The following is a 72089-nucleotide window of genomic DNA, read 5'->3' as shown; positions in this document are numbered from 1 at the left end:
CCACATATCCTTGTCAATTGCATTATTTTTATAACAAATTCTCATCAAATTTTTAGCCATTGCCGTTTTAAGTCTTTTTTCATTCACAGGGAGTGATTGTTTTATTCTGATACTTTCCTGAAAGCTCTTACAATCAGCTGTAAGGCAGAATGCATCATCTTCAGAAAAAGGACCATTTCAGAGACCCATAGAAATGACTGGTTATCCAAGGTAAAGGATTCTGATGGCTCTGCATAAATGACTTTGAGATCATACCACTGGAGTGAGTAAGAATTTCCAGAATTCTAGTGGAGAGGCTGATGGGTTCATAAAACTGCTAACCCAAGATTGACCAGAACAAAAATAAATTACCTGGGACTGAATGAACTGATGAAGATTGATTATAATTTTTATGGGGTTTATTTTTGTTTGGAACATTGCTGGTTCTTTAATATTCCATTTTCTGAATATAAGGAATTCCTTTCTCTTTTCTTTTAACCTATTTATAATTGACAATTTAGTAGATTATATCTTACAAACAAGAATGAAACATTTATATTTTTCTCCCTACCTAATCCCTACAGAATTCAGAAACTCATACTGAATATTCTTATTTTTATGGCGATACAGTTTTTTGCATAGATTCCATAAGTATCTACTCTCCTTGTAACCGGACATAATTGAGGAAATTAGTTATATCACCAAGGCTTTAACTAAAATGTCATATTTGAGAATGATGTGCATAGAAACAGACATGACCAGGCAGTTTTAAGCAACTAAGGTTGACTTTGTGGAGCCAGTGTTCACAAAACCCTCTTAGCAAAACTGGCCTTGCACCTGGCTTACAGTGTCCCCAGCCTCACAGATGAGTAATGAAGATCACTTCCTGGCAGGCCCAGGAGGTTTAGAATGCTTTGGATACCTCAACAAGAGAGGATTTCACCCAAATCTATAGGTACTGCAGATAAAGTTCTAATGACAAGTTCTTGGCTTGGCCTCCTAGCCAAGAAAGGCTTTTAAAAGTCCAATCTGAGATTCCTTATAAAACTTCCAGCAAAGCAAACTTTAAAAGGCCTGTGTGGCCAATTATCATTCTTGCTTCATTTATTAAATGATCAGGACATATTTAACGAGGCTAGGCTTATTTTGTAAATATGAGTAATCTTACTTTATCTTTTATAAAAATGGAGGTGATTGTGGAGAGAAATTTCATGTTTCAATGGAAAACTATAACACCCCTGGTGAGTTAGCAGATTCTCGTTCTGTTTGTTGTCTTTGAGCTATTTTTCATCTCTTCTAAACTGGATTCTACCATCTTGCACATTTTGTCAATAATTAACACTTTCATTTTTCCCCCATTCTCCTGACTTGTTATCACTGAGAACTAGCACTGCCCATTTCTTGAAGCTCTGGGTGCTGAAGCTGGACAACTTGATATAGCTTCAAAAGATTGATCACCACCACAACAATGGGGGTACTCAGCAAGTTTACCAGGACATGTGCATCTTCCATGCCCTGTTCCAGCAAATAACCATTATTGTCACATTCCCACTACCATCTTTACTAAAGAGGCTTCAGACTCAACATCTAGAAACCTTCTCGACTGGACTGGCTGCCTTCTATGCTCAGAAATTGGTTCTACTCGGTTCCAACCTTTAATCTTCATTTTCTGTCCCTTTGCAGATCTCTTACCTCACAATTTCTAACATCAATCACTCTCCACAGCAATAAAACTCGCTTTGTTTTTCTTTTTTGGTGAAATGTCCAGAATAGTTTCAGATGAAGGACATGTGGGGACCCACTTGGACCCCTAGACGTGATATAAAGATAATTTTTAAATGAAAATGTTGGAGCTAAAGAAGATTCAGAAAGAAATCTTATCTGAAATTCTCTTATCTGATTAAGTTAGAGCCTCCAGAAAATACAGCTGCCACTAACCCTCCTCCTAGGAAGCATCCTACAAATTCAGCTGACATGGAAATAGACTGCCCATTTCCACTAGCATAAAAAAAAGTCCAATAGAACCTTCCATACTTTCCCTAACCACTCTCCCTCCTTCTTGGTTAAGTTTGGTATATAACCTTTTTTCCTCTGGCTAATGAGTGAGTTACTTATTACTGAGTATTCCTGCCTGTAGGTATAAATAAATCATGTCTTTTCTCCTCTTTGTTTGGGGGGTGGGGGGCGGAGTTTCACTTTTGTCACCCAGGCTGGAGTACAATGGTGCAATCTTGGCTCACTGCAACCTCCGCCTCCCGGGTTCAGGCTATTCTCCTGCCTCAGCATCCCAAGAAGCTGGGATTACAGGCGTGCACCACCACTCCCAGCTAATTTTTTTTTATTTTTTGTAGAGATGGGGTTTCACCATGTTGGCCAGGCTGGTCTCGAACTCCTGACCTCAGGTGATCCACCTGCCTCAGCCTCCCAAAGTGCTGGGATTACAGGTGGGAGCCACTGCTCCCAGCCATCTTTTCTCCTCTTAATCTGTCCATCATCACTTAATTTGTGAACCCCCTACCACTGGATTCAAGTTGCAAGAAGAAAAATTTTCCCCCCAATAGTTTCCTCTCTGCTTACTGTCAGCAGCATTCTCTGTCGTGACTACAAAATTATCTATTCCTGTATGTGTATGTGCACACACACATGTGTGTATTTACAGAGACCTGGCAGCCCAGTGGGTTGTGACCGAATGCCTTTAGGAATTTCCTTGGGGAATCAAAGCTTATTAAAGTAGAAACACTTCCCAGAAGATCAGAAATCTATCTTCAAACCAAGCTTGTTCCCCTGCTTATTGCATCATCAGACCAGGCAGCTTAAAATAAATAATCTATTCAAAGCGAACCAATTACAAAACTCACCTTTCAACTCTTAGTTTTGGGAAATGGACTGGAAGGACTCCTTCAATGGTAACTTGACCATGCTGTCTCTCTGATGACATCGTCTTGGAATGCTGGTAAACTTAACTTTGAGTATACACTTTAGGGAGAAGACAGTTGTCTAAATTAATGACAATCCTTGACAGTTGTAAGCTTTTGTGTCTGGTGGACTGGAATCCTTTCCTAACTCAATCACTTTTTAGTTTTGTAATCTTGAGCAATCCTTTAGCCTTTTTGAGGCTGCCTCAGTTGGCAAGGTGGGAGAAATAACACTTAACTTGAAAGATTTGGGGGGAGCATAAGATGAGATCAATGTATGCACTGGTTCTTTTCTTTCTGTCTTCTCTTTAAAGTTCTTTTGAAATTATTTGGGCCACAAAATTATTAATAATACTTTATAGGCATCAAATGACACAGCTGTTCCCGCATTATAACACACACCATCCTCCAGTTACTTGATATTCTTCACCTATTTTCCTGCTTCCCTTATCCTGGAAAAAAAGATCATACACACTTTATGTGGACAGAAAACAGTTTCTCCTATGAAAACCAAATAAAAAAGAAAAGCAGGATATAATGTTTATTTTTGGCCAATTTCTAAATTTTAAAAATCTTCCCTCTTTGATTTCTTGAAGGTTTTCTAGCATTCCCTTTAGCTTGTGTCTGATATGGAGTCTGGATCCCTTTCTCTGTCTTTTTCTTGCATGTCTAAATCTCATTATAGCTGGCTCTACCACCATGACCTGAGCCACCCTGAGTCTGAACTGACTGCATCAGGCAGTAAACAGGCCAAGATCTTTCTGGTCAGAGCTTGGCAGCGCGAATTGAGGAAGATGCCAACATTGTTGCCAAATGGACGGCTCATATTTTCCATCTTTGTCTTTGTGGATGCCAGTCATGTGTTCCCTGTGGTGCCTAAATTGTGCAACAGACTCTGGCGGCTCTGCGCCAGCACAAGGGCCTAGGATGGAGTTAGGCCTTCCTGATGGGCATAGGCCTGGATTGAGCCAGTGGATGTATGTTCAGTCTGAATAATCAGCTATGGTGGGCTAGAAAAAGGCTTGGTTGGGTATATGAAATCAGAAGTGAAGGCTGAGAGTGGTCCTAGGAAAGGAAAGATGGGATGGGTCAGAAGAGGGAACTTGGGTTGGCACTGATTGTTGAGGTGGGTATGGCCACCAGGCTGGGCTCAGAAGGATAGAAGTTGAGGAGTCAGGTAAGGCCACAGCTTGGATATAGCTAAAGACAATAACTAAGATCATTCCAGATGCTTCTCAAGGGAGATGTGGTGCTGATGGAGGCTTCCATTCACTGAAGCATGGCTTAGAGTGTCTCTCAGCAGCTCCACTATGGGGAAATCAATCTACCTGTTTTCTCTAAGACCTGGTGTGCAGTGGGCCAGGGCAAGGAAAGGGGGATACTGGTTCCACTGGAACAAAAGCTGAGTATTCTTTGGATCAGGGCCACTGAGTCTGGGTAAGCAGTGCTGTCTCCTGAGCTGGACTCTGAGGGAATCTAGATTTCTGTTCATTCATAGGGCTTGGAGAAAGGTCCCTGCCATGCGATATCTAATCAGAATGTGGATATGAGAAAATTAGTGATTTAGGAAAAGTGTGCTTCAATTTACATCTGTATCCATGTGAGAAGGAAAGAGGAAGAGGAAGAGGAAGAAGAAGGAGGAAGAAGAGGAGGAAGAATCACTGTCCTAGAGTATATCGACAATTGTAAAACCCCTAAATCAATTTATTAGCCCCAGATCTGGAGCTTCTCTTGACCTGTAGTTGGCCCTTCAACTTGCTTTGTGGCTTACAGAACCCTAGGGATGGCATATAGTGGGCTAGGGGGAGGAGAGCAGGTGAATGATGGGGAGGCACTACCATGAGAACTTCAGCCCCCTGTTGAAGGGGTACATGTCTCTCAGGACCCCCCACATCTTCCAGAACTCTTTCCAGAACTTATTCTGAAACTCTTCTGAGTCCTCTAAGCATCCCTAGGAAGGATGTTTCTGGTCTAGGTGGCAGGTGAGATCCTTTCTTTGCTTTAGAGAAATGAGGTCAGGAAGCTTCTGTGACCTCTTTGGTAGTAATGTCCACACAGAGAGTAAAATGAGGTTGTTGGATTGCAGGAGTCAGGGCTTGGATGTCCTGGAAGACTGCCACATCTTTCCTTAGAGCTGCTTTTTGTTCTGATACTGAGGTGGCCATCACTGGCCCCAGACTCTGTGGCTCTGCCACGTCCCAACAAAGTGTCATGCTAGAGGGAGAGACAGCCTTCCTGAATGACTACATTCTAGTTCCTGAAGCCTGCGAAGCCCCTTTGACTTTTTCTTGATTAACTTTCCTAAGACTTTGGGACACATTATGTATACTAAGTACATAAATTAAAAGTCTGCATGTAATAGTCTCTTAATGGGCAAATAAGTCTTAGTCCCAATATGGAAAAATATTGCCCTACAGTACATCTGAAAAAAACACACAAGCAGACCTGAGACTAAAACAAACAAACAAACAAACAAACACCCTTGGTTTCTTCAAACTTTGCCTATAAACAAGAGACCTTGCAATTCTCAGCAGAAATGTCTTGTGCACATCAAAGCAAGATATAGGTGCTTAAAGCTTGTCATGGGTACTGGAATACTTTCTGAATGTGAGGTTACGTGCAATGTAGGGTGAGGGGAAATGTGTAATATCTCTGGCCCAGGTGAAAATGACCTCATCTCTCTGTATCATCTCCACCCACAAAGCGCTTCTTAGATTGAATTATCCAGGTGATTGCTTTATCTCTCCACCATGCATTCCACATATAAAATTATCTTAACATTAAAATTGTGCCGTTCTTAAAAATGGAACCCAAGCTCTTATAGCATTTTACAAATCTATAGTTTGATTTGTACTTGCTAGAATTATTTTTTTATGACATCGCTTTTAAAAAAATTCTCAGAGTGTTGATTTGCGAGGCTGAGCTCCCTCAGGAATAGACTGACCTCCATCAACTGCTCATTCCACCCCTAGTAGGAGCTTGAATAATGACTGAGTGACAAAGTGTCCCATTCAGTTATTATTCAACTATATTAAATTGCTAAAGTTGGTAATTGGAGCATATCTTATTACAAAGGCAAAAGTTCAACATTTTTCCCCAGGCACAATAGGCTTGCACATTTGAAAACTTCTGGTCTGGTAAGGAATAAGATGTCAGGACATGGAGCATGCAACAAATTAAACAGGGGAAAATATATTAACCAAACCCAGGCACAATTACCAAGCATTACTTTGAAGATATTTACCAATCTCAAGCTCTTATAATAGGGATGGGAGAGATAAAGTAGAAGGGGATCTTGAAAATAAACCACTATTCTCAAACTCTAGGAGGCTGAAACAATTGAAAAACTGTCATTTAAAATATACTAGGGGCTAATAATAGAAGGTAAGCACAGGTATTTACAACATACTGTTTATCCACATTGGTTGGTGCTCATGCTGTATCAATTATTGAATATTTTGAAATCTGATTTTATTAAAACTCATTTGGATCTACAGTTGCAGGCTATGTATTGGAAGTATCATTTGGGGTCTGACTGAGATGTCCAATTTTTTTCTAAAATGCTACTGCACAGAAGGAGCAATTTTACTGAGACAATAGGAGTTTTGGGTACTTGGTGAATGTGGTCACACCAAGTTACTGCTTCAAAGAACATGAAATGAATACTGTGAGAACTGCAGAGACCACAGCCTATAGTGGTATTCCCCAAGTGAGCCTGATCAGAAGACTCACTTGGGGGCAGTTGTTTAATAATTTAGATTCCCAGGTACCTTCTCTGGAGATTATGATTACTAGGTCTGTCTAGGGTAGGCCTAGGAATCAGTATTTTTGACAGTAGTCCCAGTGATTCTTTTGTTAAGACAAATTTGGGAAACAACTATTGACATTCACAATACTACCATTCATTCGTTATTTTAATTATTTCACAATTACTATGGTACTTTTCAAAGTATGAGCCTAGATTCCCCACATAAAATCACCTGGGCTGTTTGATTAAAATCCTGGGCTGCAGCCCCATTCCAAACCTACCAGATAGATCTCCAGGGATAAGATCCAGAAATCTGCATTTTAAATGAGCCTCTCAAGTGATTCTTAGGTAATAAAGTTTGGGAACACTTGCAGTGTGTGTCAAGCACATCGTATGTTTCTTCAAGCTGTCCATTCTCAGTCAATAGGCAACAACCACTTCACTTAAACACCTACTAAGGCAGGAATCAGTGAATGACTTGCGTAGAGGTGATGTAAAGTGTGAAGGGAGAGTGGCAGCTCTTCCTGCTTTAAACCAGCCACCACAGGCTTGTGAAAGCAAGAAGGGAGGCTACCCTGCAGACAGAGTGGCCAGGTTTTGGGGCACACGGGAGAGGCAAGTGAGGCCCAGGCCCTTTGAGCCTCTGGAGTCTGTGGATGTGGCCAACCAATGCCTGGCTGGACCCAAAAGCCCCATGACCTCAGGGTCAAGGGCTAGGGCACTGGTGAGAGCTCTCACTCGGAATTTCCTGCTGGAGTGCTAGACCTGCAGCACATAAATACACTTTACTTTTCTTTCTTCTCCCATTTCCTCAGTTTTGTTTGTGGAACAGTAATGGAGCCTTCCCGGGCATTGTTTCATTCTGACACCATAACAAGGTCTGTTCCCTATTCACTTTCTCAGTCAGAAGCCTGTGGAGTGTTCATTGTTCCTGTGGATTTTTACTGATGCACAATTGTGTTTAAAATAACTTGTCCAAAGTATGTCTGGAAAATAATAAGTACATTTATTTTACGTAGATGTTGGCAGGTGATTCCAATTCTGATTTTCTTTGATTGCTCATGCAAATGAAAATTTAGGTGAATGCCCCTCTGGTTTCAAATGGTAAGAGTAACAATAACAGTAATAAATAAGGTACTCAAGAATTTTGAGGGGTTGTTAACTCTAGCATAGGATTTTGAGTAAAAAATCGGAATGGGCCTCACTTTCCTCATCTGTAAAATGGGAATAATAAGACCTGCCATAGCTACCTTACTGGGTTGCTGAAAGTCCGGTAACTCTATAGTATTGATGCTTGGTAAACTATATATAAACTTTTTACTTTACACACACATTGGTTGTTGGGTTTAATAATTTTTTTCTTGATACTTTTTTGCCCTCTGGCTTTAGATGTCATTGAAACATTTTTACACAGCATGGGTCAACCTAAAATAAAGCATTGAAAACTCACAGGAATTTGGGGAAAAGGTGCTTATCATTGCAATTCCCTCCATTAGAGATAATTGCTTGCACCAAGATATTTTATTTGTTAAGGTCTGAGAAGGCGGAAGTATGATCCAAATAGCAAAGGTCCCAGTGGCACATGAAAGGCACTTGGAAACTATGGTGCATTGTTCTGTTCTTCTGGAAGGCAAAACACTGCCGGGACGAGGACGGAGCCATTCCAAGTGGGTGATGAAATTTAGTTTATTGCCATTATCAATAAGGATGTATTTATGGGAAACAAACACGAAGTATAGCTCACGCTTACAGGATTTGGCAGGTAAGCAAAGCGAAGTGGGGTGGCTAATCATGAGGCCCAAACCTTTGAGCTTGCTTGGCATTGGTTTGAGCTCTGGATAGCTGTGTGGGCTTCAGGTCATTATCTTCCTCCAGGAAGCCTCAGCTTTCTCTTGCATAAAATGGACATAAGCCTCTCCACTACACTGTAAGATCATAGAAGATAATATTTTGTACTTGAAGTTAAATATCACACATAGTTTATCCAGTTACTAGGTAATAATTATTGCTTCTTTCATGTGGGTGGAAATTCAGAAAGATACAGAATAGAGTTAGAAAGTGCCAAGTAGAACACAGGTCTCTTGAATATTTTGGCTGTGTAATACAAATATCTTACTTTTGGTTTTCTTTTTCAAGGATACCCTATTGCAAGATCATCAGAAGGAAAATAAAAGCACCCCTCTTTAGGTATGTAGATGAAAAGGAGCTTTATCATTCCAAATCACCCTCTCTTTCCACTTCCCAGAATCTTATGAGAACAGTGAAGACTTTGGTACATTAAATGCAAGTTCATAAAATAATTATGACCATGTCTTAAATTCATGCATGTTATTACAAGTTGATGAATCATTGCTGGTTCCTGCAGAATTTTTGTAACTGGAAAAAAAATGTTAATATATTGATGGTTAGAGTTGCCAGATTGACAAATCCAGAGAACAAAGAACTTTTCTTTTAGGATTAGGTAGGAGTCATAGCCTGTTTAAAGCCGAAGGAAACTTTAAAACAATCAGTTTATAGATGAGAAAGCTGGTGCAAAGACGCAGGTAGTAACAGTAATAATAATAAATGTTTATTGTGTTTTACATACTAGATTTGTACTCAGTGATTTGCATGCATTATTTCATTTAATTCTCAAAACAACCTTGGAAATAGGTGCCATTACTAATGCTGTGTTAGAGATAGGGAAACTGAAGTTTAGAGAGATTAAGCCACTTCCTCAAGGCTAAACAGCTTGTTGATTCTTCTGAGCTGCCTTGATGAGAAGTACCATTCATTCGTTCAAATAATTAATTCACATTTATTGAGCACATATTACATGTCACACATTGTGCTTCACACTGGGAACACAAAGGTAAACCAACAAGATATGATCCCATCTTTGCAGTGTGTGCAGAGCAGTGGGGGAGACAGACATATATCAACTGTCATATCGACACATAATTACAAAGCAGAACGAGTAGGTTTTGTTTGTTTGTTTGTTTGTTTTGAGACAGAGTCTCACTCTGTTGCGCAGGCTGGAGTGCAGTGGTGTGATCTCAGCTCACTTCAACCTCCGCCTGCCGGATTCAAGCGAGTCTCCTGCCTCAGCCTCACCAGTAGCTGGGACTACAGGCGCCCGCCACCACACCTGGCTAATTTTTTGTATTTTTAGTAGGGACGGGGTTTCACCATGTTAGTCAGGGTGGTCTCGATCTCCTGACCGCGTGATCCGCCCTCCTCGGCCTCCCAAATAAACCAGTAGTTTTTAAGGCAAAGTACAGGATCTGTGAGAACAACGAAGTCTTTTTTGTGCAAGGAGACAGAGTGGCTTCTCCGAGGATGTAACTGTCATGCTGAAACCTGAAGGACTAGCAGGAGTTAACTAGAGAAGGTTAGGGGAATGTAAGACTGTCTCAAATTGGGTGATTCAAGTACAAAGGCCTTTGGCTGGAGCGCGAAGTGCTAGTGTGGGGATGGGAGGTGGTGGAGAGAGATGAGAGGAAGGCAGGGGCTGATCCTTCAGAGCCTTGAGATATTTGGTCTCTAACATGAGAACAATAGCTTTTGGAATTATCTTCACAAAAGGTCACCATGTCCTGCCAGTTCCCTAATATTACAGCCTTTCTCCAGGCTTCTTCCTCCCCAGATGTCTGGAGCACCCCAGCGCAGTGGCCTCGGGTCTGATAGTCCTACAGTTCCCAGGTCCTTCAAGGTCCTCCAAGAACCTCAGATGCTTTCTCTGCCCCATTCCTCTCCTACCCACTTACTGTAAGACTATAGTACACTCTTTTAAAGTGTTCATGTGTGTATGTATCTCCTCAATGTTCATTCTTGCTCGTTTTCCCAAATGCCCAAACCTTACATGTTGGACTGACTCCATTTGGTGAAGCCACTGAAATTCCTAGAACACAACATTTTTTAAAAACAAATATATCTGTCAAACCATGTGGTTTTATCTCATGTTTATTGATATATTTCATTAATAGCTTCAAAACTTCTATTACAATCTCACTTAGGTTTGGAAGACAATGCCCCAGTACCACCATCCTTACTGACAAAAACTATCCCTTACCCATCGTCTGGCTGCTAAGACATCTGTTAGAGCTTCTTTCTTTAGTCAAAAGCATTCCCCAGTCTGTTAAAATAAATGAATAATCTGAAAACATGGAACATGTAAGTTGTCAATCATTTATGTCATAATGGAAAGAGTTTTGGATCTTTCCCATGGGCAACTTTCGATAGAAACAGAGGGGAAGTGCAGAAGGTCACTGAGCTCCTGGCTGAGGTGGGAAGGAGGGACGAGGAGGGTGGAGGAAGAGAGTGGGGAGAAGAGGTTCACCTCTGTGAAGCTGACAACTTTTAACAAGGTCACTCTTCTTTCTTTCCTATTCCTAAATATGATTTATTTATTCTTTGGTAATTATCCGTTACATTGAGTAAATTTCTGGTTAATATTTTTACTGTGGTTTCCTTTAGGCTATAATTATCGGGAAACTTTTGATTAAAAATAGTAACTTAAAATATAAACACTTAACCCTGGCTATATAACCACCCACCCAAATAGACTTACATTTTTTTTCATATTTCAGTTATTTTCTATTCAAATACAGTAAAACATTTTAAAGGAAAAATGTGCCCAAAGGCATCATTTGGCTTAATGAGAGATGCTACTCTGGAAAAAAAAAAATTAGCTAAATTCAACAGCAGCGTGATTCAAGATGATTGACACTTGAGAGTGGGCATCCAAGTTCCTTTCACGAATAGTAGGGGGAGCTTGGCTTCAGCTGAACATTTACTTATCAGTGTTTGTGCTACTGGTTTCCAGGCAGTGTATAAATTACTGCTTGCTTCTGTGTGGTGCAGAAAATGAAGGCAAATTCTTTCTTTTGGGAGGCAACCAGTCTTTACCTGATTTATTAGATATGGTAACACTGGGCTGACTAATGAGAGGGATCAAAACGAGCCATGACAAAATAGCAGTGTGCTAAATCAGGAAGACTCTGGAATTCTGCTGTTACACTGGGGCTTACTGCTTGGCTGGAAGGAAATATACTGTAGTGGTTAGAGGGAAATGGTCTTTCTGTTCCAAACCTGTATCTCCAGCAACTTTGAAGTGGTTTATAAAGTTATATTTCAAGCTAGGCTGCCTCACACCAGGTGTTAACCGAGGGGTAACTGTTTGTTAAGTTTCCTTCAAAGGCTGTTCAGGGACTTTGAACAAGTGGAAAGTGTCTGCTGTTTGGGGATTGCCAGCATTGTTATGGGTACAAAGTGATTCATCCCCACTGAGGAACAGCCACTTCTGGCCAGAAAGAGGTAAAATGGGTCACTATGTCAAAGATACCCAAGGAACAGGAAGAAACTCAAGACAGAACTATCCAGATGGGGGGCAGCTGCAACACGATGGTGGTCCAAAAGTGTTGCTTGAGTTCTGGTTAGCAGGTGCATGGGGCGCCTAATAGAAAGTGGATAGAAGCCATGGGAACATGGGACCCCAATTGTTTTTTTCTTTCTGTTCCTTAAAGGGAAATGTCAGCTAAATGCAAAAAATTGTCTTTCCTTTATATGGAAAGTTGACCAGTTGTCCTGTGTCATGCCAAATGGAGAAACACAACAGCTAGCACGTGTGGTGGTGGAGTGAAGTGGAGGTCAAACACAGAAGAGTTTGACTAATTACTCTTGGAAGGGAAGGTTACTTGGTATATTTGATCAAGATTGTAACAATGCCATTATAAAAAAATTTTGCCCTTTTCCCACATACCAACCTCCTTTTTTTTCAATCAAAGCCGTATGATTCAACCAGAAATTTTGCTTGACAAGCATTTGAAGAAGCCAGAAGTGAATGGCAAGGGAGTGGTCTGAGGGCCCCAGCCTCTCCACTGTCCCATTCCCTCTGCATTTTACAAAGCAGATCATCCCTGGAGGGGATGTCTCTTGACCACCAAACTATCCTCGAAAATCCGTAACCTCTGAGCCTTTGGGGAGACTGATTTGAATGGTAACTCCAGTCTCCCATGTGACAACCTCACATCAATTAAACACTTTCTCTACTGCAATACTGCAGTCTCAGTGAATTGATTTTGCCTGTGCAGTGGGCAGGAAGAAACCACTGGGCAATTACATTGGGAGGGTCTCCACATCCCCACTCCCCACCATGACTCTTAATGCTCTTGCTCAATGTGCTCCAGGCTCACAAGCTCCTTCTTCCTTCCCCCTCAGTTCCCCCCAGATAGCTCCCATTGGCTGTAGCAAAGGTAGAATTTACCCTGTCTTCATAATTTTAAGAACCTCACGTTACTGCTTAGAATAGTACAACTGAAGTCCAACCTACCATTCCTACTATTAGGGAATTCAAAGTCTAGCCAAAAAACAGAAACCTCTCTACATCACTGTGGAAAAAAAACAACAGCAACACTGATTTATGAATTCACACAACACAGCACACACATATGGTAGCTGGCAAAAGGCTACAAGGTCAGGATGAAATTTTACACAATGTATGCAGCAAAACAGAAGAAATAACAATAATACATCTCCCACAACCTTAAGAAACAAACGATTACATCTTGAGACAGGCTCTCAGGTTAGCTCCAGAGGCACATGTTTGCATTTGAGTTATGGGACCCATGACCTGAAGACAGCTCTGGAAAACTGGAGACTGGGCTTATCTCACCCCTGGAAAGAGCCATTTACATTCTGAAAGGTTAGAACAAGGACTTAAGCCTACTGGTTTTCAAGAAGAGTCTTACTACTACTAATAGTAATAACAGAAAGGTTCGTAAGCATAGAATCAACTTCTAATATACCCCTCTCCCATAGTTAGAAAACATACTGTCCCTTTTCATACCTCCAGCCCGGAGGCTCTCTGTGGCTTTCTGTGGCTTTCTCTTTCAATGCCACCCATTATCTGAATACTTCTTTGGAGAAGCATCTGTGGTTGAGTCAGGTCACACAGTGTGGTTTTCCCAAGTGACACCCTCCTTTGGCAGAAACAGCTCCTCTAGAGATCAAGATGCTCATTCCCTGAGGCCTAGGTTCTCAGCAAGCTAGAAAGAGGAAAGCAATCTGATTAAAGGAAGCTACATTAAATTCTGCTGTTGGCAGCCCTCCAACCTGCCTGTTAGTGCTGTTCATGTGAAGAAGCAGGGAAAGAATCCTTGTAGTCCATTGAATCACATGTTAAATTCGTTCTAGAAACTTGGAGATTGAGAGGGAGAAGTATGTGAGGTCTTCTTCCTACCACTTGCTTGAATTTAACTCCAAGCACCTACCCAGTGCATCTTAAAATTTGGTTTGATGCTTGTAATGCCTATTTAAAATGCACACTTCTGACCTTCTGGTCCAATTCAGCAGCTTTGAGGTGGAGCCAAAAAATCTACACTTTTGTAAAGCTCCCCAGGTGATTGTGATACCAGTGAAACCCAGAAATACTGACCTGCTTCATGCAGATACCCAACTGCCACGCTTGAGCCCATCTGCCTAGCCAGGGGTTTCTGGAAGCTAGAGTAACCTGTGCCCCCAGTGACCTAAGTCACTTGGAAACACTTCCCAAAGTGTATTTTGGACTCTAGGGACCTGATCCTAGGGATCTTAATAAGTGTTAGAGGGCTGAGATAAACCAAGTTAATCAAGTATTTTTGCTGTGGGACTTCTCAGACTCTTTGGCATGTTAATATATCATGAGTCTTGAGGAGAAGTAGATAACAGGTAAAATGTTTCAAATTTATATGGCCACAGAATCATCTGCGAAATCTGGAGCACATCTTGGGAAAGTGTGATCTGTAGATCATCAGAGAAGTTTTCTGTGGTGCATAAATGACTACTGAAGTGTTTGATTTAGCTGTATAAAATAGTGTTAGATATGTAAATGTATGTGGGCTGAATCATGTGTAATAAATGTCATATGCTGAGTGATACACTGTCCCAGGCACCGTAATCAGTGTCACATACATGATCTCATTTAACCTTCACAATAATCCTGCGAGATGGGCATTATTCTTCCTATTTGATGATAAACTGGGCTTGGAAGAGCTTAAGTAACTTATCCAAGATCACACAATTAATACAGAACAAAGCCGAGATTCAAATCCAGGACTCAAATCCAGCTCAATCTGTCTCCTAAACCCACATCTTTCTCCTTATACTCCACTGCCTCCTTAGCAACACAGTAATAATTACAGTGGAATCTCACCTTCTGTGGGGTCAGGTTCTAAAGTTAAGTGCAATCAAAGGTAAAACCTAAGAAAAAACCTAAGTCACTGATAAATTATAGTTAGTTATACAAGGTTTTGGGCATATAACCCTGCCCCGTATTATGTTTATATAAATATATAACGTTGTGTATGTGTACATAAAATATAATTTTACAGCATTTTTAAGTATGCAAAAGACACAGAACTTGGATAGTTGAATTCATGTAAGTTAAACACCTATATAATGTCTCTCTACACATGCATATCTCTAAATGTGTGCCACTAACATGCTGTAACATCTTACAGATTTTACAGCTTTAGAACCAGAGGGAACTTCTATGGTCAAGTGTCTGTGTTACATTTGACAGAACTGAGGCACAAAGAGGCTGTCCTTTGCCCAACTTCACTGTTTACCTTCATTTCCAACAAGCTTTGGGAGACTCTGTGTCTGCTCACAGCTAGGAGGAAAGCAGAGGAAGGCCATTTCTCCTTACTTTTTGCCCTTTGTGGCCCAGCTAACCCAATAAATGAAATTCAGGTTGCTGTGAGATGGTCAAGGTCTGGGCTTTACATCTGGCAGGGAGACAGCTCCTTTCTGAGGACGACAGCTGCAGCTTCAGCTCTACCTGGGAGCTGTCTCCCCATGGGGAGGACGTTCATTGCCAGCTGTCTCTTCTGTGTGCAGTTCCTGGGATTGTTCAAACTGGTAGAAGCTGAGCGAGCCCAAGGGAAGGAAATCTGCAGCTATAGAGCCCAACATGCCTTCTACGCGCACACACACGCACACACACACGCCCTCATTCCTTTAAAGCAGAAAGAAGCCAGAACATGTGATGTAGTCAGCTGTTTGGATTCTTAGAGAGTGTTGAGTCTAAGTAATGGGGCAAGTTGTGGGGAAGGCACTCATGGTTTTGGTGGGGAGGGCAGGGACCATTCCAGCTCTAATCAGAAGGATAAAGGGAGTAAGCAGACCGGCAGACCTGGCCTCTGGCATGTGAAACAGCATCCACATCCCCCCCTCCCAGTGTCTTATCAGATCTCATTAACCCTCTCCCATTCCATTATCTAGGAACCGCCTCCTTACCTGCCTTGATTATCTCAGCTAGCTGCCAGGGTTGATAAGAAATCCCTCCCAAAATGGGAGAGGGCTAACAGATTAAGAGGTTCCCTCTCAGGGACTTAGCCCTTCGGGTGGGCTGTCTCACAGTTCCCAATTCTTCCAGAGCCAAAGGAAAGCCACAGAAGCATGAAGTGTCAGGAAGATTAGACAGACATTTCCGAGCCACAAGCCTGTGTGATGCTTTTCAGATCAAAACCCAGGTCGTGCCTGCTACGTTTGTAGGAAGGAGGGAGTCTGGGTGGGAAATTAGAGAAAGTACAGCACCCTCTGGCCTGAAGAACCTTTCATCCCTGAACTTGGAGGTGTAAGCTGTCCTTCTGGAACACAAATCCTTATCTACTCTCATTTTCCAAATGTTTGTGTTTCTATATGAAAATCTTTAGATTTGCAGAACCATTGGGCCCCAAAAATATGGCCCAGTTCACTCAAACCTATATATTTTCTTCCTATGATTTTCCTCAGGGCAATTCATGTCGTCACAGGTGGCCCCACCCTCCAGAGCCTTCACCTAAGGGTATTGCAAGCCAACTTTCCAGTTATTTCTTAAAAATAAAATGATCCTTAAATGATGTGATGGTCAGCCAAGATACTAGAGTTGTTAGCTTTCATCGGACAAAAGGACTTTCAGTGTCAGCTCTGCTTATTTCATTTAGCTGGGATGGCGACCTACATCTCACAGCATGAAAGGCCCAAGGTGATGTTTCAGGAAGAATAATCCAAAGAACTACGGGCATCAAACTCCCTGGGAACTTGTTAGCATGCCAATCCTGGGCTGAGAATATGATTTTAAGGGGATCGATGCTTTAGAATTTCTGGACTAAATGTTGCTGTTTCTCTTGAAGTGGTAACTCCATTTGAGTGGCAGATTATCCTGTCTGTCATTACCTGGAGAATTATACAGAAATCTTCTGCATAGCAAGAAGTCCCACCACACTCAGGGCACTGGGGAAATAGGGTGGTGGCAAGCCTATGTTCATTTAGGGGAATCCCTGCCCTGTGCTGCCGGAGGAAGTGCCGTGTGCTGCAATGAGGAAGTTCACTGCTGTCTTTCTCAGGAACTCAGACCAACATGAAAATAGGACTCCTGAACTTAGAGCCTATGTTTTGTCCACAAGATTATCCAATCTGCAACAAGCACCAGAACTTGCCTGAGATCCTGAAATCCAGAGACCCTAGCCAGCTGGGCATACACCAAGCTCTAGCATAGAAGAGAGGCCAGCTACTCAGCCAGGGCACATGGCCCTGGGGCAGCCTGGCCCTGGACAGGTGGAGCCAACCTCTCCAAGCACTTTCCAACACTCCACCATTCTCTGTTTACCCTAGAGGCATATTAGGCTGACTGAGACATCCCTGAGAATACAGGGAAGCTTCAACTACCTAAGGCTGGAATAATCATGATCATCATCATTATCTAGTTCTAAACAAAATCATCCTAGGAGGCAGCATGCCCTTGTACAAATTTCAAATCTGATACAGATAGCTGTGTGGCGTTAGGCAGATTCCCTCTCTGTGCTTACAGTTCCTCATCTATAACACAGAGGTAATAAAAGAACCTTAATCCCAGCACTTTGGGAGGCTGAGGTGGGCAAATCACGAGGTCAAGAGATTGAGACCATCTTGGCCAACGTGGTGAAACTCCGTCTCTACTAAAAATACAAAAATTAGCTGGGCATGCTGGTGTGCACCTGAAGTTCCCAGCTACTCGGGTGGCTGAGGCAGGAGAATTGCTCGAACCCAGGAGGCGGCGGTTGCAGTGAGCCGAGATCGCACCACTGCACTCCAGCCTGGTGACAGAGTGAGACTCTGTCTCAAACAAACACACAAAACGAATCCGTCTCTTAGTTGCGTTGTAAGAATTAAATGAGACAATGTGTACCAAATTCTTAACGGAGTCTGGACTATGATAAGTGCTCCGTAGACAGGGCCACAGCTAGCATGCAGGGTGTCTTTGTGGTAATTGGAAAAAGGTGTGCTCATTTGGGTAGACACATTGGAAAAAGATGTCCCTTCCTCTGGGCTGGCTCAGGCTGGTGCCTGGGCTCCTGTCTTGGGAAGCAGAGTTTCTCCCTCAGCTGGCCACCCTTTGGCTGGTCACAACGCACAAAACTGAAGGTGGAGGCCCTGTCCGTACATGTTTGCTATGGTAAGTACCAACAGTTCCTGCAGACGGACAACTGTGTGTGCCCTGACTGTGGAGGCCCCGTTGGAGGAGGGAGCTGACTCTCACTTCTCAGAACCACAGTGCTAGGCTCAGCAGACTCTCATCTTGATAAACTTCTGTGAGAACAAAGGCATGGGGACACACTGAATTTTCCTTTTCTGAGCTTGAAACCAGCTGATCATGCTTCCTGTTTCTCTAAGGGCTTCCCTGACATAGACGACTTGCTTCTTTCAAATTTGGTCATCGCCCTCTTGCCTTCCTGTGTGAGTCAGCGTGGCTGCCCTTGTGCACGCCAGGCTCCTGTCTGCGCTCCGGGGCCTGTTTCCTGGCCTCCCCAGGTAATTCCCCTCGGCCAAGGGTGAGCGTCCCCGCCCACGTCCCCTCTGCCTGGAGACGTGCGTGCGCTGGGGACATGAGTCACAGCAGCCCGCCCGTCCTCTGCATCTGAAACTATTATTGGAATGCCTCTGCGCGCAGCACACGCCTGCTTCCCAGATTTCACAGGCCCCTGCTCAGGGATCTGCAAACCGCATTGCTCAGCCCGAGATTCCACGCGGGTGATCACGAGGTGGTTTGCTCTAAGCTGGAACTTTTCTAAGAAAGTAGGTTTCTTTAAGCCAGGCATTCTGCGTTCTTCAAAAAGCATCAATCACATGTCTCCAGCGAGTGCCTAGCAATGTGCCTGCCTTAATGGGTAATGCAAAATAAATCGTTCTGGAGCTCTGAGAAGGACACAGTAAAAAGAAGAGTAAAAATGAGTGTCTTAAATAAGAGATGTGGCAGGACAGATCCTTATGGGCCTGGAGAGTTAAACCCACAAACAGAAAGGGAAGAAAGAGGAAGACTGGGAGCAGGACCATGAGAGAGAACCAGCAGAGGCAAGCAACTTGAACAAAGACGCAGAGGGAGAATGTGTTGGACTTGTTTACAGGAACCTAAATACGGAACCAAATTTGAATTTTGAAGATCCTTCTCTTTTTTTCATGCTAGGATGTTTAATATCCTCTAGTGTGAGAGAATTTACTGTTGTGAGGTGATAAAACTGCTTTGAATGCTATAAGGTATCCAATTCTTGTCTCCCTTTTACAGATGAGGAAACTGAGGCACAAAGAGGTGAAGTCCTGAGCTCGCAGTCATGCAACCAGCAGGTGGTAAAACACACCTCCAAGCTGCCTGCCTCCTAAGCATCAAGCTTTGGGGCCTAGGGTGAGAACAGACTTTGGTTTTTCCGGGTGGATATTTGAAAGGGAGGAGCTAAGGTTAGTTCATTGATCCTTCTTCTCTGAAATCCTGATGCAGATTTCACTTCTTCCATGCTAGATCTTGGTGTATGTCCAGGTGACTAGGATCTCAGGATCTCAGGCAAGTTCTGGTGCTTGTTGCAGGTTGGATAATCTTGCGGACAAAACAGGCTCTAAGTTCAGGAGTCTTATTTTTATGTTGGTCTGAGTTCCTGAGAGAGACAGCAATCAACTTCCTCATTTTCCCTATTTGACATGGACACGAGAACATGAGACTAACAAAGAAACAACCTTTTGCTAGACCATTTTCAGATCCTATGAAAGAAAATGATAAAGGGAAAAGTAGCTCCTGGGGCAAAGTGGAAGCAGATCCTGGAAGAAGTTGCAGGTCGGCTTATGTCAGAGGCGCCCTAGCAGTAGGTATGCAAAAAGAGAGCAAGGAAAAGATGGGAAGTCCCTCCTCAAGCAGCAAACGCATGTGGCATCCCAGCATGGCTGGAAGCCACCTCTATCACTTCCTTCCCCCAGTGACAATGAAACGGAAAGGGAGCTTGTGACTCACTTCACCTGGCAAGGTGGTGCTGGAACAGGACACTTCCGTGAATCAAGGCTGATTGATCTTATTCTATTTCTAGACACATATCTTACCCAGAGTTCCTCTCCTTCCGAAAGAGTGGCCACCTCATAAAAGTGAAGAGAACACTGTCAGAGGGAATGTAAAACGGTGCAGCCACTGTGGAAAAACTTATGGCATTTCTCAAAAAATTGAAAGGAGAATTACCATACGACCCAGCATTTTCACTTATAGGTATAATATATACCCCAAAGAGTAGAAAGCAGGGACTCCAACTGATATTTGTACACCATGTTGATAGAGCATTATTCACAGTAGCCAAAAAAATGGAAGCAACTCCAGTGTCCATTGACAGACGAGTAGATAAACAAAATGTGAAATACACATGCAATGGAATATTATCCAGCCTTAAAAAGGAAGGACATTCTGACATATGCTTCGACATAGATGAACCTTGAGGACATCATACTAAGTGAAATAGGCCGGTCACAAAAAGACAAACACTGCATGATTCCACTTATGTGAGATATCAAGAACAGTCAGACTTTTATAAGGGAGGGGGAAATGAGGAATCATTTGGTGGGTACAGAGTTTCAGTTCTGTAAGATGAAAGAGTTTTGGAGATTACATTGGTTGTACAATAATGTGAGTATACTTAACACATTGTTAATGGTACACTTCATAGTTAAGATGGTAACGTTTATGTTGTATTTTATCACAATGAAGCAATTTTAAAAATTTAACAAATGAAGAGAAAGCTTGCTTTTGTCTACTGCTTGAATGTAACTATTTGAATTGACTTGAAGGAGGAAGCTCTGGGCCAGTGTGGAGCTTGAGCATAGGCACAAGAGAAAGGGAGACTGAAGACATTGTTCCTTGATCTGAAAGGGAAAACATGGTTCTGCAGTTGTGACAAGCTGAAGGAGACTGGAAGCTTCCCTGAGAGTGAGCTACTGAGCTCTTGCCCCACTCCTTCTCAGAGTTCTCCGAGGACACATATCTCAGGGTCCCCGCCTACCCCTACCGCCCCAGCAAAGCCCTGGTCTAAACAATGCAATATGCCTGTTTGAACTTAGGACAGTCCCATGGTTTGCTTATTGGACACTTACTAAGGGTTTCACTGGCATCTTCTGGTTGTAATTCTCTTAGCCTCCTTTAAGGAAGGTCTTGTTACTATGCCCATCTTTTAGATGAGGAAACTGAAGCACAGAGAGCCTTTGGAATCCATCTGATTTAAAAGCTGCTACTTTAATAGACCTCTAATAAATAGACATCTTCTGTGATTGCATTAAATAATTTTTAACAAAAATGAAGCAATTCAGTTAAAGATAATATCCAAATGACCAGCTTTACTGGGGTGAAGGCTAAAAGGAAGGAGAAGGTTGCCGTTAGGGAATGAGCATGTGTGTGTGATGAAGAAAGGTAAAGAGGTATTCATAGTCTAAAGCATTTAGTTGAATTCTTGCGGTTTAGAAACATTAGGTTAGAAGTAGTTAACCAAGTGGAAAAAAAAAGACACTGAAAACCACCACACTGTTTTTGGCACAGTAATATAACCTGGTAAGTGTACTAAAAATTACCCATTTGGTGAAGGGTAGGGATGCCCCTAAAATAGAATTTCCATTGGCACCTCTTCTTTATGTTCTGCCTTTCAGCTTTATATACCTCCAAGTTACAGGAAAAGCTCTGCTGAGCACTCTTGGATATTTCAGACTTTTCAATGTGACCTCTCTAAAAACCTCCCCCACCAATCAAAAATGCACAGCCAGAAACTGTTTCTGTCACAATAGTTCCAAGTTCACATCAGTTACATTTTGTTTTGTTTTGTTTTTTTGAGAAGGGGTTTCACTCTTGTTGCCCGGGCTGGAGTGAAGTGGTGTGATCTTGGCTCACTACAACCTCCACCTCCTGGGTTCAAGCAATTCTCCTGCCTCAGCCTCCTGAGTAGCTAGGGTTACAGGCGCCTACTACCACACCTGGTTAATTTTGTATTTTTGGTAGAGACGGGGTTTCTCCATGTTGGTCAGGCTGGTCTTGAACTCCCAACCTCAGGTGTCAGTTACGTTTTTAGAAGATGAAATGGTACGCTTTGGCTTTAAAAATCCATTGTAAAGGAGATGCTTTTTCAAACTTTAAAAAAGAAGAACCTGGCATTTTTTGATCCAAAATGGACTGACAAACATTCTTTCAGTTCATCTTGTTTAAATAATGAACATCAGAGGCCTATTGTTTAGTATTTTTCAAAAAATAGTAGCATTCTTGAGGTTTGTTTTTGTTTTCAACAGATCTACTTCATGCTCCAAATATTCATGGACCTTCCCAGGACCTCAACAAAACAAAACCGTGAAGAAAAACCTTGACATGAACCCCAAATAAAACCAGTCAGCAATATTTCAAGTTAAATTTTGAAACAAATCCAAACGGGTTCCTCCCCATAAATCCACCAGTAAATTGTGCAGAATCAGAACTGAAGCCATGCCCTTTCTGAAAGTATTGAGTTAGAATAAATGAGAACATCTAAATATTTTCCAAACTCATATTCCAGTTATAATATTCAAGTTTCTTAGTTTCTCTCTGTTCACATTCAACATGAAATAGTCCCATTAGTCAGTAGCAAGAGCTGCAACATTTCCACAGGTACTAAAGGATGTGATCAGAGCAGGGAAGACGGCCAACAAGAGGATGCCACTCTAGCGGGTGCCCATCCAAATCATAACCCATGAATGCTGCAGCTTTATTATCTTGGACAACAGAAAGCTGATCCTGTAATTGGATGATCAGCCCTGCTTTCATGCTTTCGAGTAGTTACGTATGACAAAAGGAGCTACCGGTTTTGTGATGATGGGTTTCTGGGTAAACCCTGGATGCAGAAGCAGCTTTTAAGCATAGCAGGAGCAAGAGTCAAATGGTTCTGAAAAAAGTTTTAACTCTGAGATGACTTCTCCCCGCTTCTTTCACTCCTCCATCCTCTCAATCCAAGAACAAGTGAGCAGAGAAGGTAAAGCTGTTTCCTCCAGAAAGATGATCCATATTTTAAACAGCTCTGTGAATGGGGCACTAAGACTCAGAAGATCTGATTTTCAGTTCACATTCTGCCTTTAACTGGTCTTGAAAGTTTGGGCAACTCAATTATCTTACGGAGTCAGTATTTGCATCTGTACAGTGGGGATATGAATACCTATCTTACGTACACAGAGCTGTAAGAGCAACAAAATGCGAGCTGGCATGATGTTATTATATGTATCACCTTGGTTATTTTAAAACCTGGTTGATGTATCAGCCTCTCTGTTTCCCCTTGAGCTTTCCTGCAGAGATGTCTTTTAAACCGAGCATCACTCTCCCAATCAGAGACACGGCTAGCTAGATAGACAAATGAGAAAGAGAAGTCGGGGGTGGGATGGGAGCACAGCCAATGCAGAAAGAGTCATGTGTATTCTTCTAGAAAGGTGAGCAGAGACATTTTCAGGATTTCAGGGGGGCAGGATGGAGACACGGGGGAAGCTTCTGGGTCAGTGCTTTGATGGTGTGGCTTCAGTATTTAGATGCACACATTCTCCTCTAAGTTGAAAAGAATATACTGGGGGTTTCCATTCTTTTGGATTTTCCAGGCTTCTCCTGACCTCCACCATTCCCAGTCCAGAGGAGGTCATGTGATGATAGAAAGTGGGAACAACCAGGGCATGTGCCTTTTCATTTCGCAGTGGAGGGGCTGAGGCTTGGAAGGAGGGCCTGGCTTAGGGAATACAGACTTTAGCTCAGGAAATCTAACAGGAATTCTCTTCTGTGACTGCTAGACAGGCTTGAAACTACTTAGCAATATTCGGATTTTTTTTCTCTCCAATATCAATAAGGGTAAGCACCCAGAAGCTGCCACCTACAGGCCCCCCTTCCCTGCCGGCCGGCCCATGGGCACCCCGTGAGGTGAGCCAGGGCTGCTTCCCAGCAGAGGAAGGCCGAGCCACCATGCAGCCCTGATTTGTCTGTATGAAGGGGCAGAAATTGATGGCCCACACAGCTCGAGCTTTTGCATTTGCGAGAGAAAAATGTCTTCATAAAAACAACAAGAACAGCAGCCTGAAATAAAAGAAACAAATGGCATCCAGTCAGAGCCCAGGTTCCCTTCCAAGCCCACACCCACACACACCCCTGCGCCTGTTTCATGCTTCTCAGCATGAGGCGCTGCCTCCAGTGCTTCTTTCAAAATACTGCTGAGAAAGTGCCACAGGACTGTCACGTCGGCAAACTGTTCAGTCCCCCATTTGAAGCTGAGAGGCGCCAGGCAGAAACTGCGTTCAATTAGACATGATGGAAAAAGGGAGAGGCCCTCCCTGGCCCTCGCTCAGGCCCCTGAGGTGTGCATCACATCTGGCACAAGAATTGCCCAGAAGGGAGGCCCTAGGCTGCCTAGCGGTTCCCAGGGCTTCTGCCCCACTATCAGCTTCTCCCTTGCTTCTGCCTAAGCTATCAGGAGCCTGCAGGCAGCATGGACCTTGGGGCTTGCACACAGGAGCTTCAGGTCTGATTAGAAAGGAAGCTGGGCTCCTTCTTCTTTTCTACTGAGGCCTGTTTGGAGAGCATCCTGGCCAACACATGCATAGGGGATCACAATGGGTTACTTAAAATCCCTCCATCCTGGCTTGTGCCTCAAGTCCTTCCCTTCTGTTTCCACATGCCCACGCACAATTTTTTAGACTTGAAGAAAATTAATTTGTATTCATAACTAAAAGGATGCAGCACTTACAAGTGCAATGGTCAGTATATTTTTTCTGCCTCATTTTCTATCCAATATTTTCTGTGATGATTTGAGTTTTATTTGTATATTATAAAAAGCATCTACTGGGCCAGACATGGTGGCTCACACCTGTAATCCCAGCGCTTTGGGAGGCTGAGGTGGGCAGATCACTTGAGGTCAGGAGTTCGAGACCAGCCTGGCCAATATGGCAAACCTTGTCTCTAGTAAAAATACAAAAATCAGCCGGGTGTGGTGGCAGGTGCTTGTAATCGCAGCTGCTCAGGAGGCTGAGGCAGGAGAATCGCTTGAACCTGGGAGGTGGAGGTTGCAGTGAGCCGAGATGGCACCACTGTACTCCAGCCTGGGCATCACTGTAAGACTTTGTCTCAGAAAAACAAACAAACAAACAAACATCTACTGTGTATCTCTGAATTTCTTAATAAGTATTTGCAAAACAAATTATACATTTCAGTTTGCAAACAAACAAACAAAAAAAGGCAATATGTGCTGGATTAGTTGGATGGAAATGGCCAGCCCTCAGTAAAACAAATGCTTATTAAGCACCTATTTGCCAGTCCCTGTGGTAGAACACAAAGATGTGGAGACACAAAGATGAAAAGGCACATACCTGCCTCCTAAAACTTTAAGTTATCCTCAAACTTCCACTCGAGGTGAGAACACAAATGATTCTTAACAGTGTTTAATTCCCAAATGATTTTTTTAGAGCAATGAGGATGTGTGAGTATCTGTATACATCTATACAAGTGTCAGGGATCTAAACGTGTGACTGGCAGCATCTAGAAAAGAACAGGCTAGGTGCAGTGGCTCTTGCCTGTACTCTCAGCACTTTGGGAGGCCAAGGTGGGCAGACTGCTTGAGCCCAGGAGTTTGAGACCAGTCTGGGCAACATAGCAAGACCCTCTCTAGACAAAAAATTAAAAAGTTTGCTGGGCATGGTGGTGCACACCTGTGATCCCAGCTACTTAGGAGGCTGAGGCAGTAGGAGGACCTGGGATGTTGAGTATAACAAGGCTACAGTGAGCCTCGATTGTGCCCCTGTACTCCAGCCTGGGTGACAGAGTGAGACCCTGTCTCAAAACAAACAAACAAGAACAAAATAAAAGAAGAACAAATCCACTTTACTCAACTACAAGCTGTAAGCTCTCACAATGCTCAGGTCTTAGTACATGATGTATGTATTTCCTAGATACCTACTGTGAAGGGTGGAACAAAGCCAAGTTCTATTATATATTTGAAACATCCAGGCAACAGGAAGAGGATACAAAGATGGAGTAAGATCCCCGTGTCACCCTGTGGGAGGTAGAAGGGATCAGGGTAGGGAGTTAACAAGAAAACTAAGAAAGGGATGATGAGACTGAAATGGAAAAGTAGATCAGTGATTGCCACAGTAGAGTATAATAAAAGCAATGTAAGATCTTCTCTATTTATGCTCCTTAAAAAATAAAAGAATAGGCTTGACTACCATTTAACAGATTGTCAGTAGTACATGTGTATGATGTGTGTGTGTGTGTGTGTGGCAGTGTAAGGAGCCTGACTGTCTGAGATTGTATTGTGCCAAGCCTAAGTTAGCCACATGGATGGACAGAAGCCACATGGAGGAGCACCAAGGCGCCACACAGGTGTGGGAATCCTCCTTAGATCTTGTAGCCCAGCTAGCCACCACCTGAATATAGCTGAGCGAGTGACCCAGCCATCATCACTGGAACAGAAGAGCCAGCTGAACCCTGCCTCAATTCCTATGCCCCTGATTATGAGAAAGAGTAAATTATTGTTTTAAGCCACTAAGTTTTAGAGTGTGGTTTGTTTCACAACAATAGATAACAAAACGGTCATATTCTTACAGTTTGGTAATTAGCCCTGGAGACAAACACATTTATCAAGATTTCTGTCTTTACATGATGGCACCTTAAATGTGAAAAACAAAATTCTGATGGTCAAGAGTATATAGTCAATGAAATCTTATGGCTAGGCTAAACCCAGAAAACAACGAGGCAGCCACAACAAATTAACAAAGTATTATTTTTAAAAATTTATTTTTGAGACAGGATCTCAACTCTGTCACCCAGGCTGGAGTACAGTGGTGGAATCTCAGTTCGCTGCAGCCTCAACCTCCTGGGCTCAAGCGATCCTCCTGCCTCAGCCTCCCAAAGTGCTGGGAATTCAGGCTTAATAAGCCACTATGCCAAGCCCGAAGTATCGCCTTAAGAGAAGTTGCATTCAGTACAGAAGACTTAGAGTGGGAGGTATTTTACAATAATCGGGAATCTATGCACAGGTAATGTTTTTTACCTCTTCCTTTGGCAAAAGTTTTATCCCTTCCAGCCTTTGGAGTTCTTCCTTTAGCTCTGCCAGCTTCTCTGTTACCCTCTTCCCTTTTATCATTGGGGGCTGGATGCCTGGAAACCACATTTTCCAGCATCCTTGCCAACAGAGTTTCAGGTCATATACTGACATGAGATTAAGAAGGTACAAGAGAGGTAGAAGCCACATAATGCTACTCTGCAGAAGAGAGCAAATGTGTGGGTTTCAGCAAATACCAGATTTTGTATTGGCTCCCCGACATCTCCCTGTGAATCATCAACATCAGTGTTAGAAGCAGATGATACCATCACCAGCAGTTTCCTGTAGTCCCTGAAACCTTCTGTCTCTGAAAGCTAGCAGCGAATTTGAAAGTTTGTGGCTTTCCCTGAACTTCCTTCCTTGAACTTTCACCCTTGACCTTTCACAGCCCTTACAGGAGTTTTGTATGCATCCATTCCTTGTATTAAATTCTTTTCCTGCCTGAAATTCCTAGAGTGGTTTCTGATTTCCCTTCCTAATTCTGATTATATAAGTCCAAATCTCATTTAGACTTAATGAAAGTCAAGATACGGAATTTCTCTTTACACACACATATGCATTTTACAAACAGCTACAGACCTCCATAAAATGTGCAACGTTAGGCCAGGTGTGGTGACTCATGCTTGTAATCCCAGTGCTTTGGGAGATTAAGGTGGGAGGATTGCTTGCGGCCAGGAATTTGAGACCAGCCTGGGCAACATAGCTAAACCCTGTCTCTACAAAAAATAGAAAAAATTAATGAGGCACAATAGTGCATGCCTGTAGTGCCAGCTGCTTGAGAGGCCAAGGTGGGGGGATCATATGAGCCTGGGTGTTCAAGGCTCAAATTTTATTTAAAAAAAATAAAATTTGAAACACAAATACACATAATACAGCATAAAGGGAGATGCATATGGAGGAATCATAGAATGGAAATAAGAATGAATAAAAGATATAGTTGAGACTCTATGGAAAGGGAAAATTAGTATTTTTCCTTCCAGTTAATCAATGTTTTATAGGTAAGGTTACCAGATTTAGCAAAGAGACAACAGGTTACCTAGCTAAATTTGAATTTTAGATAAACGTTATTGTAGGCAGAATAATATTCCACAAAAGATGTTTATGTGCTAATCCTTGGAACCTGTGACTATATTATGTTACTTGGCAAAAGGGACTTTCAGATGTGATTAGAGATATGAACCTTGAAATGAGGAGAATAGCCTGGATTATCCAGGTGGGCCCAATCTAATCAAATAAGGTCTTAAAAGTGGACAACTTTTGCCAACTGCAATCAGAGAGAGATCTGACTAAAGAAGAAGGATCAGAGAGATGTAACATTGCTGGCTTTGTTGAGGAGGAACAGGCCATGAACCAAAAAGTGTGGGTGGCCCCAGAAGTGGGAAAAGGCAAGAATACACATTGTCTGCTAGCACCTCCAGAAAGGAATGGGGGCCTGCCCTGTTGACGCCTTGATTTTCGCACAGTGAGATGCATGTTAGACTTCTGAACTACAGAACTGTAGTTTAGTTCTGTAGTTTAAAACAACTTTGTGTTGTTTTAAAGCCACTAAGTTTGTGATAATTTGCTACAGCAGCAATAGAAAATGAATACAAGCAACAGAGAATTTTTTAGTACGTTTGGTCCATGCAATATTTGGAACACACTTATCCTAAAAATTATTTCTATTTTGAAGTTAAAATTTGACTGAATACGGTTTTTTACCTGGCAACCCATTTTATAGGAAACTGGGATTCCAGAGCTCTTGTACATCTCTGCCTCTATCTATTCACTCCTATATCAGTTTGGGGAACTTACTATGTGCCAGGCAGTAAAAATAGGCAATTTACCGATTGTATTTCATCTCTCATAATTAAGATTGGCATTAATTATTGTGCCTATCTTATAAACAAGGTAACTATGTCTATGCAAGGTTAGAGAGTTTGTTCAAGGTACTACAGTGGAGGAGCTGGGGGTGGCTCGGGTCTGTCTGACTGCAAAGCCCATGCCGCGAAGCTCTGTGTCTAGTTGGCTAGGGTGTCACTTCATTCCTCGGTTTGCTTTCATTCCGGGGGCCCCAAAAGGTAGCCTCTACTGTTGTTTCCACATTCTCCCCACCCACTCTCTCCCATAGACCAGTCATCTGATATCTGTCCCCACCTCTTTACAACAGGGAAACTGCTTTCTCAAAGGTTACCGATGGCCTCTAATCTGCCATCATTTCTTAGTCATCCTTCTCTTGACCTTCTCTGTAGCATGTGGCTTTGTCATCTCCCTCCCCACACATGCACCGAGCTTTTCTCTTGTACTTCTCTGCCTCTCTGATTATTGCTTCTGTCTGCTTACTCATCTCATTCTTTACAATGGTATGGGAAGCCTGGTTCTGTTCTTCCTCACTCTCATTTTCTCATTTTAAAACTCCCTTGGAAATCTCACTCATGGTCAAGCTTCAACTTCCATCTCTGCTGATGATGCCCCAACGTTACCTTCAGGCCTGCTTTTTCTCTCTCCAGCTCTCATCTCATATTTCTACAACTGCCTGCTGGACAACCCCAGACAGACAACTAAAAGCAGGCCCGCCTCCACCCCAGCTTACCTGCCCTTCCTCCCCGGTGTGAAGGGTCTGGTGCTCTCCAGATACGGGGTCTGAGTCCATTTCATTTTTGACTCTTGCTTTTTTTCCCCTAAATGAAGTAACTGAGTAGTTCCTGGTCCCGATGTGTTGTTCGTCATACCTTTTGCATTCCTTTCTTCCTCTCTCTGGCTGCTCCCACTGGTCAAGCTCCTGTGGCCTCACACTCGGACTGCAGCCTCTTAAGGTCCTTGACCTTGCCACACACCTGGGAGACATTACGGCCTGGGCTTCACTCTCAGAACAGATTCAGCCCCTCCAAGATGGTGTGGAGACCACAGATGTTTGTAAGTCTCCCCAGGTGTGTTAGCTTTCTATGGCTGTTGTAGCAGATTACTGCCAACTCACTGGCTTAAAAGAACACAAATTTATTTTCCTATGGTTGTAGTTCTGTAGGCCAGAAGTCCAAAATGGGTTTCACTGGGCTGAAATTAAGGTGTTGTCCTTCAGATGCTCTAGTGGAGAATGCATTTCCATTCTTTCCCCATCCTTGTTCATAGCCCCATCTCATAGCCTTTTCTCCCCCTACTTCCCTTGTCACTCAGCCTTCTTCCTCTGGTGTAAAGTCACATCTCCTTCTGCCTCCCTCTAGAGGGACACTTGTGATTACATTCAGGGCCCACCTGGATAACCTGGGGTACTCTCCTCCTCTCAAGATCCTAAACAACATCAGCAAAGTCTCTGGCCACAGAAATAAACATTCACAGGTTCCCAGGATTAAGTCCTGATAACCCTGGGGGCTGGTGTCAGCCTGTCACCTCAGGTGACTCTAGTTGGCAACCAAGATTGAGAACTACTTTTGTGACTGAGCATCCTTTCTCCACGCTGGTCTCTCAATCCTCTTGCTCACCATCGTCTTCACACACCCTGTATGTTATGGCATGCTTCTGAGTGCCACCACAGTTCCCCTCTGCCCTTAGAACACATCGCAAACCCCCCAGCATAGAACACAGCCCAGCTCGCACAGACCTGAGGACTCCTTACAGATACGTTGTGCTCTGCCGCTCTCCCACATAAACGCTTGGCTTCAGGTAAACTGGTTTTCTTAGAATATACTTGGCATTTGGATGGGCTTATTTTGTTTGTCCTGTTTCTCCAACGTCAAGCCTTTACCCATCCTCCTCTGCTTACTCAGAGCTAACCCTGGGTCCAGCCATGTTAGCTTCCTCAGGCTGCTGTGATATATCAAACTGGTTGACTTGAATGACAGAAAGTATCATCTCACAGATCTGGAAGCTAGAAGTCTGAAATGAAGGTGTCAGCAAGTTTGGTTTCTATGGAGGGCTGTGAGGGAAGGATCCATCCAAGGCCTTTCTCCTTAGCTCGTAGAAGGCCATCTTCTTTCTATATGTGTCTCTTTCCAAATTTCCCCTTTTTATAACTAACCAGTCATATTGGATTAGGCCCATCCTAATGAACTCGGTTTTTAACTTGATTATCTCTGTAAAGACCTTATCTCCCAATAAGGTCACATTCTGAGATACAGGTGGTTGGGCTGTCAACATGAATTTGGGGGGATACAATTTGACCCGTAACACTAGCCTATCATAGTCCTCTTTGTTTACTGCTGTCTTTCCTCCTCTACACCACAGGCTGAAGTTCTCTCCCTCGTTTAAACAATACAGCCATCCCTGTCCATTCATTTGGAAAAAGGACACACGAAGCCTTGATTGTGTCTCTTTGGTTGTTGTCTTTGAACAATTGCTTTGTGCATGTGTGGACGTGCATGTATGTGTGTTCTCTCCAAACAGAATATGAGCTCCTTGAAGATAGCCATTGCATCTTCTTAATCTCATTGCACTCATGATACCTATGATGCATGTGTTTGGTAAATGTATTTTTTTTAATTTCAGAAAACTCAAGAGAGTTTAGTTTGGGGTGAGGAGTGGACAGATAAATGATCTGATATTGTATAGCATTGGATGAGCGATCTCTTCAATATCTTTGTTGGAGAGAATCTAAAAGAATGTGGTCAGGTGGCCTAGTGCCTCAAAGCTACAAGCTGACCAAAGAGAGGAAGAGAGAGGAGAGAGAGAAAAGACAATCAAGTCTCTAGATACTCAGACGAATTCATGTAAAAACTGGCTGAGTCCGGTTAACAGTATTTTCATCAGCATCATCCCTGACCTCAATAACCCCAGCCCTACCCTCCAGTGACAGCGTGGTGCTTTGAAGGGCTTATCAGGCTGATGCAGGCACCCCGAGTCAGGCACTCTGCCAACATCTTGCTGGGTGGCCTTGCATCGCCCTCTGTTTTTTGAGTACTCCACTGCCTACCAGGCAGAAACGCCCTGGTCACTTCCACAGAAGCAGTGTACAAATTAGTGAGTAGGGGACTATCAGGTGGAGAAATGTAAAGAGTTGTCAGGATTTATGTCCTTAGCGTGAGAGTCTAGAGAACCAAAACTTGAGGAGTCTCCCATATTAAAAAGACGTGCTGGAACACACACATGTGTCACTCCTGCAGAGAGGAATATATCCAAGCCCCATTAAGAAAAGCATGAGGCAGAGACTTGAATCAACTTCTATAAACTTCTTTTAGCTTGAAATGGCTCAGAATTGTAAACACCTGTATTTCGTCTGGATTATCTGGACAAATCCCTTAGCCCTTCCTGCATTCCACCCCAGTCTCCAGTGGGACCCTGTGGCTTCTCTACACTTATTTGACATTTCTAGGCTCCAGTTCCTGCTTCTTTAGTTTCAGCTTTGTTTCTTCTTATCATGCCCAGGTCACACCAGCTGTCCCTTCCTGGTGTTGACTCTGGGAGAGATAGAAGCCTGCTCCAGCTTCATCCCAACCTCCCCATAGGTGGGGGCTTTCCAGGGACTTTTTTAGCTCGATGCCCATATCAATTTCACACCCTCCCGAGGGGAGCCTGGGCCCCCAGGAATGGCTACCTCCTCTGCTCCCATTCCTATGTGTTTACCAAGTCTCATGTTGGTCTCCTCCTTTCTTGCTGCAGCTGCCACACTCAGAGAAGGAAGAGGAATCTTCAGGCATCAGATGCTTGCTTGAGTGGGCTGCCTTTCCCTCTAAGGGCTCTGAGAGTGGGGTCGGGTTCTTCCCCACGGCCTCTAGCACTACTGGAGCAGCTGGAGGTTATTTTTGCAGTAGGGGCATTAAAAGAACAAGAAGTACAGTTGCCCAGGGCTTTCCTCTATGTGTGACTGCACAGGAGGTCAGAGGTTAGGGTGGAGCAGGGCAGGCTGAGTCAGCTCCGTGGAAAGTGAGCTGGGCTGCTGTCAGCCTGATCCACATACTTTCTCAAAGCTCCCTCCGTCTGCTCTTTCCTTTCAACCTCTAAGCTTATTCCCAAGAGACTATGGGTCTGGATTATCTCATTTTAGTCCACCAAGCTGTTCAAACAGCTCTTAACATTTGACCTTCCCTCACCCTATCTTATGCAGATTTGGAACATAGTTTCTTTCTCTGTTCTCTATCTAAATGATCTACCTAGCTTTAATATGCATGTGCTATAAATTCTTTATTGTTCATGCATAGATGTAATCTCTCTTTTTATACGTTAGTATATCTTTGTGTAATCATCCATATCAGTGCTATGGCAACATAGTGAGATCCTGTCTCTATAAAAAATTTTTTAAAAAATAGTCAGATGTGGTGGTACGTGCCTGTACTTAGGAGGCTGAGGTGGGAGGATCACTTGAGCCCAAGAGAACGAGGCTGCAGTGAGCTGTGATTGTGCCGCTGCACTCCAGCCTGGGTGACAGATTGAGGGCGGTGGGTGGGGGAAGAGGGGAGTTAAGCAATTTGCTTCATACCAAATTGCATTCTGTAATTTTAGGTTTGTATGCAAGGAACAGAAAAATCCAAAATTAACAATCTTAAACAAAATAGCTCAAGAAAAATGAGTGGGTTTCTCTCATGTAAAAGAGTGGAAAAAAGCAGCACTGGGTGGGTAAGGGGGATCTGCTCCTGGAAACCCTCAGAAAATAGTTCACCATGCTGTTACCTGTATAGTGTGGCCTCATTATCATAGTCCAAGGTGGCATCTGTTTCCAGGCAGCAGGAAGGGTGAAATGTTGAAAAGGCAAAGAGCGTATGTCAGCCAGCTCTCATATGAGGGTCCCAGAAGTTGCTGTAACATTTTTGCTTACTTCTCATTGACCAGGACTTAGTCACATGACTATACTTAGCTGCAAGGGAGGCAGGGTAACATGGCAACATGGTCTTTATTTGGGACAATCTTGTGTCTGCTGAAAATTGTATTACCAGAAAAGGTGAAAATTAATAGTAGAGGACAACTAGCAGGCTTTGCCAAAATTTAAAAAAATATAAATTTTGGGGGGCTTTTGGTGGAATGAAGAGTATGTATTTCTAAGAAGCAAACCAAAGATTTGTCCCTAAAGTGCAAATCGTTACCTATCCAGATATAAACACACAAATTTATATATATGTAAATACTTGAGCAATAGAATTATATTTTAAGTCAAGTAGACAGAGTAAAGAGTTTATTGGGAACATTTTTAACCTATTTCTATAAATAGGAATGACTTGTCCTGGAATGTTTCCTTCAGGATTGCAATAATCTTCTGAGCCATTAAGTTAGTCAATAACCTTGAGCAGCTCAGCCAGGCACCAGATGATGAAATCTCTGATATCTCTGGGGTCCTGGTTGGCAGAATCATTTCAACTTAGTGCTAGGGAACAATGGCCCATGGACTAGCAAGTCTGCATATTCCCTTACAGAAGAGTAATCTATTGGGGGAGACTTTGACACCTAAGTTTCAGTAAGCTGTGGGGAAAGTATGAATACATGTGTGTTGGTACTTGTACAGACTGGAAATCTGCCTTCAGGAATTAAATGAAGCACTGCATGAAATAAGGCACTTAATAGAAATTTCTGGTGCCCTTGTTGGCAAACCTATCCCTTGGGTGATGGTCTCTATCCAACAGAAATCAAAATAAACTTTTGGGTTTTTGGGTTAACTTTTTTAAAGGGGCATAAAACATTTTTATTTAATTTCTTTCTTTTCTCTTTTCTGTATCAAACAAGAAATGATTTATTTATTTTTTCCACCAGAGGTATTAAAATGCTGCAAGGGGGCAGCTTCTGGCTTGACCAGAAACACATAAACTTGAAACTGTGAATGTTGGTTTGCACATATGTTAAGTTAAAGTAGTGATATATTTTTAAAAGTCATTACATTTTTAAAAAAAACTTTGTTAGCTAAAGCAGAAAAGTAAAATTCAATTAGGAGCACACTTTAGCAAAAAAAAAAAAAAATCTTTTTACCTGTGATGACCACATGCTTTTATAAGGCTCATCTCTCCACAGTCCCATAGTCCCATTATAAGAGCCCTCTACAGTACATTTCTGAATGGCAAAAAGTTATTTTATTAACTGTGCTTAGACGAATCTATTAACAAGGTCAAATAGTCCCAGGCAAAACAATAAACTAGGAAGATGTTGTGCAAACATGAATATGTTCTCTGACATGTAGAATTTCTTTGATGGTTTTGGCTTTGTAATTTTGTGCATTACTACAAGCAATTCTGGACATGAAACAATTACCTTGTAATTGAGCTCCGCTACTCAGTTTCTATGTCTGAATTTGTGTTCGTGTTTCTATCCCTTTAGCACTACTGAAGACCAAAAGGCATCATAGCATGATGAGTAGAAGCAGCATTCACAATTTAAATGAGGAAACTGAATGGCACAGAAATTGAATACCCTCAGCAATTGGCAGCCCAGTCATGCCTTGTTCAAAGACTCAGTCATAGTGGTCAGCATCAAGACCCTGTGGCTAGCAAACATGTTAGTGGGCACCCATCTTTGTACTCAAGCACATGGAGCAGTTCATAAGGGAGCAGTACAGGTAGTTATAAAAAGACAGTGGAAAACTTCTTATTCAATGGAATTCAGTGGGTCTTTTCCTGCTAATATTGCATTTTGAAACACAGTTTTAAATGGCCCATGAACCTAATTGGTTTAAAATGAGTTACTTTTTTAAAGAAAAATAACAATAATGTTTTAAACGATACCTTATCAAAAGCAAAAGAATCAAGTCCAAAAAATGAGACATAAAGCATGCAAATGCATTTGTCTTATTAAATCAATCTAGATGACTCTGTTTCAGTAAAACAAAACCATCCTTATTAAATTACTTTTGCTAATTTGAATTTATAGTTTTTATAGCTTATTTCTTTGGGATTTAGAGTTGTACTACAGGTGTGTACATGTGTTCAGTACCTATAAGCATTTTTGTACTTAAGTAAAATGATAAAACACTGAAAATCCTGAAATGAGATTTTTCCTTTAAAAAGAGAACATACAAATAGTTTGCAAAACACAGACCAAAAGGGTAATTCTCAGTGTCTCCTTTGTCTACATTTCAGTATCATTTCCCACCAGGACTTTCAGACCCACCTGCTTCCCTTCCACAATTCCTCCCACAATTGTTAAGGAGCCCCACAGCTGAACCCAACCAGCCTGAGCCTCATCTAACTCAAAGTCACCCTTTCTGAGTAGGAGACAGACTTTTACCCTAATGAGCACTGGTGAAATGTCAGAAGGTTAGTTTAATAAACATGGTACAATAAATGAAGAACATTAATTCATATTCAGCACCAGAAAGCAGAGATGAAGCAGGTGTCAGTTGGCTGAGGGCCAATCCTATAGAGTGATCATTTAATAAACTGAATTGGAACTGTCATTGTAGGAACTGGGGCATATAAGAAGGGTTCTTTTGAAAGTTTCCAATAATCAAATTTAATGTGGCCTATTATAATTTTGAGTCTTTCTTAAGGCTCACAAATTAAATTTGTTATCCATTTGTGTATATATTTTGCTATCAAACAGCTTTTCATTTTCCTTGACTTTAATGGGCCCATTCTCCTCTCATTCTTTGGCTATACCCATTCCTGCCTTTATTGTCTGCAAAGCCCATTACCTCTATATGTGTACACTTAAACTCATACACACACACAGGCACACACAGCCCTTGGGGAAAGAAAGTGTTGATAAAGTGTATAAAATACTTGGGAGCAACAAGAAGCAGAAAAAAAACTGAAGTCAAGGTGAGAGAAAAATTAAATGCATCTTATTTTCTTTGAATATCAAGCAGAAATTTTTAAATTACATATTTTAATTCATGACTTTGCATTTCTCCTTCTGGAACACAGATGTGTTTGTTGAGCAGCTTTCTCTTCTGTCTCACCTTATTAGCATCCTGAAATAATACAACCTTCAGCCAACCGCTTGACTGCCTGAACTGTCTTTTTTGCTGGAGATCTTGAGTCTTACAGGTTATGAATTGCAGAGCCAACATGAGAGGACACTTCCTTTTTCCCGCCCTCGCAGGAAGTTGTTACACACTGACACTGGGAAGGCTGATTTATATCAGTTCCCTGGGGAAGGATGCTTAGTTGACAAAGACAAGTAGAACAAACAGAATTTGGCCCGTGACTTTGTACTGTCTGAGTTTTGTAGTGAGGAAAACAGAGCATTCATTTGCGTACCTTCAAAGACATTCTCAAGACACATTATCCCTTAAATTTGCAAGCAAGTAATTTGTATTATCAAAGGCTCTCTGAGGAGTGATCTACAGAGTAACCTTTGGGGATGTTAAGGCAACCAGGGCCAGGCTGGATTTTTCAGAGGGCACATGATTTCCTCAGCCCTTTATCAAAGTCTGTCAGGATATGGGCAAACCTCCCCTGAGAAGTTGGCTCTTCTGTGTAACTTGAGCTTGTTTCTTCCTTTCAATGTTCTAAGGTTGCCTTTTAAGCAAAAAACTATGAAGAAGAATTTGTAAAAACGGTTTTCAAGCTTTACATTTTTTAGTCTGCTTAGTTGGAGGCCAAATAGGAAGGGGTTTATATGTAAGTATAACAATAAAAATATAAAGTTCACAGCTAAGGAGCTCTAGCTAACATTTCCTATAGTGACAGTACAATAGATAGGTTTACTTTATGTAGGAGAAGAGAAAAGGTAAGTCAATAAACCTCTGTAAGGGTCAGGTGTAAAATGAAGATAGTATTAAACTTGAAGGCTGAGATTATGAGATTATGTAAGTAAGTCACTTATTACAATATTGCATATATGAATAGCTTTCGTGAGTATAGTTGTACCAGGGAGCTCTTGCTTGCTTAGTTATTTGAGAAAACAGCCATTTATTCAGCTTATCTGGGCTGCAATCAGCATAGTGGTTCTTCTTGTTTTAGCTGGGCTCCCTCAGGAATCATGAGTCACTGACAGATCAACTAGGTATCTTGGCTTCTGGGATATGGCTGGCTGTTTCCTGGGTCAGTGGGACCAATGGCCCACATGTCTCTCAACCTCCAAGCCAATCTGGGCTTGTTCACATGGGGATTTCAAGGGTCCAAAAGAAAGAAAGACATGCAAGACCTTGAGCCTAGACTCAGAACTGGCACATTATCATTTCTGCTAGATTTCATTGGCCAAAGTGAGTCATAAAGTTAGCCTAGATTCAAAAGGTGATCTAGAAATTCACCTCTTACTGGAAGGAGCTGAGAAGTCACATGGCAAAGGACATGGATAGATGGAGGCATGAAAATTGGTGGCCATTTTTGTCATGTGCCACAATAAGCATATATTGTGTCATGTAATCATATTTCTTTATACTTTATTTCACAATGACTTTGTTAGCTTATAGCAAACACAAATACAATGATATGGTAACAGGTACCTAATTTTGAAATTAAACTAGGAGTAATATAAATTAGAGCAGGGGGCCAAAACCACAGTTCTTATAATGAAGAACATGCTACTGTGAACAGTGAAGTCTTCATTGAAACTTTCAAACCTTGAGATGCCAGGCTTAGCCCAAAAGCCTATCAAATAAGATGATGACATGAAGTGAGAGAAATGGAGTCTTTGAAACATGACCTGCATAGAGCATATGTTGGGAGTGGGTCAAGAGTTAAGGGATCAGTGGTGTAATTGTCCAGGTCCCTCTCTTGAACCCTTTATCGCTGCTATTCAAGCAACTCATGTGAGGCTTTTGTGATGCAGAAGAAAGGCCTCTGGAGCCAGAGAGTCTTGAAGAACATCTCAGTTTGAGAAACTGGGATTTGAAGCTTGTTCTGTGTGGCTTTTCTTCTCAATATTCTCAAGTTGAGGCTAATGATGCTTATTAGGCAGAATGTAAGTCATGTGAAAAAAGCATTTTAGATGTCAGTAATGACACTTTCCTCCTTCTGATTGTTTACCTCAATTTATCTTGTTTCCCAAGAAATGTGAGTAACTCCCTTTTAGAGAAGGATTGCATCTCAGTTCTATTTCTTGGTCTCATCCACAGGTACAGCCCAAAGCACTGCCTATTCATGAAATTGGTGAACATTCTGAATCTTGACCACAAACGAGATTCCCAAGAATAGTTTCCAAACCTGAAACAGTGACGCTATCCAGACATGGAAGGAAGGTTTTCACACCTTTGTGCCTTTTATCATCTCAGGTCTTCACGTGTTTCTGGGACTGTGGGGCATTAGGAGCATTTTGTAACACAGTGGTTCCCTTGGAAGTGTATGGGTGGGGTTGCTGTTTACTAAGGCAAGTCTGTGGCTTGGTGAAGCTGCATCATTTGCATCTGTCTCTGTGAAAAGATAGTGGACGATGATGCAGGAAGGACTTTGGGCCTCAACTGAGTCAACCATTCATTTGTATTTCCCATGTGCCTACTATGTATGTTCTAGGCTCTGGGAATGTGAACAAGAGAGACAAAGTTCCTGCTCTTATGAAAACCATACATGATTTCTGTCTTCTGGATTGTAGTGTCTATCCATGGAAACCAAGGGGAAAGTAGATAAAAAATAAATTCATAAGATGCATTCAGATAGTGATAAATGGGATTTTTCTTAAAGCAGCGTGTTGTGATAGAGAGCAAGTGGTGCTGGGAGGAGAGGTGGGCACTCTTTCAATTGGGTACCATGGAAGACCTCACTGGTAAAGAGGAGATTGGAACTGAGATATAAACATACAGAAGGATCTAACTATGTGGCTCTTTCCAAGCACAGGGTTAGCAAGGATAAGCTTGATGTATTTAAGAAACTGCAAAGATGGCATTATAGAAGATGCAGAGGGCAGGGCTGAAAGGGAGGAAGGAAGCCAGAGCTGGGCAGGAGTCAGATCATGTGGGTCCATGTATCCCTTACAGACTTAGTAAGAATCTGGGGTTTTCTTCTTGGTAATTTTTTTTTAATTGGAGGGTTTTAAGCAGGGGAATTAAATAATTTGATTTACACTGATAAGCATCATTTTTGAAAAAGATACTTGCTTAAATCATATATAATAATTTTCTACTTAATTCAGAGAACTATATGTTTTTCTATGTTCTGGTAAGAAATGGATAATGAAGATGAACATGTCTCAATTCCAGTAAAAAATGTGATGACAGGCCGGGTGCGGTGGCTCACGCCTCTAATCCCAGCACTTTGGGAGGCCAAGGCGGGCAGATCGCGAGGTCAGGAGATCAAGACCATTCTGGCTAACACGATGAAACCCTGTCTCTGTTAAAAATACAAAAAAATTAGTCGGGTGTGGTGGTGGGCGCCTGTAGTCCCAGCTACTGGGGAGGCTGAGGCAGGAGAATGGCGTGAACCCAGGAGGCGGAGCTTGCAGTGAGCCGAGATCATGCCACTGCACTCCAGCCTGGGCAACAGAGCAAGACTTTGTCTCAAAAAAAAAAAAAAATGTGATGACTAGATCCTGAGGGTATAACGTGATTTTTAAAATGACATCAAGCACCAGTGCTGCTTTGTTTTAGAGAAGATTCTAGGGAGGGAGGTTATTTTGAGACAAGATGTTATTGAGGAAACCCTCTAAAATAAAAGCCCAATGAGGAAGAGAAAATATTAGTGCAAATATATACATTTAGCTCTGTGTTTCAAACCTTTAGGTTTGATGATAGCTCTTCGAGTATAACTGCCATTAGTGACTGACTCCTTGGTTCAAAGCCAGAGTATATGAAACTTTGTCTACTTGAATTAAATTTCCAATATGCACAGCTAACTCATATCTGATAAAAACATAAAATGTTCCTTGAAATATTCTGGAATAGAGGAGCACATGGCCTAAGTGACAATAATGGCCACTCTGCCAGGGAGTGAGTTTAGTATCACGGTGCTGTCTGAGGACCCGTCTATATATATATGTGTTCAGAGACTTCAGAAATGGGCCCTTTGCTCCCAGCCTGCCCTATTCCCCATTATTTTCTAGGAAATGAATACTCTAGCTTAAGAATACTGAGTGGGTGATTAATGTTAATGACAGTATATGCACCTATCTGTGTCATTCATTAGACCTCATCTTGCAGATTCCTGAACTATTCATGATACATTTGTGAATTTTCTACTTGCACTAGTATGCTGTTCTGTAGCAAAATAGGCCTTCTGTGAAAATACATATATTTAAAATATAAATATTAGAAATTATGGGGAATAAAAATAATTTTTTCTCTATACACCTATTAGAATGGCCAAAACTCAAAACATTAACAATATCAAATGTTGGTGAGGATGTGAAGGAAGCAGCAGGCACTCTTATTCATTGCTGGTGGGGATGCAAAATGGCACAGCCACTTTGGAAGGCAGTTTGGCAGTTTCTTACAAAACTAAACATACTCTTACCATATGGTCCAGCATCATGCTCCTTGGTAACTTATGTCTACACAAAAACCTGCACAGGAATATTTATAGCAGCTTTATTCATAATTGCCAAAACTTGGAAGCAACTAAGACGTCCTTCAGTAGGTGAATGGATAAAAAAAAACAAACTGTGGTGCATCCAGACGCTGGAATATTATTCAGCGCTAAAAAGTAATGAGCTATCAAGCCACGAAAAGACATGGAGGAACCTTAAATGCATATTACTGAGTGAAAGAAGCCAATCTGAAAATCCTGCATACTATATAATTCCAGCACCATGACATTCTGGAAAAGGCAAAATTATGGAGACTTTATAAAGATCAGTGGTTGCCAGGGGTTGGGGGAAGGATGAATAGGCAGATCACAGAGAATTTTATGGCAACGAAGCTATTCTGTATCTACTTTGATACTATAATGGTGGATACATATCATTATATGTTTGTCTAAACCCATAGAATATACAATACCAAGAGTGAATCTTGATGTAAACTATGAACTTTGGGGGATAATGACATGCCAATGTGGGTTCATCAGTTTTAACAAATGTACTGCCCTGGCACAGATGTTGGTAGTGGGAGAAGCCATATATGTGTGGAGATATGGAGTATATGGTAAATATCTGTTCCTTTCACTCAATTTTCAGTGAACCAAAACCGCTCTAAAAATCTATTTTTAAAAAATAAATAAAGCTATAACTTAGCAGTTTTTATTGAACACCTACTGTGGGCCAAGAACTAAAAATTATGTTGAGATTCAGTGATCAACAAAAAATACAGTGAGGTGGCTTTTCTGATAGAGAAGTAAGAAATATGTTGGTTACAATGGGAATATGTGCAAGGGGACTGCCTGCTGATTCTGGAGATTAGGAGAGTTCCCAAGTGATATATAAACAGAGATCTGTGAAATAAAAAGGAGTTTGGCAATGTGTAGGGCTAGGGAGAAAGGAAGCAAGTATATTAGAGGAAAGAGTGCTCAAGGTAGAAGAGACATGAGCAGATTGCAAAAGGGGGTTAGAATGAGGATGGAGAACAAGGAGCTGAATGTGGCTCAGGTAGGCAGGAAGTAGATGAAATAAATATTAACGACTTAGTGCTAGAATTTCCAACCACTTGGGAATTCAACATCTTGTCATTGTTTAATTTTAATTACCTTTTCATCTTCTCTGTCACGTCTCTCAGAATTATATACTTAATTCTCAAAAGTGAGAGTAAATACATGAGAATGCTTAGACAAGCCTGTGACACAAATCGAAGAAGGTATAATGTATTTATGTGAGGTGATTGAAATGGAGAAAAGGAGACTGAGTGACGGACTCCATGTCACACAGGGGCTGAATGGAGGAGCTGGGATTCAAACTCAGGGAATCTGGCTTGAGTCTTTGCTTTCAGTCAGTTTTTGTGCTGCTTCTGAAGCGTTCATGTCAGAAATACCACTGTAGCATGTTAATATCTCAGCCCACATTCCCTAAAAAGCCAAGCCTGAGCCAAAAGCATGTATTAGTGGAACAGAAGTTCTATTAATATAATTTTTAATATCAATAGAATATTTTGATGGCTTACAAGATGTTTTTGGCTCACTTTCTTGCAAATGTATTAAGTCATCAATTTTATTCATTTCATTTACAAGGAAAACCCCTACTGAGCTGCCCATAGCGCCCAGAAAACTGCTTGGTCTCAGAACGTCTTCAGAAAAACTATACAAAGATACTTCATCTCTGAATACCTCATTCCACAGAAGGTAGGGAGAATTTCTCTGTTAATTCCTGGCCCCACTGGTAAACGTTGTTCCAAAGGATATTTAACTTGCCTGTACTTTTTAGGTTGTGGGTACCTGGATGCCAAGTGGGTCCAAGGCATCTCATGTCTCAGAAGCAACAGAAAATTCCTAGAACTTGAGGCAAGAGGCTTGAGGTGTGGACTGAAGTACGGTGCTGTTGGGGTGTGTCCTTGAGTCATTTGCAGGCCTGGGGGAGCAGTCAATGAAGCAGCCTGCAGTCAAGGCTGAGGCAGAAATGACTGGGCTCCATGAGCACAAGCTGTTGCTCCAGACGCAAGGCCAAAATCAAGGAAAGTGAATAGACCTAGGGTGATACATGAACTGGACTCAGGACACTTCCAAACTTCTGATGACATTAAGTGGAAGGGTATCAAATAGTATATCATACACTTATTATAGAAGCATAGAATAGGCCAGATCTGAACTTATTCTACAATTTGTCTTCATTCTTCTGGTAGTGGAGAAGGGCTCAATGAGGGCATGGTCCTTTCTGACACAACCAACCATACAATTGCAAATTGACTGGGAATGCAGGTGAATGGAAACTGGGACCCAGGCCTAAAACTCCTGATGAAGTCAGAATTTAGATGATAAATATTTGAGTTATCCCATAAAGGTACTTAATAATCCTAGGAGGTCATAAATAAAATAATTAATTTAAGCTATCTAAACACTCTCATAACCTTCATTTCTTATATGATCCTTACATCCTGCCACATATTAAAATTACTTAGAATCCTAGAACATGAGGCCCTTGAAAGTTGTTTATCCTATCTTTTCTTCTTGATCAATTCGCATATTTCTGGGTAAAATTAGCAACTCAGTATAATTTGTTGACTGAAATGCAATTTTGTATTCTGGGCCAGCTATACAATTTGCAGGGCTTAATGCAAAATGCAAATGTAGGACTCATATTCAAAAAACAGGAAGTGTCATTATAGCCGAGCCCAGTGGCTCATGACTATAATCCCAGCTACTCAGGAGGCTGCAGCCAGAGAATCACTTCAGCCCAGGAGTTCCAGGCTGCAGGGAGCCATTATTGCACCACTGCACTCCGGCCTGGGTGACAGAGTAAAACCCCATCTCAAAAAAAAAAAAAAAAAAAAAAAAGACCAGCTTATTGAAGGGGATGGGGAGGAGAATCCTACCAAAGTTCTAAAGTATAAAGCTTTTTCCTATAGAAGATTTTACTTGCAAAACATAGGAGTAATAGTGATACATGAGTAACAACACAAACTTACAAGTAGAAAAAAATATTTTTGGTGCCTTAATTTTATATAATCAATAAATACAACAAATTAATCAGAATTAGAAGGTAATTTAATAAATTAATATTTTGACTGCTTACAAGATACTTTTGGCTCACTGTCTTGCAAATTTATTATGTCATCTAATATGGTCTGGCTCTGTGTCCCCACCCAAATCTCATCTTGAATTTTGATCTAAATTGTAAGCCCCACGTGTTGTGGGAGGGGCCTTGTGGGAGATAATTAGATCATGGGGGTGGTCCCCCAGTGCTGTTCTTGTGATAGTGAGTGAGTTCTCATGAGATCTGTTGGTTTTATAAGGGGCTTTTCCCCACTTTACTCGGCACTTCACTTTCCTGCCGTCATGTGAAGAAGGATCTATTTGCTTCCCCTTCCACCATTATTGTAAGTTTCCCGAGGCCTCCCCAGCCCTTCAGAACTGTGAGTCAATTAACCTCTTTCCTTTATAAATTATCCAGTCTTGGGAAGTTCTTTATATCCGTGTGAAAATGGACTAATACATCATCAAATTTATACTTTCAGTAACTTCATTTTAAAGCATATTGAAAATGATGTCATCTTGACAAATTCAAGATTAAAAAGAATTTTTGACAATTTTTAATTTTAAGAAGAATCTAGATACAACTAACTAGAGTTAGGAGTTCTTTATAGGCTATGATAACATAAGCATCACTTTCTGATAATTTCAAAATATAAACTGTTTAACACATCTAGAACTGATTTTCTGGAATAGTTTTTCTAAAATGATTTAACTCTTCATATATATTAGTTCTGTGTAAGTTTAAATTTAATTACGTATGTAAATTTATACAATGGCCTTTAAACGTTTCCTCTGACATTTCCTGTAAACTTGTGGAGGTCGTATAAGAAACCACAAGTTACTTCATGATTTGTATATGAACCAAAACACATACTTATGCATTCTGTTGTCATATCTTCAATTACAAGGAAATTTTTAGATTAAAATTGCTTTCCTCATTAATAATTGGTTCATCTAAAGTGTCATGTGAAAATAGTGGCTGGTTGGTTTGTTTGCTTGTTTGTTTTTCTCATTTAACACTATAATATTTCTATTCTATTTCTTTGCTAAATCTCTATAGAGATTTGCTTGGCAATGTTGTAGCAATTTTTAAAACCAAAGATTCTAAATGCTTTGAAGAATTCCTGTAACTCCCTGATGTGCTTTATGTTCCTGTGTTCACTTTTGTTTTGTAAAAACTTACTCTCAAAGTTTACTGCTTTCACACTGGCAGTTCCTATTTCAGCATTAAGAAGTGGAAGAGTTAATATTTGTGTAGGCAAGGTATAGTCAGATGGGCAAGCTAGCCTCCCATCACAGGTCTCCATCCTGTCCCTGGGTGAAGCTTCTCCTTTCTCCTGGGGCTGTGACCAGTTGTGCAGATACTTTTGCTGCTGCTGTTGATGACATGAATCTGGGCCTAGGTTGAGCCCCAGCCAACCCCTTTGACCCCTCAGTGCCCCGGACTGCCTGGAGGCTACTCATGTGCTGGACAAACAGGCCAATTGCTGGAGCATGCAGCGTGCTGTGCTCGGCACAGCTGCTGCTGGATCGCAATTGTGAGTGCTCGCTGCTGTCTGGTAGATCTTCTCTGCTCACATAAATACTCAGATAGAATTATTAAGATTTCTACAGTGGTGACAGAAGAGCATTAAACCAAGTGTGGGCCCTTGCAAGTGCAGAGCCTTGTACAGCTGCACTGATCAATGGAACAGGTATCACACCCATGAAGCTGGCCCTGGCTTTATCTTAATTTTAGAAAGACATCCGTCTGCTGTGAAAAATATGGGCTAGATCAATGGCATTCAAACGTTTTAGATTCCAAACACAGTAAAAAGTGTATGAGTACATTTTACATTATGACTCAGAATACACACACACACACACACACACACACACACACACACCTGTATACCTCTGCAATGAAAGTTTCCTGAAACAATACTTGTAATTAACACACGAGCAGCCCTTTTATATTTTCTGTACATTTTTTAAGGCTACTAACAACCCACTCAACTGATTTCACAACCTATTAATCAGTTGCAACCCTGCAGTTTGGAAAACACTGGGCTAGATAGTGGTGCCAGTTGATAGCTTGATGATTATAATAGTCTGCATTTTGCATTTTAAAACTTTGAAATATTGTCCATTATCTGACTGAAAAATCTTGCTCAAAGGCAGTTGATTGTAAGAATAGTTGTAAAATAGGAGAGAAGTGTTTTGTGATGCAAGACAGGGCTCAATACTCAGAGCTGCCTGCTTGAATAGTTTCATCAATTATTTGGATAAAAACGTTTTATTCCCATTCGACATGTTAATTGAGCACAGCTTCTGTGCCGAGTCCCATTCTCTGGCTGGCGTTGTTCACAATCAGGTGAGCCCAAACATGTGAATCAGTATGATGAGGTTAAATGCTGTGACAGAGGTCAGCACCAGGGCCACGGGAGTACACAAGAAGAAGGCGTGCACTCTTCACAATGCAGACCAGTCAGGCACTGTTCTGGGAACTTTCAGGGAAAGCTCCCAAAATACAAATTATGAATACAATCAAAATGAGGGGGACGGAAACAATGTACGTATTCTTTTGCTCATCCGCAGTATATACAGACCATATCGCATATACAATAAAATGATGTTCTAAAACAAAAATGAAAATAGCTTGACTTAACAAGTGATGTTAGAGGTTCAAAAAAGATTTGGTCCAAAAAGAATCTCTTTTTTTTTCTCTTGATTTCTCTTGATTTTTTCAATGGGGTTTACACAGCTTTTTGTTTTCTTGTTTGTGATGGCTAATTTTGTGTGTCAACTTAACTGGGCCACAGAGTGCCCAGATATTTGATCAAACATTTTTCTGGGTATTTCAGGATGGGTGTTTTTGAATGAGGTTAACATTTAAGTCCGTAGACTAACTAAAGCAGATTGCCTTCCTTAATATGGGTAGGCTATGTCCAATCAGTTGAGGGTCTAAATAGAACAAAAAGGCTGACCCTCCCCTGAGTAAGAGAGAATTCTTCTTCCTGACTGCCTTCAAATTGGGACATGACCTTTTTCCTGCCTTCAGTCTTGAACTGAAGCATCAGCTCTTCCTGGGTCATAAGCCTTCTGGCCTTTGGACTGGAATGATATCACTGGCTCTCCTGAGCCTTCAACTTGCTGACTCACCCTGCAGATCTTGACACTTGTCAGCTTCTATACCCACACAAGCCAATTCATTATACTCTCCCTCTTTTTCTCTAAGAATATATAAATACATATCATTTGGTTCTATTTTTTCTGGAAAGCCTTGACTAACACATTGCTATAAAAATGTTTTAAAGTTATTTTAATGTTCTTTTAATTATAAAAAGCAAAGTAACTTTATTAAAAATGAAGCCAGGTGCAGTGGCTCACACCTGTAATCCCAGCACTTTGGGAGGCCAGGGCAGGGAGATCACTTTAGCCCAGGAGTTTAAGACCAGCCCGGGCAACATAGTAAGATCATGCCTCCACAAAAAAGTAAAATAAAAAATAAATTAGCTGGGTGTGGTGGCACCTGCCTGTGGTCCTAGCTACTCAGGAAGCTGAGGTGGGAGGATCACTTGAGCCTGGTGGTCAAAACTGCAGTGAGCTGTGATTGTATCACTGCATTCCAGCCTGAGCGTCTAAAAAAAAAAAAAAAAAAAAAAAATTGAGTGGAAAGTAGTGAAAAGCCAGAAATAAAAAAATGAAGGTGGGGAGGTGGGGATAAAGAAGGAAGAAAATAACAAGCTCCATAATCCTCCCAACTTTAACCTCTTTTAAGAACTTTAACGTATATCCTTCTAGATCTTTGTGTATATTAATATGTTTATACATACTTAGTATTGTCAATATGGAATTATAATTTGTATTTTTCTATAAGCAGTTTTAGTTTTCTCACTTAATAATACACAGTCAGCTTTTTGTGCACATGGGTACCACATCCACAGATTTAAGCAACAAAAGGATTGAAAATGTAGCTAGGCCTACAATTGTTGTGTCTATATTGAACATGTATAGACTTTTTTTCTTGTCATTCCCTAAACAATACTGGGTAACAACTATTTACATAGAGTTTACATTGTATTAGGTATTATAAGCAATCTACAGATGGTTGAAAGAATAGGAGCGGATGTGTACAAATTATATGCAAATACTGCACTATTTTATATTAGAGACTTGAACATGCAAGGATTTTGGTATTCCTGGTGGGTCCTGGAACTAATCCTCTGTGGATATGGAGGGACAACTCTATTTTCACCCTGTTTCCACGTTAGTAAATCTTCATCTTCTACGTCTTTTGTGGCTAAATAATATTCCATAATTTGTTGTCTAATTCTATGTCGATATTTAGATTATTTCCAATATTTAAAAAAAATCCAAATATCCTTAGAGCTATTCTTTTCACGTATCCATTGCATTTTCTCAAGATAAATTCCTGAAGCAGAATTTATTGGACATAAGACATATACATTTCTAATGTTTTTTGCCACTTTTTGGGGAGAGCATGAATTGCCTTCCAGAAAGAGTGCCCCAATTTAGGCTTCTGCCCACATAGTACGAATGCCTAACATGCTTTCTAAATATGTAACATCTACAAAAAATACAAACTAGAGAAGTAATAGATGACCATAAAAATGTCCCATAATCTCAACAGTTTTCATCCTAAAACTACTAAGATGAACATTATCAGAAATAAGTAAAAGTTTTTTCATTTATGTCTGTAAAAATAACTTTTGCATATGCAAGTTGCAAAAAACCTGCGGTGTCTGGTTATCTATGGCTGCATGACAAATCACCTCAAAATTTAGAGGCTTAAAACAACATTTATTTTGCTCACGAATATGCAATTTGAGAAGGGCTTGGTGGGGACAGCTCATTTCTGCTCCACTCAGTATCAACTGGGCGGCTTAAAAACTGGGGGCTGGAATCATCTGCAGGCTCATACATCACATGTCTGGAGGTTGACGCTCGTTGTTGGAGGGACTTTAGTGGGGCTTGTCAATCAGAACACCTACGTGTGGACTCTCCGTGTGGTTGCCTGGTATGCTCACGACATGATGGCTGGGTTCCAAGGGCTAGTGTCCCAGGCAGTAACTCACCTTTATAACTTAGCCTTAAAAATTATACAGTGCCATTTTCTTCAGAGTCACAGGCCTGCTTAGATTCAAAGGAAGGGAATATAAGTCCCCCACTTCTCAATGGGGGAGTGTCAACATCACATCCTAAGAAGAGCAGGTGGAATGTAATATATTGGTGCAGTCATCTTTGGAAAATACAATCTGCCACATGTCCTGTGAAGAACGTGTTTTAGCTTCAAGAACAATGTGAATGTACATTTCCTGTGTGCCAGCTAGAATCTTAAGTTGCTCTGGAATGTATGTTCCTAAATATAAGCAGCACATATTTCCCCCCAAAGTTAGGCCTCAAAAAAGAGAGTGGCCTTATATTTGAGTCTGCTTATGATAGATGACTTTATTATTGTTTGTGTAAGACATAAACCTGGAACAAATTCAGTATTTGCTTGTTTGGGAATGCTTAGAGAGGTCATCTGTTACGATCAGTGAAAAAGAAGTAAAGAAAGTTTAAGAAGTTATTTATTTATTTATTTATTGAGATGGAGTCTCACTCGGTCACCCAGGCTGGGGTGCAGTGGCACAATCTCGGCTCACTGCAACCTCCGCCTCCTGGGTTCAAGTGATTCTCCTGCCTCAGCCTCCTGAGTAGCTGGGATTACAGATGTCTGCCACCACGCCCGGCTAATTTGTTTGTATTTTTAGTACAGACGGGATTTCACCGTGTTCATCAGGCTGGTCTCAAACTCCTGACCTCCTGATCCACCTGCCTCAGCCTCCCAAAGGGCTGGGATTACAGGTGTGAGCCACTGCGCCCAGCCAAGTTTAAGAAGTTTTGGTTGTTATTCTTGGAATATGACTTCGTGGCAATAACTGTTCTAGGCCACTGAAAATATTTTAAAGATCACTTTGAAAAGTCCAATAGTAAGTAGTAGATCTACCCACAGAATAAATGTGTGAAGATACTCCCCTAATGGTAACAGAAACAGGTCTCTATGGCTTGCAATAACATTTGTAGTTTCAGCGTCATATGTTTATCTCAAACAATTTGGACAGAATTGAACATGATACCCTCCAGAAATAGTATGAGATGATTCAAATTGGTTTACATAATGACAGAGTCAGGGATACCAAAAGTGGATTTAAAAGGTTTCAATAAAATTACTTTATAAGATGTAAAGAAAAACGCAAGTTTTCTAAATTGATTATTTTGTGAAACATAATTAAGGTAGAAATGTCTTATGAATAAATTAATACTAGTAATCAGCTGACGATCACCTATGTATCTGATATGGTTTGTGACGTGGTTTGGCGTTCTGTCCCCACCCAAATCTCATCTCGAATTGTAACCAGCATGTGGGTAGAATTACACAAAGGAACCTCAGGGAGGCTCTTGGGTATACCCCGTGCTGTTATTAAACTGGAGATGATCTCTTAGTGAAGGAGGTGCTGTGTCTGGGAGTATTTCAGCAGGATTCTATTCAGGCTTATAAGGGGACCCAAGGTCACTCTCTGACCAGGAAATAGGGTAGATCCCTGGTTGGCTCTTTGCCATCATTCTTAAACACTGCAGGGGTCATGAGCTTGCCTAACCAGTGAGGTAATGTTTACAGACTGCTTGGGGATCCTTAGTGTGCAGATAGCCAGGTACGCCCACGTCCAGGAGTGGCCTCTTCTCTCTGGGAAGAACAGAGGGCCTGGAACCTGATTACTTTTTAACCGGGTGCTTGCAAGTATGACAAATGCCCTGCCCAAACACCACAGAATCTGTATGTGTGTGCAGGACACTGCCTCATGAAGGCAGCTTTTGATGAAATCTCCCTCTGTGTATGATTTCAGTGCTACATTTTATGCCCATTTCTTTATTCTTTGCAAGTTTTACAAATGAGAGTTTAATATGCAAGTGAGTTGTTTGGTTCATTTACCTACTTCCCTTCCCCCTCATTGCACATGTGCACACTCACCTTTAAAAGAAATCACACCAGGTCAACTTGGGCTATTGTGTTTCTTAGGTAAGGCTTTTTAGATAAAAACCTGAGGTGAGACACAGCCTGCTTACAGTGGCTTCTGGCCCAGAAGCAGTTTGCACAGATTATATTACACAAAGGCATAATTCAGACAGGGCTCCCAAACAAGGGCATATTGTATCATTGTCACCTGGCTGGGAGTCCTGTTAATGGTTTACATGCCCAAGTCCTCCCATTTAAACCTACACATTCCATGAGGTGGGAACAACCTGAGGGCTGCTTCTGGCCATCTGTGCAGATGGTCTGAATTCAAAGAGACCTTAAAACTTGGATGCAGAGGACCTCCTTTCCCCTCCCCCTTCCTCATTCTTCCACTGTCTGTCTCCTCCCCCTGGAGCTGGGCTGGCTTCTCCTGTGACTTTGAGCCTTCAGGGCCCTTCTCAGGGTTCAGGTCTAGCCAAGCATCACGAGGTTTGGAGGGTGGAGGGTAGGTGGTGAGTAAACAGCCCAGAGCAGCACCTCTCCCACCCCCAAGGAAGTAGCTGCTTCAGTGGCTGCTAGGGGTGACTTTCTAGCTCTTTGCGAGCTAGAACTGATTGTTGTATATTCTCTACAGATTACCCAAGAAGACAATCAGATAACAAAATAACACATTGTCTGATTCTTCATGTATCCTTCAGGAGAATGCAAGCAAGCTGCCTTCCTTGACACCGATGGGGGAAATCCCCTCACCTCTTTGTCACATGATGAAACCCTAGTGGGATAATATGAGGATCATGCAAGCTGACATTCAATTGTGCTCTCAGAGTTGTCCAGCCCAGGGCCAAGGCCAGGGCTGGGCTCTTCATGGGAATAATCTCAATCAATCCTCGCAAGAACCCTATGAAGTAGTGCTAAAAGAAAAACTTCAGCTGAATTTAAAGGAGTATAATTGAGCAATGAACGTTTTGAGAATCAGGCAGCACCCAGAATCACAGCAGGTTCAGAGAGACTCCATCGCAGCCACGTGGTGGAAGAAGATTTATAGGTTAAAAAAAAATGGGAAATGACATACAGAAATTGAAGTGAAGTACAGGAACCACTGGATTGGCTACAGCTTCGTGTCTGCCTCATTTGAACATGCTTTGAACAGTTGGCTACATTTGATTGGCCCAAATTCAGTGAATGGCATAGGTGTGGGCTATGGTCAGTTTACACCTCCACTTGTTATATATAGTTCATGATGTATGGAAAAACCTTTAGGCCTATCTTAAATATGTAAGGCGGCAGCTTTAGGCTAAACTTGATTAATAGTAGGTACTATGATTGACAGCATTTATGCAGAGGAAGAATCTTACAGCATGGAGAGATCAAGAAACATGGTCTAAGTCACATCCTAATAAGGCATAGCTTCAGGACTAGCGCTCATGAAAGGACATAGAGATAGGAGAGGGGACTGGCCTCACTGCAAGTGTCCCCGGTGTCACTGCTACCCCCACCTTCTCACTGGCCTAGCCTTACCCTATTTGGGACACACTGACAAGTGCCTGGAAAGGGAAAGAGGCCAAGGAGCAGGTATGAATTGGGAGTGAGGGGCTATTTCTCTGATTAAGTCCAGAATATACAGATGAAGTAGTGCCTCACTACAGCTTTCATCCCCATGAGGCTAGATGGCTAGTCAAGTTCTTCAAAAAGTAGGAGTGACCATGGACCTTTTCCTCTCTTTGCAAACAGGTCATTAATATTGAGGATGATCTTTTCTTCATCATAATCCTCACCTTGATTATACATAAAATGCTTTGTGTCAGTTCTCAGGTGGACCTAAGACTCCTTTTGGAGCCATGCTGGCCCTTTTCTCTCAGAAGCCAGTATGGTCAAAAGCATCTTTCCTAGTGAACAGATATGGTCCAAATGAAGGCTGGCCACTTGTCATTTGTGCTGGGCCTCCTGGGGGACACCCAAGAATGCTTCCTGTAATCATTTATCCCTTTGGAACTTTCTCTACTATTTGTGGCAGTGACCGGCACTAGTAATATTCTAATATCTAACCTGCTTCTTGGGTCAGAACAAGGGCATTTACATAAGTACAGAAGTGTCTACATTGGGTGAGCTAAGGAGAGATGGGAAAATCCTCTGTTCTTGCATATTTCATCATTCCTTAGGATCTCCAATACTCCTAGGATTTCACCATTAGATTCAATGCTTGGGTTAAGCATATTCCTCTCCAGATCTTTTATCAGTTAAGGCTGAGCTTGGCTGCATGTTACAGAAACTCAACTTCAGAGGATTAACCAAGTTACTTATTTTTTTTTAATGTAATGAGAAATCTTGTTATAACTAGTGCAGAATGGTGCACCACCTTGAGAAAGTTGCCAAGCACCCAGGCCCCTTCCAGCCTCTTACTCAACCACCTTTTGTGTGTGGCTTTTGGCTTCATGGTTGTGAATGGCAGCTGCTCCTCTTGTACCCGTCACTTCTGCATTCCAGGAGAGTGGGGAGAAAGAAGAAAAGCAACAAAGCTCAGAGCCAGCAAAATCTGTCTGTATATTAGGCAGGAAATTTCCTTCCCAAAACCTCCAATTCCATCTCATATTCACTTGTGAAAGAAAGTTTAAGAGGGTCAGTATTTTTAACTGGACACAATGCTTCCCCAAATTTGGGGGCTCTGTTAGCAAGGAAAAAGGAGAGATCAGCTAGGAAGTAGGGAGTTGGCAATGTCAGCCACACCATCTTTTGAACAGGAGATTGTTTAGAAAATTAACATATTTTGGGAGATTAGCATATTAAGTTGTTAATAAGTAATTGGGGTATAGTAGGCAGATATTGTTTTCCCTCAACTAAAGGAACCAAGGGCAACATGGAGACACTGGACTCTTTGAGGGTGGGGATTGTTGAAAGAAGGTTAGGGATAGAAAACTATAACTTTCTCTTCTTAACAAATTTGCTCAGGGTTAGCTTTGCTTCTATGGCTCAGTTTCCTCTGGTCCAGATTTCTAATCCTTGGCATTATTAACATTTTGGGCTACATAATTCTTTGATGCAGGGGCTGTCGTGTGCATTGTAGGATGTTTATCCTGTGTTCTACCAGCTGGAAGCCAGTAGCACTGTCCCCTCTCCCTCCAGCTGTAATAACCAAAACTGTCTCCAGACATTGCCAGCTTGCTCCCAGTTAAGAATCACTGCTCTACTCTGTTCTGTACCACAAAAGACTGCTTGTAAAACTCACTTTTTTTTTTTTTTTTGAAATAAGAATAGAATTCGCCAGTTTACCAGCAGCGGAAACTAGCCAAATCTGATAGCGCCAGGAGTGCTTCTCAGCAAAGTTTGTCCTGCACATCTGCACAGCACCTAGACTGGGTACTACCTTGACAGGTTGGCACCCACAGCACAGCCTTCTCAGCCCCTTGTATTCAAAGCCCACACTCATGGGCAGAACTCATGGTAGCCAGAGCAAACAGGCACAAAAGTAGAGTTGCCAGACTTAGCAAATAAACATACAGGATGGCCATTGAAGTTAGAATTTCAGATAAACAACAAATAACTTTTTAGTGTAAGTATGCCCAGTGCAACCCTAAATAGGAACAATGGATTTACGTTTTCAGTGTGGATAAATCTTGAGTTCAGCTTTTGCGGCTAAATTTCATGTCACTTTGCACAGTCTAGCAAATACTTCCTGTTCCTACCACCAAGTATGCAAAAGTTCTTATGAGAAGTCATCAGACATGAGTGTGTACCCTTGCCCTGACCTTGAACTCCAGGTGGTACCAAGCAAAGTCACCAGGCACTCAGATTGCAGTGCTTATTTCTGCATCTTCAGATCTTGAATGCATCAAGGCCTTTTCATTTTCCCTGATTAAGTGATCATCTGGCTGTGTGCTATTCCTTGTTCTCCATATCTGGGTGGCACAAAGAGGGTGTTTCCTAGGCCAGGGGCAGGATTGTGTTACCAGAGAAAACCCAGGTCAGCATCAGACTCTCCAGGGCCCAGTTGCTGGCAATGGAAAAGAAAGGCACTTCCCCCTTCAGGTGGAAGCATTGAAGTTCCACCTGAAAATCCATTGAAAATATTTCCAAAAAAAAAAAAAAATCTCAAGATGGTTAGGCTCCCTGGAATGCTGCAGGACAGAAATACTTGTGATATCCTGCTATGGTTTGGATTTGTGTCCCCTCCCAAATCTCATTTTGAATTTTAATACCCAGTGTTGGAGGAGGGGCCTGGTGGGGGGTGAATGGATCATGGGGTTGAGGATGGATCATGCTGTTCTTGTGCTAGTGAGAGTTCTCATGAGATCTGGCTGTTTGAAAGTATGTAGCCCCTCCCCCTTCTCTCTCTTCATCCTGCTCCAGCCATGTAAGATGTGCCTGCTTCCCCTTCACCTTCCACCATGATTGTAAGTTTCCTGAGGCCTCCCCAGCCCTGCTTCCTGTAAAACCAGTAGAACCATGAGCCAATTAAACCTCTTTTCTTTATAAATTACCCAGTATCAGGTAGTTTTTTTATAGCAATTTGACAATGAACTAATACATATCCTATGCAAATCTGAGAGCTAACTTAGAGAGTCAAAGCACATTAGTGTGTTAAGGTCTGGAGAATCCCTGCATTAAAGAAGCCTATTTGACTTGGTCTAAACTAGGTTTCTCAAAGTTATCTGACTGATAGTCTTTTGCTTGCCTAGTAACTATTAACAGCATATGCTTGGGCATTTATTGCCCATGGGATAACCGATAGAAATAGCAGATACTCGACAAATATTTGTTGTGCATTTATACTGTGCTTGGCCAGATGCTTGAGATATAGAAGTTTTTCTTTCACCTTTTAATTCTTAAATTAGTTGCAAATATTTAATTAACTATAATTATTTGTTTAACATCTGACTCCCCCAGTAAAAACTCCATGAGGGTAAGGAAGGCATCTCTCTTATTCACTATTTTATGGCCAAATCCTAATGGTTCTTGGCTTATTGTAGATGCTCAGTAAATGTTAGTCAAATAAATAGAGATGAGCAACACAGTCTTTGTCCTGTCAGACATCTCTTCTTATACAGTGGTGTTCATGGAGCTGCAGAACAGAATGATGGGAGGAAGTGTTTTAAAATACAGGTGTCTGGTCCCCACCACTAGAAATGTTGTGAAAAGATCAGGAGATAGTGCTCAATGAGGTTTAGGATTGAGACAATGTCTCCGACTCTTCAGGACACGCACACACAGCACACTTTGCTTAGACTCCTTTGCTGAATTCTCTATTTTGACTACATAGGCCAGCAAATCTGGGGCTAGGTTGTGCCCTAAAGAGGCCTCAGGAGAAAAACCACTTGACCTGGAAGCCAGGTGCTCATCAAAGGGCAACAAACATTTCTTTTCAAGGGACAAGAATAAAGCTTATTTAAAAAAACCAAAAACTTTTAGAACATGTTGGTGCGATAGAGATGGAGTAGGAGGCACATTCGTTTCCAGAAGGCATTTGATTCCCTTTTTGAACCATAACCTGTGCTCAAACAGTAAATTTCAGCTCTAACTTCCCTCTTCCTTTCTTAAGTTCCTTACCCCTCATACAGTTTCCCTTTAGGAGTGCTCAAAATGATTGTTAAATGAGCTTTTAGTTTTTGGCTTTTCTTAAGACAGAACAAATACCTGTTTCAGCCCGAGGTAGGTGTTTGGCTTCCCTGAGTCTCATCTCCTGTTACTGTCCCTCATTTTTATTGGCTGGGGGCAAACCATCTGCCTGGGGAAGCCTTTCCAGGACACGTATACACACACACACACACACACACACAAACACACAAACACACACACAGCCATAGAATTTTCACTTACATGGGGTTATTATAAAAGCTGACTATTCAATTTCTGTGCAATGCTTTGAACATAGGCATAAGTCTAAATATAACTGCATCTCACATCAATAATCTTGGATATAAAGAAATTTAAACTCATTTAGTGTATCAGGATCTGGTTTGCTGTATGTATAGTGCCTAACAAGATAATTTCAGAGTGTTTAGGTGTCTTTTACACTGAATTTTCATGGGGATACATAACTTCTTTGCTTATTAATATGTGCATGCCATTATGCAGGTATCCATTCTTCAATTTACTGAAACATGATGAATTGTTACCTTAACTTAGCTTCAGAGTCCTCATGTCCTCAATAACCCCCTTCCTCGAAAAGGGATAATTCTTGTTACTCATTTATACCTGTCTCTTTCTCACACAATTACCAAAAAGTAGAAAAATTAAATAGATTTGGCAGTTATTGAGAAGCTAGCATTCATAAAATTTCAAGGCATAGACCTGTAGCAGTGGCTTGAGTGAATAGCACAATATCCTACTTATAGAATTCGGAGCAGGTATTTGATATAAACTAAAAAAAAATTTTTAGTTCCACATATTTTGTTCCATTCAACTGCTCTTATTATGTTAAACATGAAAGTAATTCTGGCTGATTTATATGAGTTCTTCTACTTTCATGTTAATGCTTTCTCCACCTTCAGAACATTATCTGGCACTGTATTCAGGCACTGTGTCTGGCAAAGGAACCTCACCTTCTGGTCAACTGTGACACTTCTTCCTTCGGTTTCCATGGACTCAGTGCTGATACCCATCATAGCACCTTGTAGTTTAATCACGACAGTATGCAATGTTTGCCTGTCTCCCATGACAGATTGACAGCTTCCTGTGGGCAGAGTACATTGTGTTTGGGATTATTGAAGAGATCTTCTTGCAGCTGTCCTGGTTAAGACCTACCCTGTTGGCTATCTTCTCTCCTGGGCACCACCACAGACGACAGTGCCAGCCCTGGACATCGACATCCAAACTCTTATTTCCTGGCTGACTTCCAAAGAAGATTAGTCTCATGGGAATCTTTTGGCCACTCTAAAAAAATGTTAGTCTTGATTTCCTCAGGGTATTTTAGAATGACAGAACTTATATATCATAGTAAGCACTGCGATGGGAGAAACAATCTTCTCCAGTACTGTTTTTCTATTTTAAATTTCACTGATTTCTCCTCTTTATTATTTCCTACCATCTTCTAGCTTTGGCTTTAATTTACTTTTCCTTTTCTAATTTCTTGGGGGAGGGGGGTGCAGAAACTTTGATTGTCAATTTGAGAACTTTTTTTCTAGTATAAGCATATAATGCTATACATTTTCCTCAAAGTACTTCTATAACTGTATCCCATGAATTTTGATATGTCTTATTTGTATTTCATTCAGTTAAAAATATTTTTAATTTCTCTTGAGAATTTCTCTTTGAGCCCTGGATTGTTTAGAAATATGTTCCTTAATTTTCAAATGTTTGTGAGTTTTCCAAGCTATCTTTCGGTTATTGATTTCTGGTTTAATTCTGTCATGATCAGGGAATGTACTTAGCATAATTTTCTAGTCTTCCTAATTTGTTAAGATTTGTTTTATGATCCAGGATATTGCCTCTCTTGGTGAATGGTCCATATACACTTGCAAAGAATGTCTATTCTGCTGCAGTTAAGTGGAGTATAATAAGTGTCAATTAGGTGAAGTTGGTTGATAGCATTTTTCTTTATTCTCACTGATTTTCTGCCTACTTTTGTATTAATTACTGAGAGTGGAGTATTGAAGTCTTCCGATATAATGGTCAATTTCTCCTTTCATTTCTATCTGTTTCTGATTCAAGTATTTTGATGCTCTGGTGTTAGGTGAATTCAAATTTAGAACTATTGACTTTTTAGATAACTGACTCCTTTATTATTATGCAATGCTCCTTTTATCCCAGAGGTAGGAGGGTTTTCTTCTTACCACAGTTGCAATGGGCTCCAGAGTTTGTTGTCTCCTTCTCCCCTACAGCAGTTTAAAACGTGTTTCTCTGGGGAAAAAAGCTGGGCAAAATATGAAGCCTTTCTGGAGAAAGGCTTCCTCCCCTCTCCCAACCTGCACCCCCAGGGATGCTTTCCCAGGACTCTTTCAGTCTTTTATGTGAGCATCCACTGAGGTCAGTGGAGACGATCCTTCATGAATTCGCCTTCTATCTGTGGCCCCCAGAATTCTATACTTTCTCATTAGTCTACATTGGCCGTTCTCAATCAGTTCATTAGTAATTTTAGCTGAATTCTTCTTGCTGGTGGGTGTTCATTGTATGAGCCCTAGGAAAAAGGAGAGTGTTCACAATCCACCTCTTCTTGCAGTCACCTGTCTTCCTTAAATTGTGAGTTAGTTGGTTGACTTGTGACCTCAGCTTTTTGAGAAATCTGTAAAAAGTTATAAATGTACAATTGTCTGACTTTATATTGCTGTAAGAATGAGACTGGAGCTCTTCCTAGCTTTCTACATTCCACATGTAAGTTGAAAACATGAATTATTATTTTGTTGAATACTTCCCTCCCATCTAAAGAGGAGTTGTAAATGGTGATTCTGAGAATATCTTTCTGGAACCCAGCCTAATATAAAATCCTTTTCCTTGCCCTTAATACTGGAACCAGAAGCTTTCTGAAGGGAGAGAAGAAACGAAGGATAAAATAGCTGTAATATCATTCCCTGCTTAGCTTTTTCTTCTCTCCTTGATAGAGGTAAAGTGGGATATCAATATTTTCTCAGAGTCCAAAAACAACAGGTTTGAGCTACGAAAGCTAGACACTATCTGCGGGCCAGAGAAAAATGGAGAAAATCTTTAGCCACTTGTAAATTTTCATTTCAGTTTTAAGTGAACTGAAATGAAAAGTCTATCAAAACTTCCTTAAGGAATTCAAAAATGTAGGAGAATAATTGATAGTACACATTTATCTTATTTCCATCCCCCTTCTCAACCCCTGCCCAGTGCAAATGGAGCTCAAATTCACTACCCCTTTTGGAGAAGGCCTGAGTCAGGTCGTGAGTGGAGGATGAAACACTCTTCCTTCCTGCCATTCACTTCTATTAAATAGTGGCATCCACCCCTTGGCCATGTTTGCATCACAACACACATCGTCAGTTTGCTTTGACCCTGACACCGTTTTATAGGCTTAATAATAATAATAAATCTATGTCCTGAAATAGTTTCACAGATTATAGCAATCAATCAAAATTCAAGGAGCCCAAGACCATTAATGTCATCAGCAGTGATCCAGCACCCCAAGAATCCATCTAAATCAGCCATTACGATAGAAAGTACACCTTAAGAGCCTGACGATAGAGGGAGTAGATGGAAACATAAATTGCAATTCTATTTTTATCAGCCATCAAGGGATGATTTTCTCGTGGAGGCTTTGTCTATTCCTGGTAGGAAATGAAACTAGGACTTGCTGATTCCTACTGCAAATGATAAATTGTCAAGATTTTGCTGGCCCTGGGACTATGAGCACTGCAGTGCAGTCTATAGCAGCCTGCAAGCCTAAGCACTGGGGATTTTTCTTTTGAAACTCCCCAACATGTTAAATCAAGGCACTGTATTTTGTCCCCTTTGTAGATGGCCCAAATGCTCACTCACTGCCCTTGTCAAGAAAAATCCTAAAGGTACAATCAGCTGAAAAGGACTTGAGATGCAGACACTTGGCAGTCTCAGACATATATTTGATGGCTGTGGTTAATCATTAAAACTCTGAGAAATGAGGCATAGAGGAAAATAAAATGATTTTCCCTTAGGTATTCTGTAGTTTGAACTTTTCTGTAACTTCAAAAACATTTCTTGTAAGACAGTATGGTGTAGTGAAATCAACTGAGATTGAAGAGTCAGGAAAGCTGAGTTCTAGTCTTAGCTCTTTCACTAGTTAGTTGTATGACCTTAGGCAAGTCATCTCACCTTTATAGATTTTGTTTCTCCATCTGTCAAATGTACGATTGCTCTAAATCAGGTATTCTAAATCAGTGATGCATGGACCAGATCGAGATGTAAGTTTTTTTGTTGTTATTTAGCTTGAGTATGTGTGTATAAGTGTGTGTATAAGAGCTAAATAATGACTTAAATATCAGTGTCTTAGTCTGTGTTGTGTTGCTGTAACAGAATACCACAGACTGGAATACCACAGACTGGAATACCACAGACTGGGTAGTTGATTTTAAAAAATGGTTTATTTTACTTATGATTCTTGAGGCTGGGAAGTCCAACAGCATATGGAAAAAGCTTTTGTGCATCATTTTGTAACAGAAGGCAAAAGAGCAAGAGAGCAAAAGAGCAGACAAGTAAGATAGAGCCAAGCTCTCATGATAACTAACCCACTCCTGAGATAATGGCATTAATCCATTCCTAATCACCTCTTAAAAGTCCTACCTCTCAACACTGTTGCATTGGGGATTAAGTTTCCAACACATGATCTTTGGAGGACACATTTAAACCATAGTAATCAGTAAATTTCACATAGAAACTACCATTTCATAATCAGAGACACTGGCAATACTGGGCCATATCTCTATATGGCAGCAGTGGTATTCCTGGGTAATGGGTGCCTCTTTGGGTGGATCCTGCCCTCCTCTCCAGGACCCTAGAGGCCCCACCTATTGCCCTGCTTGTCCCTACCATCATGACTCATTCATATTAAATGCCTGGCTCTTGTAGGTACAGGTGTTGGCAACTCTTAGATTAGATAATCTCTATAGAGAGTACTATTTAACTTTCTTCTAATAAAGCAAAACTTATGTTAAAAGACTTTTAAAATAAAGTCTATTAAAAAATATGATGAAAGCTAGAAGCCCCAAATAATCATGTATTTTCTGGATCCCACATTTTCATTCTCTGCAAATAACTAGTATGACTACAAACAGCAACAGGTCAATAACTAACTGCTGGCTTCTCAACTCACAGTAGAAAAATAAGAAGTATTTTATTTTTAGAACCTCTTGCTTTTTACACTGTTTCCACACATACTGAAATGCCTCATCATAGGCCTGGGGAAAAAGGCAAAAAAATGGTATGTGGAACTTTTCACTAAACATTAAGTTCTTGAGCTGACAGGACTATGGGACTGCTCAGGTTCACACACATCTTCCTCTTCTTCCTCTGGCTGGTAGCATTTACTGTGTAAATACTCCACTTCAGTCCATATCCTCAGACTATTGAATGGGTTCCTCTGGCTGTTTCCTGTGTTGATATTTCTTTTCTGAGTATAAATTTTTTGAGAGCAGGGATCAGATATAATGGTTTTGTAATTCCTTTTCCTTTCAACTCCAGTGTCACACAGAGTCTAGCGCCATCCTAAGTGGTCACTGAGCACTTACAGTGATGAACAAATCTGCTTTTGCAGTACTGACTACAGTGAGAATGTTCCTTCCAAGGAATCAGCTCAGTCCAGGGCTGAGCCCTTAAGTGTAAGCCCATCCAAACTCAAGATGAAGGTGCCCTGCCCTGATTGTGAACAAATTCTGAGATTCCAGGCCCCACATTTAAACGATCAAAGGCAGAACTAACTGTAGGGCTGATGATTGATAATGTTCCTGGACTCACTGAATTATTTTACTGCCCTCTGTGGCTAAGCTGTATTTACTAGGTAAGTTCCATTTACCCCATTCTCCTCCTGTCAAATCCTCCCCTTCCTCTGTCTGCACTGTGGATTAATAACAGCAAGATACATGGAAATTTCCATCTAATAAATGCACATAAAGATAAATCATCTGCCCCTTTCCTTCCTTTGCCCCCTTAACCATTGTCTCAAATGGAACTTGTGACCCTTTATGCCTTTTCTGATTAAGAGAAAGATTGATTCCATGGCAGGAAGTGGTGACCTTGGCAATGTCAAATAATTTAATATACCATTAGGTGCCAGACCTGTCTACTGGGTTCATTTGCAGTCATTACTGGCACTTTTTTCTCTGATCAATATGGCTGTTGAGTAGGACCAAGGTAGTGGCCATCCATGCAGCAAGCTGCTAAAGGAGACTTTCAATTTCATTTTTAACAGGAAAATAAAATCAGTTACTGTATCAGCAAAAGCTTTTCCGAAAAATCAGGTCATTCTATGGTCCATGGCTCTTTTATTATTATTGGAATCATGTCACTAGATACACATGTAATAAAATGCCACCTCACAGATCTGGGGAAACAGACAAGAAAGTTCAGTTTTCAAAAGTTTCATTAAGTATTACTCTCTGAGGCAACAGAACCGTGGGAGTTTTGGGAAGACGACAGCCTCAACTTGGCCAGAAAGAAATCTATGGGGGTTTTTTCTGTGGAAAAAAGAAAAATGAATATTGTGAAAACATGCAGCCTGTATTCCCTCATTGAGATACCAGCTCATTGTACCTGGTCCATCTCTGCTTCTCTAAATTACACTGGCCACTAGCTCTTCACCTGGGCTTGAAATTAAGCTTGGTTTTGCACCTGAGCTCTCCCACTTACTGGGTAACCTTGGGCAAATTACTTAATCCTCGTTGAGTCTCTGTAGGAATTAAATGAGATCATGCTTGTAAAATACTTCTCACAGTATCTGGCTCAGAGCCAGTGGTCAATAAATTGTAGCTGTGATTAGTGTCATTATTATTATTGGGCTTGGTCCTTAGTGCCTTAATTATCTATGGGCCCCACCCCATCAGTGTCTTTTTGCCTCTCTGAACAGATTTCTCTGTGCCCAGGTTTCACTGCTGGGCTATTGCCAGCTTCTCCCCTAAAAAGCAGTGAGGGAATGGCATCCTCTTCCTTTCTCTGGGTTGTAAAGTGATAACCTCTAGGCGCTTTCACATTCCTCGAAGCAGAGCTATAATTTAAGAACAGGTGCTCCCTGAACTGTGGGCACCAGGAGCCTTCGGGCACATGGCAGATCCCAATCGGTCTGAGATCTTTGGACCACCCAGGCAAGGAATTTTAAATCTCTTGAGCCCTCCCAGGAATCCCCAGCCTCTGCATGGAAAACTATTGTATAGTAATTATTTGTTTCTGCACAGAAACATACTTCCAAGGTGCACATTGACTTTCTCTGTAACACCTCTGAGCACCTGTCAACATTCCTTGGACATAGAGTTCCAGACTACTCTAGTCACATAAGGGTCTCCTGGTGGCCAGTCAGGACTGCTCACAGCCTGAGGACAGGGGATGTTTTGTGTCCCCACAAGTTCTGTTATTGTTGTTGAAATTTGAATTGCCAACATTAAAAATCAACACTGTTCACGTTGAATTGGGGGATTTTTCTTGGGAAAAAAAAATTAGAAGATCTGGCGACACTGGACTTCTATAATGAAAACTAGTTCGTTATAGAAGTTCATTGTAGAAGTCCAGTGATGTAGTCCCAGAGAAATTAAGAGACATGTCTAAAGTCTACAGAAAATGTTTGGCAAAAGAGAAGTTGAGATTCCTGGGGTCACTACCCTTTCCCAGCACATCATGCCTTCTCTACATTTAGAAAGAAATAACATGGAAACCTCTGGTTTAGGGGGCCTCTATCAATCCTCTGCAAGTCCAAAGGGCGTGAACCAAGGATTGAAAAGAGCCACTCAATCTGTAGACTCTCTTCCATCTGCCTCAGGACCCAGAATTCCTACCACTCTTATTATTCACACTATTCATCTGTGCAGTAGCACATTTTACTGGGTTAAAACATTGTCATTTCAGAGTGACAATATATTATTGAGGAAATGTACCAGTTAGAATTTTTCTCTGGGTAATTTTCCTCTGGGTACTTTACCTCTATCATGGCAGCCAGAGAATAGAGCACAGAGAATGTACTCAGGGTAATTTCAAGTTGAGACTGGAGTTGTAAGAGACGGCCTGATAAAGTAGAAAGGATGTAAGTTGTGAGTCATGGGCCCTGTGCAACTGAGTATTTCCTCGTACTCGATTTCTACCCAATGTGAAATGGGGTCATTTGGCATGATGATGTCTGAGGACCTCACCAGCCCAGGCATCCCATGACTTCATGAACAGAAAGGTCCAGAGTGATGGTTGTTCCTGGCCTGGAAAGATGGCACAAGGAAAGTCCTGTGAAGGTGAAACGCCATGAGATTCTAGGATCTTAGGGCTGAGGGCAGAAGATGGCTTGCCAATGTAGACTTAAAAAAAATCGATATATAGGGAGGAGAATGTTAAGCTCATACAGACGTAACTAAGAAATGCACTATGATTTAGCAGAGAATTTAAGGAGAATGTTGCTAACTTTGAAAGCACTATGATATTGCAAAAAGAATACCAGCCATTGGGTTACATGACTCGGGATCCAATTTCTTCCTCTAATATATGGAAGATATGATACATGAGATGCCCAGAAGAGAGGCCTCAAGAAGTAACTTCCACACTTGTAATCTAGGCGAGGGCACCAATCATAACTGCAATGTACTTCCCATACCCTGTTTTAGGAGGTTTTCAGTCTTCAACAGTAGACACAATAAAATTATAAGGCAATATTTAAAGTGGACAGTTTCAAAGACAAGATCATTGTGGACAGACTTGCTGTTTTGAAGTGTGTTACAAACAGATAACAGAGTGTCATAACTGGTCAGGAAATCTGCTTGAGTGTACTGAACAAGGAAGTGTCAGTTTCTCAAGAATTCCACTGCTCGGCTGACAGTGTGTGTGGTGTTTGGCAGGACAAGGAGTTCAGCAGGGATGCGGGGAGAGAGAAAAGGCACACATTTGACTGTTATGCCTTTGGACACTTGGCTCAGAGCTGAGCAGCATCACTTGAAGTCTTGCGTGTCTTCTACCTTCACAGCCCATACAAATGCTAGGTGGAAAATCCGCTCTGTCTTTGGGGGCACTCGTCTGTTTGCTTTAAGCTGCTAGGCCATGTACTGTTGCCTACTTTTCTATGGCAGTGGTGGATCATATCCACATTCTTTTGGATATTTTTTTCCAAAGTGAAGACTGGATATTCTCAGGACTAACTTTAAGGATGGTTTCAGAACCCCACTGCAGTTGCCATCCTATATTGGCCAGTAGAGCTTCAGGGTCACCATAGTTTATCAAAGCTGAGTTAATCCACTGCATAGTCTGGCTCAGTCATGCCAAAGCTCCATTTTCCAGACAGACTTCATGCCTGCCTCACTGGAATGTTCCCCTTTAGAGGACTTAATTCCCAAACAATCTACCATAAACTCAAATTCCTGGTGCTAACATCACCTTTTTAAAGTAGTTATCAAAAGTTTGGATTGGCATGAGAAATTATTACCATGATCTGGTTTTATGAGCCTGAGCCTCCATCCTCAAACCTCCTTTGGCTCATGAGAATTGTCTCCATTTTAAGCATCTGTAGAAAAAAAAAATCTACAGGTGTCCTTATAGAACTTTGTTGGCACAGAGCAACCTTCACATCCATTTTCTCCATTTCTGGCCTGCATGAAGATGGAGAGCTGTTTACCATAGTCTTATCATAATAATCTTTCATCTGCTTGGAGATGCTATTGTGACTATTTCTATGGTTTCCTCTAGTTTATGGAAACCGGTGACTCAGTCAATGACATTTGCAGGGTAGGGAATTGTTTCCCACAAGCCCAGGGATGTAGGAAACAGAAGAGGTGGCATGATTCTTGCCTTCAAGGACTCTTAAGTTCCACTGGGACAAAGGTGCATGAATACAATATGTAAAGGACTGAATACCACTGGTCCTTTCTATCTGTGGGTTCCGCATCCAAGGATTCAACCCACCACAGATCAAAAATATGCAAAATGAAACCATTACTGAACATGTACAGACTTCTTTTTCTTGTTCTTATTTCCTAAACAATATATTATAGCAAGTATTTATGCAGCATTTACAATGTATTAGGTACTATAGGAAATCTAACGATGATTTAAAGTATAGGAGAGAATGTGTAGGTTATACGCAAATACACCATTTTATATCAGGGACTTGAGCATCATTGGACGTGGGTATTGTGGGAGGTCCTAGAACCAATTCCCTGAGGATACCGAGGGAGAACTGTATTTTTAAGTATCCCTTAATTATAACCTGGAAATGAAGGAATTCAAGAAGACTTGCCACGTAACCTCTGGTGGAGTAGGAGACATTTCTGACAAATAATTCTAGAGTTTGTCCAACTATTTGCATTTGATTCTTGTTAAGTGAACTGTGGCAACATTTCAGGGATACAGTTGCATTTATGACATAGAAGTTCATGCCCCAAATTGAACAGCATTGGGTGCGCAGGTTATTTTATGCCCACTACAATGCAAACTCCAGGAGGACAGAGGTTTTTGTCTCTTTGGTTCACTGATTATCTCAGTGCCTATGACATTGAGATATGCCTGGCACAACAGAGACTTCTCATAAATAGTTACTGAAACAAGAATTAGGAAGGAGAAGGCTCACGGGTAGATTTTTTTTTTTCCAGCTGAAGATGCTACCTTTTATTTCCCCTTTTTTGTTTCCTGTTTGGGAAACATTTTATCTTCCCATTAAGCTCAGTTGCCCCCTACCAGAATTTCTTACCTGGTGCAATTGACTTTAAGGTACAACCTTATCAAATAACATTTTGTCATTTTAGGTAAATATAATCCTAGGCTTTTTTTCCTTTTGTCTCCTGTAACAGTAATTCCTCTAAAAAAATAAAACTAAACAAACCCAATGAGTTCTTTCAAGCTAGGCCTGCCCTCACAAATCCATACTAGCTACGTCCTACCAGACTTTGTTACTGCAAATCCTTTTGCAGTTCCGCAGCCCAAGTGCTTGCTAGTGTTTTCTTAGCCCATCTGATATACACCCTCTTCTAATTCTAACAGTTTGGTAATAAAATGTGTTGGGCTCAGTATTCACCCCTTCATAATTCTCAACCTTTCCACCCTCCTTTGCAACTGGCTGGGGAGGCTTACTAGCTGGAGCTCAGCCTTAATGTGCTAAGCCAGGGAGGGGCAAGATGTCTCCTTTGAATAGAGCAATGAGCTTTGCTGGCATGACCAAGTTTTGCTTTATTCCAAAGGCAATAATTTATAACTGCTTTTTGGGCAGCAGTCTGGATGAGAGCCTGGGAACTGGGAGGAAGCAGGACCTAGTAAACACATAGCATTTGGAATTTATCAGGATCATTCCTACTTCCCCTCCATTTTCTACTCTCCAACCACATGGTAGTCTCCACATTCTTGGGGACGACAATGATAACCCTTCTCCTGGTTGAAGTTAAATGGTGCTTTAGACTCAAGAAGATCTGGGTTTGAACTGTGACCTTGGGTAGTATGTTTCATCTCTGTAAGTCTCAGTTTTCTTACCTGCTAAATGGGTATAATAATACTCTCTTGAAAGGACTCTTATGAGGATTACATGAGATAATGAATATAAAGGGCTGGGCACTTAGGAGATACTAAATGAAGACCAGTATTGTCTAGTATCTCTCTATTCAAGCCCATATCTTCCATGAATACCAATAGCAAAAACATGCCTTTTTTTTTTCTGCTTTGGAGATGGAGTTTCGCTCTGTCACCTAGGCTGGAGTGCAGTGGCGCAATCTCAGCTCACTGCAACCTCTGCCTCCCAGGTTCAAGCAATTCTCCTTCCTCATTCTCCCAGGTAGCTGAGACTACAGGTGCACTCCACAACGCCTGGCTAATTTTTTGTGTTTTAGTAGAGATGGGGTTTCACCACATCACCAGCCCAGGCTGGTCTCGAACGCCTGAGCTCAGGCAATCTGCCCGCCTCAGCCTCCCAAAGTGCTAGGATTACAGGCATGAGCCACTGCACCCAGCCAACATGCCTACATTTATAAAGCCTTTATTATGTGTGAGCCACTGTTCTAACTTCTTTGCATGTATGAATTCACTGAACCCCAGCTTCTGTTGTTTGCAGAGACCTTTCCCTGCCTCCTTCCCCAGCTCTTCTTGGGTTTGTTCTCTCCATTATTTTCTTTTGAAGAAGCCCTTTCTCTAAACTCTTATGGAGATTTCCGCATCAAAAACAGAACAAGAATATAAGCTGCCCTTACTCGGGTCAAGCTCATTTGCCCATTGCTTTCTCATATCCAGGGCTTGTGGCCATAACCTCAAGCTCCGGGGCAGTGGTTCTCAACCACGACTGCACTTTAGAATCCCCTGGGGAGCCTTTTGAAGTCTCTGTGCCCAGGCCACAAACCCAGACCTATTAAATCAGACTCTCGGGGAGTGGGACCAGGCACTGCCCCTCAAAGTTTAATATGCATAAGAATTGCCGGAAGATCTTGTTAAAATGCAAGTTCTGCCTTTCTACAGAGCTCCCCAAAGAGGCAGATGCTGTTTGTAGAAGATACAGTGAATAGCAAGGCTGGATCAGACCCCACTCTTCCGCTGCTCTGTGGCTTCCTGCTAGCTCAGCCACAGGCTCTCTGTTGACTACCACTTCTTGCCCTTCTCTGGCAGCCTGGTATAGACTCTTATTGTGCTTGAATCTCAGGTCCTGCAGTAACAGTAGATATGACTATTGGCCAAAAAAAGTGGTGGCTCACACATGCAGGCAAGCCAACTTTTGCTTGGGAAAAATCATTCAAAACCCAGGATTTGGGGATCAAGAGCACCATCAAATGCCTGGGAACCTCTTAAAATAAGAGTACTTCTCAATCTAGCCTAGTTTCTAAATCATGGGCTTTTTTTTTATGGGGCCTTAAAAATAACCTATTGCAGAGTAGTGACTTTGCGGATACATCATTTTCCTGCAGCAATCAATGCTAAGAATGCCTTTATTCTGACCTCTAAACTGAATTCAACGATGACCACCTCATTTGCTCTCTCTGTTGCTCTGTGGTCAGTGCTGGTAGCCATGCTAGTCATGGATTTGCTACCTGGGCACATCTGTTTGCAAGACTTCTTGAGTCATTTAAGTCACATGGTGGGAAGCAAGACTAAATCACCCTAAGGAAAAGCTGAAAGAATATGATGCCCCGTTTACTTCAGCTTTCTCAGTTATAATAAATGAAGAGGCTAGTTAGCAGATCTCTGAGGTGTCTTCCACCAAACACGACGTCTCTGTATTTTGAGCTGAGACCGGGGCATCAGTCATCTTTCAGAGGTTTAGACAACCAGAACTTTGAGAGTAATAATAAGTTTCCAAATGCACATTGCCTGGTTCTCTTCTCTCTTAATCAATCTTATTCTTAAAGATGACAAAGAGGTCTTGCTAGATATAAAAATGGTTCTCTTATGACAGTTACCAACAGTACAAGGAATCTTGGTGAATGGGGAATTTAAATTGGAGAAAGAGACTGTGATTAAACTCTTAGAAGCAAAATTGGATTTTTAATAAATAAAATTATTTTTTATTCATTTAGAACTTAAGGTCCCCAGAAGGCAAGTTCCAGTCAGATAAAACTAAAAAAAAACAACAAACGAAATCCTGCAGAAAAAAATAACTCATGATGCACGTCACCCGTACTACCTGTCAGTCTCTCAGTCTGGGACAATTTGAACAGGCAGATGATAACTTATTTCTTTTTCTCTCTTCTGTTTACCAGAAGAGCAGCAGCTGTGAGGAATATTTGCTGTGGAATGAATCTAGACTGTCCTGAGGAGCTAGGATTTAAGTCCACTCTTTCAACATTTCCATAGTACCCAGCTAGATTTCAGCTGTGTGCATGTTTAATCTTGTTCAAAACCGAGCTCCTGGAAAAGACAGGAAATGCTGGGAAACTAAACTCATATTTGTTTTGGAAGCAAAGGGCCACTGTGTTCCGATTTTCATGGCAGGGAGGCAAATCTATATAATGTTGTAACACTGTAGTTATAAGTGCAGAGAAGGAAGAAGAGGCAATTCTGCCAACCTATCCCCTGGATTGAATCCTGGATTGGCCTTCAGTTGTTTCACAGACTGAGATTTCTAATAGCAGCAGCTATATTTTTTTTTTCTGAAAATACACAATAGGGACTTAATAAGTAAGTGTTGACTTGATTTTGAAGCTCAGCCACTTTTAAAAACAAACTCTTTATATTATCTTACACTAGCTACATCATTTTCCTGAACACCTCGAATTTTACCAGCCTTCCCACCATTTCAGAACCTATCCCTTTATCTTACATCCCTCTCTAGTCAGCAACATGACTGAAATGAACAATATCGATTTTACCATTCAGGTATTGTGATTTGTCTTGGAAAAGAGGAAATGGTTAGCTGTAAGATTGCCTTGAATATTACTCATTCTTAGCAAAAGAAAATAATTTGATATAGAGGTGATTATAACTAAGAAAGATTTAGGTATGGTAATTTTAAAATTTAAGTTATAGTTTATATTTGCCTCTACTTACAGAGCTCAAATCTAGAGTCAATGATAGAAAATTCTATTCCTGCATAAATTTTTTTAATTCTGCTTATATGTTGGAGTAGGGCACAGCAGGAAGAATATTTAAGCTTTTAAGGTTTGGTTTCCCTTTTCTTAAAATGAAGATAATAAAATATTTCAGTGTGTTGTGTTGGTAAAATGTTCTACTTTCCTTTAGTTAAGAAATATATGTATATAATCTTTTTAAAAGTTAAACATGATAGAATGCATGCTCTGGCTGAAAAGTTTGGAAGGGTTATTGAGAGACTAATTCATTGCCTACATCTAGCTTGAAATGCATTCTGACAGAATGGAAAGAAAACTGCTCATCTAAAATACACAGTATATTAATGGTCTGAAAAAAGAATTGAAGCAATCTTTCTCAATCCATATGGTCAGGAAAGTCTTTATGTCTTAACTCCACCCATTCTCCTGCCATGGAAGTCCTTTTCTTCTGGCTAGGTCTCCTGGAGGAGAGAGTGAGCGTGAGTGTGTTCTGCCCCTCAGACAATACACACTAAATAAACACCCTCTTCTCCCTCCAGTTTATAATTAGGCCCTCATCACAAAAGCTCTTTTCTTTCTATACAATTGCATCCCATTCCCATATACCTTCCAGGTATGGCTCATTTCCAAAGTCTTTCCTCACTTTTGCTATCTACTTCCCTGACTCGTCCTAGTTGGCTCCATCCTGCCTTCT

The sequence above is a fragment of the Nomascus leucogenys genome, chromosome 18 (assembly GCF_006542625.1).
Source record: "Nomascus leucogenys isolate Asia chromosome 18, Asia_NLE_v1, whole genome shotgun sequence".
In the NCBI taxonomy this organism is placed as follows: domain Eukaryota; kingdom Metazoa; phylum Chordata; class Mammalia; order Primates; family Hylobatidae; genus Nomascus; species Nomascus leucogenys.
This window is presented reverse-complemented; position numbering follows the sequence as displayed.